At 44.2% G+C, this 68,555-nt stretch overlaps 8 protein-coding genes and 1 non-coding gene across 10 annotated transcripts; 7 read left to right on the top strand and 2 right to left on the bottom strand.

Moving 5' to 3' along the window:
• Nucleotides 1–1,169: 1,169 nt before the first annotated feature.
• LOC117864684 (uncharacterized) lies at nt 1,170–3,343 on the top strand (the record flags this gene model as incomplete). Its single annotated transcript, XM_034748800.2, has 2 exons — nt 1,170–1,776; nt 2,262–3,343. Coding segments are annotated over 2 exons (1,287 nt in total), but the record flags the coding sequence as incomplete, so codon positions are not given.
• Nucleotides 3,344–13,925: 10,582 nt separating this feature from the next.
• On the top strand, nt 13,926–19,503 carry LOC117864156 (glycine--tRNA ligase, mitochondrial 1). Its single transcript, XM_034748171.2, has 9 exons — nt 13,926–14,285; nt 15,928–16,310; nt 16,394–16,511; nt 16,832–17,026; nt 17,135–17,359; nt 17,789–17,848; nt 18,007–18,087; nt 18,163–18,568; nt 18,974–19,503. The coding sequence occupies exons 1-9, from the start codon at nt 13,947–13,949 to the stop codon at nt 19,219–19,221; spliced, it is 2,055 nt and encodes a 684-aa protein (XP_034604062.1). The 5' UTR covers nt 13,926–13,946; the 3' UTR covers nt 19,222–19,503.
• A 232-nt stretch (nt 19,504–19,735) lies between these two features.
• LOC117864158 (cytochrome b-c1 complex subunit Rieske, mitochondrial) lies at nt 19,736–23,405 on the top strand. Its single transcript, XM_034748173.2, has 2 exons — nt 19,736–20,018; nt 22,437–23,405. Exons 1-2 carry the CDS (start codon nt 19,844–19,846, stop codon nt 23,078–23,080), a joined length of 819 nt encoding a protein of 272 aa, XP_034604064.1. The 5' UTR covers nt 19,736–19,843; the 3' UTR covers nt 23,081–23,405.
• A 2,447-nt stretch (nt 23,406–25,852) lies between these two features.
• On the top strand, nt 25,853–28,498 carry LOC117864157 (probable glucuronosyltransferase Os04g0398600). Its single transcript, XM_034748172.2, has 4 exons — nt 25,853–26,181; nt 26,961–27,349; nt 27,453–27,694; nt 27,781–28,498. The coding sequence occupies exons 1-4, from the start codon at nt 26,040–26,042 to the stop codon at nt 28,292–28,294; spliced, it is 1,287 nt and encodes a 428-aa protein (XP_034604063.1). The 5' UTR covers nt 25,853–26,039; the 3' UTR covers nt 28,295–28,498.
• A 126-nt stretch (nt 28,499–28,624) lies between these two features.
• Nucleotides 28,625–30,031, bottom strand: LOC117864160 (pollen-specific protein C13). Its single transcript, XM_034748174.2, has 2 exons — nt 29,278–30,031; nt 28,625–29,128 (listed from the first exon to the last, which is right to left on the bottom strand). The coding sequence occupies exons 1-2, from the start codon at nt 29,435–29,437 to the stop codon at nt 28,797–28,799; spliced, it is 492 nt and encodes a 163-aa protein (XP_034604065.1). The 5' UTR covers nt 29,438–30,031; the 3' UTR covers nt 28,625–28,796.
• Nucleotides 30,032–30,181: 150 nt separating this feature from the next.
• LOC117864155 (uncharacterized) lies at nt 30,182–44,825 on the bottom strand. 2 transcript variants are annotated; one of them, XM_034748170.2, is made up of 29 exons: nt 44,554–44,823; nt 44,227–44,401; nt 43,383–44,051; nt 43,136–43,273; nt 42,894–42,992; nt 42,677–42,802; nt 42,422–42,484; nt 42,206–42,298; nt 41,699–41,809; nt 41,368–41,531; nt 40,251–40,329; nt 39,940–40,044; nt 39,426–39,482; nt 38,805–38,849; nt 38,185–38,269; nt 37,709–37,782; nt 36,779–36,853; nt 36,593–36,680; nt 35,673–35,745; nt 35,088–35,147; nt 34,628–34,721; nt 33,909–34,007; nt 32,108–32,218; nt 31,508–31,582; nt 31,265–31,420; nt 31,093–31,173; nt 30,944–31,006; nt 30,786–30,869; nt 30,182–30,491 (listed from the first exon to the last, which is right to left on the bottom strand). In XM_034748170.2, the coding sequence occupies exons 1-29, from the start codon at nt 44,730–44,732 to the stop codon at nt 30,381–30,383; spliced, it is 3,432 nt and encodes a 1,143-aa protein (XP_034604061.1). In that variant the 5' UTR covers nt 44,733–44,823; the 3' UTR covers nt 30,182–30,380. The 2 variants fall into 2 exon arrangements, with proteins under 2 accessions (XP_034604061.1, XP_072151095.1); XM_072294994.1 differs by lacking the exons at nt 30,182–30,491; nt 30,786–30,869; nt 30,944–31,006; nt 31,093–31,173; nt 31,508–31,582 and having other exon boundaries at nt 31,265–31,452; nt 44,554–44,825.
• Nucleotides 44,826–51,939: 7,114 nt separating this feature from the next.
• On the top strand, nt 51,940–52,020 carry TRNAL-AAG (transfer RNA leucine (anticodon AAG)). The gene has a single exon. It is a non-coding gene; the product is annotated as a tRNA-Leu (tRNA).
• Nucleotides 52,021–52,863: 843 nt separating this feature from the next.
• LOC117864161 (small ribosomal subunit protein eS27) lies at nt 52,864–55,392 on the top strand. Its single transcript, XM_034748175.2, has 4 exons — nt 52,864–53,021; nt 53,117–53,218; nt 53,830–53,858; nt 55,044–55,392. The coding sequence occupies exons 1-4, from the start codon at nt 53,019–53,021 to the stop codon at nt 55,168–55,170; spliced, it is 261 nt and encodes an 86-aa protein (XP_034604066.1). The 5' UTR covers nt 52,864–53,018; the 3' UTR covers nt 55,171–55,392.
• Nucleotides 55,393–62,141: 6,749 nt separating this feature from the next.
• On the top strand, nt 62,142–65,207 carry LOC117862490 (nudix hydrolase 13, mitochondrial). Its single transcript, XM_034745980.2, has 4 exons — nt 62,142–62,651; nt 62,770–62,954; nt 63,066–63,149; nt 64,503–65,207. Exons 2-4 carry the CDS (start codon nt 62,778–62,780, stop codon nt 64,836–64,838), a joined length of 597 nt encoding a protein of 198 aa, XP_034601871.1. The 5' UTR covers nt 62,142–62,651; nt 62,770–62,777; the 3' UTR covers nt 64,839–65,207.
• The last annotated feature ends 3,348 nt before the right edge of the window (nt 65,208–68,555 follow it).

The following is a 68,555-nucleotide window of genomic DNA, read 5'->3' on the forward strand; positions in this document are numbered from 1 at the left end:
ATGTACTGCAAAGCATTGTGTATTAGATATTTTATTCCGTCGGCCCACAAATTAAGAATAATATGTTGAGCTTACCTCAAGAAAGAAATAAGAAGATGTTGAGCTATATAGGTTGTTTGTTAAGTAATCTCAAGAATATGTATAGACTATGTGAATTAAGCGTAACTTAGTTGGTTGGATTTCTTGTGGTGAAATCTCTATCCACCCGGTTCATATCCCTATTGCAGCGTTATGCTCGGATTCAAAATAAATATGCTTTTTAGTGGTGGATAATGTACCTTTCGATAGCAAAATGTATGTGGTGAGTTTATCAACCTCAAGATTCACCGATCCAAACTAGTAGGCATTGATAAATATGGGAGGTACAATGTCCGTCCACGCGCGCATTCACAGTAGTGCGTATGCGTGTATATGTATGATTGTTTCCCTTGTATTCTATTTTTTTATTTAACTTGGATGGATAAAGCATTTCATTATATACTATATATTAGGAAGAAAAACTAATACTATGTATTCCCTCGATTCTAAATTGTATGTCGTTTTGGCATTTCTAGATTCATAGCTTATGAATTTAGAAATACCAAAACGATCTAAATTTGAAACGAATGAAGTATAAGTTATGTTGTGGCCTACAAATAAAGATGACACCATTGTCCATATCGCAAAAAAAATTTGGAAGCCCTAGTATTTTTTTTCTTCCCTTCTCTACAAAATGAAGAAAAAAAAAGCGAATTCGCATGCTCGATCCCACCACATAACTCTACAGGTCATCACCATCGATTCCACTTTTCAGTTAATTGTTGGCAAACCCACCGGCAAAGGCGAACTTGGTGTCCACAGTACTCCGATGGATGAAGGCGCCACTACGTTTGTCTTTTCCGACATGCCGGTAGTAAAGCGATGCTCTCCTAGAGAAAGCCCCAACAAGTTAGAAGGCAACTCTTTTTTTTAATACCTTTTCGCTAAGGAACTTAGTTCACATAGGCAAATACACACACACACATAGGCTAAGTGAAGAAACTTTTATTAATTTTTTCCTCTCTCTTCCTCTCACTAGCTAACATAAAGATAGAGAGAAGACATTCTGCACATCTCTCCCTCTCTCTCTCTTAGAGAGGACATTCTTCACAACACCCCCCCCCCCCCCCCCCCCCCCCCCCCCCCCCCCCCCGCGTTCTTATCAGGAGCTCGTTGGGCACGTCATTGTACTACCACCGAGCCGGGCGCCAGAGGCTCCGAAGTCCAAGAAAGCAAAGCTCAAGCTCAGCTCCCCCCCGACGCATGCCCGGATCGATCGATCCAGCTCCATCGGCGACGGGAGGAGGAGGAGGAGGCAGATCGACCGGCAGCTGACTAAGGTGGATCCCCGGAGGCATGGCAAGAGGCCCCTACCCGCCGACAAGGAGGAAGAGGATCAGCCGCCGCCCCCGCCGCCGGCGAAGCACGAGCAGCTGGAGATCGAGGAGCATCGGTACCACGTCTCGCAGCTGCAGCAAGGTGCTACCTTTAGCGCCGGCGGCGGCGGCGGAGGGTCGTCGTCGTCGTCTGCCGCCGGCGCCGCGGCTGGTCCGTCGCCGGAGGCGTACGCGCAGTACTACTACTCGGCGCGCGCCGACCACGACGCCTCCGCCGTCGCCTCCGCGCTTGCCCACGTCATCCGCGCCTCCCCCGACCAGCTCCCGCCGCACGCCTTCGGCGGCGGCGGCGCTCCGCCGGGCCAGGGAGACTACCAGCAAGCAGCGCCACCGGCCGCCGCCGCCGCCGAGGAGGAGCAAGGTACGTAGCCATCCGCCCGTCTCATCTCGATCGATGCGAGCACGCCTAGCATTCCTCCTTGTCCCGTGCGCGCGCTCGATTGCGAAAGCATGGCACGCGCGCTCGATTGCGCCGCTTGGAAGCTTCGCACCGGCCAAAACCAGTGACACGTCCGTCCACCGATCCACTAAACTACCGGCACCTCACTAAGCCTAGCTGGTAGTGAAATTAACCCCTCGGTTAATTTTAATTTGTTAATGATGAGCTCTCGAGAGTACACGAATTGGATTGAACTCTTTCCTCCCGCCAGCATCATGCACGGAGATACGCCAATAACTATGCTGAATTATATCGCCAGGGAATATTTTATGCGGGTACGGAGTACTCGCGTACCAAGACGTACGTGAGCTCTGACGCAACGCGACGTACACAGACTAGTATTAGCAGTTGATTTGTGCGTGTGATTTGGCTAGTAATAAACTAACCGTGTTTCGTGTCCGCGGCAGCAGCAGGTCGGAGGCGGCACTACCGAGGGGTGAGGCAGCGGCCGTGGGGGAAATGGGCGGCGGAGATCCGGGACCCCAAGAAGGCGGCGCGGGTGTGGCTCGGCACCTTCGACACGGCGGAGGACGCCGCCATCGCCTACGACGAGGCGGCGCTCCGGTTCAAGGGCACCAAGGCCAAGCTCAACTTCCCGGAGCGCGTCCAGGGCCGCACCGACATGGGATTCCTCGTCACCCGCGGCATCCCCGACCGGCACCACCACCAAGGAGGGGCGGCGGTGACGCTGGCGGCAATGCCGCCCCCGCACCGGCAACACCACCAGACCGTCGTGCCGTACCCGGACCTCATGCAGTACGCGCAGCTGCTGCAGGGCGGCGGCCGGGGCGGCGGCGGCGCCGGAGACCACCACGCCGAGGCGGCGGCCCAGCAGGCGCAGGCGCGGCTCATGATGATGGCCCGCGGCGGCGTCAGCCTGCCGTTCGGCGCCGCGTCGTTCTCGTCGTCCTCCTCGTCGGCGCCGCAGATACTGGACTTCTCCACGCAGCAGCTCATCCGGCCCGGCCCGCCGTCGCCGGCAGCCGCGGCGCCATCCACGCCGTCATCCACGACCACGGCGTCGTCGCCCGGCGGCAGTGCATGGCCGTACGGTGGGGAGCACCACAGGAATAAAAAAGACGCGTGATCGAGCTGGCCGGGGGTTGGGGGGATATGCATGCATGCAAGTTGCAAGCACTTGGCAATGCGAGAGGATCAGACCAAGTAGCTGTATGGAGGAATATGCATGCAATATGGGGTAAGTGGCAGTGGTCATTTTTCCTGGAAACAAAAGCATTTCTTGGACATTTTCTTCTCTCTTCTCTCTTTTTTGTCCCAAATGATCTTCTTTTGTTCATTTCTTGGAGGATCTTCACTTTATTAGAGAGCTAGCTTGCTGCTAGAGCTTGCTACTACCTTCCTTGTTTAATGGTCTGTTAATTGCTCATCTCCTTAATTTGTTCAAGTGTCAACTAATCAATTGTGCAAACTAATCCAAAAGCAAGAAGAGAGGAATCTTATTGATGCAATATATAGGACCTGTTTTTTCTCTCTCTCCCCAAATGATTGAGTTATTCCTGTGTCCATATATTGGTTGGAATATGTTATAAGCTCTCTCGTATATATGTTGTCTCTTTTGTTTGGTTTATATATTGGATTGTACAAAAGAAATCACATCAATAGATGAACAACACTACTAGAAGACTTTAGGGACATTGCCTTGGGACAAGGCATATCAATCAAAATTAACTACTTTAAGGGAAAAGGGAATATTCCCAATTAGTAGTTTCTAGTTATTAAAGATTTTGACTTTTTCTCATTGAAATCATCATTCTTTTATGCGTTGTTGCATTGCGCATTTGTTCTCTCTCAGTTTTCAGTTAGTTCCCCCTATACATATATTCCCTTGTTTCTCAAGGATGTTCCCTATATCTGTCCTTTTCAAAGCCTAATTTACATGTGTCGTAGTGTTGCTACGTAATGGAGTACGTAGCATCTTCCAAACTCCAACCAAATGTACCTTCTTTTCTAAAAAGATAACACTTGAAGTACTAACATGAGAATCTAGAGAAAAACAGATTATTAACTAATACTAGATATGTTTGGTGAAGCCACACCTTTTTATCATGAGATGCCTTGAGATCATCTGCAAGTAAATTAGCAACCAAAACACACTGTGCCTTGAAAGCCATCCATTCTAGTAGAAAAACGACCTTCCATCCTTAACAAAAATCTCGGTTGTTTTTGGACCCGGGACTAAAGAGGTTTAGTTCTGGTTGGTAACACCAACCTGAACTAAAGGTGATCCTCAATAAAAAGCTCATCCATGGAGACACCTTTAGACCCGGTTGGTAACACCAACCAGGACTAAAGGTGATCTTTTAGTCCCGGTTGGTGTTACAAGGCTACGCGCGAGATGGCAAGGAAGCTACGCGCGAGGCTTGAGGTCGTGGGTTTGAATCCCGCGCATATTTCACGTGAAAAATCGCGTGACTTGTGACTTGCGCGTGTGGAGGGCCTGTTGGGAATTTCTAATATTTTTTTAGCGCAAAACCCTAATACCAACCGGGACTAAAGATATGACTTTAGTCTCGGGTGAAAGACCCGGGACCAAAGGCCGGGACTTTTACTCCCGAATAATTAGTTCTGATTGGGAAAACTAAGATATATGAGGTTTCTCTTGGGACTGATGCTCGTTTCTCTACCAGTGATTTCTTTACCAAATTAATTCTAGGATATATTCCAGCCATATATCGTCTTGAAGCCCTGTGCATGCAGGCTTGTTCTTAGTGCCATATGAACGTGCCTTTGCCACGTAGACATTTAGCAAAAGTCAGAAATGCAGCTCTAGTTTAACTACTCGCTGATATTAAAATATGCGTATATTGTGATTTGGTGGCATGTGCCGAGATTTTTGCTAACCTGCCGACATGTGATACATGATACGAACATATGGGAGGAACCTAGCATGCATCATCCCCCATCCCATGCTTCTAGAAGCATATGGTCATGCATCGATATAAATGCCAAATAATTCATACAACTGTATTTTTATTAATTGGTATATCTATCAATACAACTTTCCATGCATCCAGCTAGCAATGAATAGATACAAGGATGTAGCTGGTCTTGAATTCCAACAAGATACTATTTTTTAAAATTCGTTCTAATTACAAATTTTGTCCCGTTTTGTTGTGAAATTAATTTGCTTGTTTCATTAACACTTTGTATAGTTCTTCCAACTAGTTATTTATTTGTGATTATCATGATGTTTTTTAATTTTATTTTGCAAAGGATCGGATGATGGTTATCATCATGTTGTGGTGATGGATAGATCATCTTTTTGCTTCTTTGCTTTCATGATGGGTGCAAGTATCAAAATTTGACACGCACATTTCTTGGCAGCCCCTTTTTTCCTTTGGGCCTGTGGCTTTTGTGCTCTCGCCGTGTGCTACCCATCAGGCGGCCGGAGCAGACGAGGCCAGCTTTCGGGTTAGGCATGACTCACGTCTTGATTTCAACTCATCATTTATCGAGCCGGAGAAAAAAAAAAGATATATACCAGAGCCTTTTAGGCGCACTATAGTGCTCCCTCCATGTTGAGATCAGATGGTCTCACACGTGTGCGCCGGTCGTACACAACTGCCCATGGCACCTAACTTGCTTGTCTGATCATGCCCTTGGGTTGAGAGGATATGCTCATGTGCGAGGCAAGATTGAACAACACGTATGGTCTCTCTCTGCTGCCTAACTAGTGTAAAGTCCTAATGATGCCTAACACTCATATGTACCTAGCTCCTTGACATGTTTCATTTTTAATTTTAGAAAAAAAGAGAGTTATATGTAAGTTTTGTCCAAATTAAGCTACGTACTCCAGCAGAACAAGATGTTAATTGCTATGTTCATCGTCATCATCCTTTCAAGGGCTTTAGTTAGTTGGTATTTATATTTTTAGCCTTGCATTGCATGATGCATATATGTGTGCATACAACAGGAATACTATCCATGGATAAGATCTCCTACTTGTTCATTACTTGGTACCATGCTGATGGCAACGTCGTTGGCATGCATGGACCATGGATGAAAACACCAATTTGTTGCCATGATATTTCTTTGGGAGTTGGGACCATATGCTATTTAGTTGCATGTATGTGCTATTGTTTCTCATTGTCAGGATTTATTTTAGGATATTGTCTACTATATGCCACGTAGAATTTTTGCACCCGTGTGTGTTGGAAGAAACATTGAAATGTCTTTGTGAAAAAATAGAGTATAGGAACAATAAACTTAGAGGCTTGTGATGTATGGCAGCCTCAAAACATTTTTTGGTGGAAAATTAATTCATGTGAAAAAACAACTTCTCACAAACAAAAAGAAAAAAAAACGAAGCATAAACATGACTAATAAACTACTGGTTCCTTTATTTCGTCATGTCCTTTTCTTTTGAGGAAATTAAACGACACATATATTTCATTCTCTCACTGTCTCCCTTGTACTACCGATTTTTCGCGAACCTTCTTTTTCTGCGGAATATGCATATGCACGGAATATCATGTTACGCAGGAATCTTGTTCCCCTCCACGATATGCATGGCCTTTTTTTTTCTCATTCACGTTCCTTTCTTCCTTTTTCCGGTTTCCTCCCCTTTTTCTGTATATATGCTTCAACTCCATGCCATTTTTACTGTCATGCGCGGTTAAAACGCATATCCATCAGTTTAATTGCATGTATTATATGTTTCCCAAAAAGAGGTTTTACCACTTGGTGACCTGCTTATTATTACTTGCTGGTGAGTTCCTGTCACGGATAATATAGCTTGATTACTAAGTAAAAATAGCTGGTCTAAAGGAATAATTATTGTACGTAGGTGTGACCACTAGCTGCTGACCACCTTGAAGGATTCAATTGTATATGTTGCAAGTCCCCCGCCGAATGACTTAACGTGCGCGCGGATATATCATATAGCTAGTGTTTGATACGTCTCTGCAACCTTTGCTGCATGTGCGATACTACGGAACCTACCTCTAGCTACACGTACGCAGTGCAACCCCTCTCTCTCTCTCTCTCTCTCTCTCTCTCTCTCTCTCTCTCTCTCTCTCTCTCTCTCTCGCTCTCAGGCTGGGGGTACACGCACGTACGACTACTGCGGCAACGAACGTGGACAAGTGTATGCGTATGCATCAGTGGAAGTGGGGGGGGAGTGGGGCTGAAGCGTGCTGCGCCTGCTCTGGTCGTTCGTGCATGGGCCGCGATTCCTCGACGCATGCATGCCGTGTGGGCCCGGATGGGCCAACCGGCTCGCTGGCTGCCTGGCTGGGCCCCCCCGGCGGGGGCGGGGGGCGGGAGCGCATGCAGATGCAGGCCCTGCGTCGAGAGCGCACTGGTCCCTCTCCCTTCCGTGGGGGCCCCGGGAGGCACGTGACCGCTTGTGCTCTTCACGCGCCCGCGGTCGGAGGAAACGGAAAAAATGGAAGGGGAATGTCATGTCAGCTGTAAATAGTTTCACCGGCAATTTTTTAATTTCTTTGTAAAAAGTGAGTGCGTCTGCACGACTCACTCTCGTCACCAAAAATATCTGACGCAAGTTCCACAAACATCTTCTCTCCTCTCTCCTTATTCTTTCTCTCCCACAGTCCTTCCTTATCCTTTCATCATGGGAAAAATCACCCACACCACTCACTCTCTCTCTGCCGCGCAGTTCATGCGGGCACGGCCACAGGCGTGAGGAAGAGGCGGCGACGGTGGGATGGAGCGGCAGAGGCGGAGGCGGGGCGGAGGGCGGCGGGCGAGGGCTGGGCGACAGCGGGGGAAGAGCCGGGCGGAGGTGGAGTGGGTGGCAGGGTGGAGGGAGGCCGGCGGCAGGGTGGAGGCGGAGTGCAGGGCGGCGGCGGCGCTGGTGGAGTGCGGGGCGGAGTGGGGGGGGGGGGCCCTCGGGCGGAGGGGCTGACGGAGGCGGGCGGCAGCGGGGGCTAGGGGCGAGCCGCGCCGTCCAGCGCCGTCCTCCTCCTCCTTCTCCACCGTTTCCTAACGTCGGATCCTGCTGTGCAGTGCTCCTCCTGCCAGGGGTTGCTGCATGTTGCAAGTGTATGTTTCAAGTGTTTCAAAAGAATGTTGCAAGTGTTTCATTTGGATATTGCGGTGGTGTTTTTTCCTCATCATCAACAGATGGCTAATAAATTTTTTTCAACATGTTTTTTGATGTTGCAAACAATAAGTTTTTATGTTGCAAATGTTTATTTTTTATGTTGCAGACGTTATTTTTTGATGTTGTTTCCTAACGTTAATTAGATGTAACCATTGACATTTTATTGGGAAGAGAATAAGACATACTTCCTGTGACCACAAATATAAGTCCATCTAGATTTGTTCCAAATCAAACACTTCTAACTTAGATCGTCGGAATAAAAAAATTAAAATAGATTTACAATAACATTGACATCAGCTTACCTTTTATGTAAATGATTTTTTATTATAACATTCTTATTTATATGCAACTCTTTTCATTTAAGATAATATATTTTATATGTATTGCTAATGAAAGTTTTAAAAAGTTTGAACCTAGAACTACACGAACTTTATGCATGGTTATGATTGGAGGAATATTAAGGATCAGTTTGGGAGGTCTTTTGATCCCAAAACATCTCTGGCTTCTCTGGCCTCCTAAGAGTTGAAGGAGTCACGAGGTTTAATAAGTTCCACCTAAAGCAGAGACAATGTCGATGAAACAACAAAATTTAATAACCATATATATATATATATTTGGAATATACACCCGGAATATATAGCACTACTATACGAAGAATAATAATGTGTCCGTTCCATGTTTTATTTTGGGAGTCTTCATTCATCCATGTATACCCCTACGGCCCTATCCTTAATCTTAGACACCTATCCTACTATACGTGCGTAGATTCGCTCGACGGCGATAGGGTACACTGAATGATAAGTGAGAGGCGTATCATGCGTAGAGAGATTCAAGGAGATATGGCCGGCCGGACGCGTCAATTCAAGTAGTGGCGCCCGATTCACGGCGACGTGGAGGCAGGGTCACCAGCAAGCAAGCGCATTTGACCGCCGGCTGCCCGGCATCGCGACCTTTTTTTGGCACTTGTACCAGGTTAGGTTACGCAAGGCAATCACTCTCACCTATTCATCCATGATCGATCACTCCTAGTATACACTCTTTCTTTTATACTCTAGTATACACTTTGATGCATGCATGGGCATGGCATGCAGTGGTGGTGGTGGTGGTGGTGGTCCATGGTCTCGCCCGCTTCTAGCTTCAAAGCTTTCGGCTCCGATCCATCAGGCAGGCCCCTCATGAGTGAGTCAGTCAGCAGCTAGCAGCTAGCCGGCGGACAGGACATGCGGCAGAGACGACAGCGCATTTCTTCTCGGCGTAGACCTCTCCATCATCATCTATCAGTCTCCATCGATCAGCCCTCTTTGCGTAGATCTGTTCAAACTTCTACGCTAGCTTCCGGCCGCCGCCCGGCTTTGATTCCGGCCGCCGCCCGCCTTTGATTCCGGCGCCGCCTCTTTGCGTAGCTCTGTTCACACCGGCGTGGCCTGGCCGGTCGGCCCGGTGCAGCATTGCGTGCGCCGCCTGTCAGCCGCCGCACGCAGCTAGCGCGCGACTGCTTCCTTCCTGGCCCGCGCCGGCGTGGCGTGTCGTCGTCGTCCGCGTGCGCGGATGCTCTGCCAGTCAACCTGTCTGCCACACAGACACAGTGGCCATTAGGAGCAGTAATGGAAGCACGTGCAAAATTAAAACGATGCCACAGCTAGCACCTACTACAGTGCAGAGATAGTCGGGTATGTAGGATGCAGCTGATCGAGCTCAAGAAGTCGTCAGGAAGAAAACAAGACACTGTGTACGTTCTACGCTAACTACTATAAAAACGTATGGTTTCCATCTCCCACATGCATACCAGCTAAATTTGAACCCAATACTAATCACAAACAGAGTAGTTCATCGAAATTTGTCCTAAGTTAACTTCTTTAATTTAACTCTAACTAGAAATATGTTACATCTTATTATTGGTTATTTTTTACCTTCCTTCTATGATTGCACTTCTAATCATATTTTATCATTGGATGGTTTTCAGTTTTGGGAAGAAAAATATACGTGCTTCTGTTAACGATCAAGTCGACGTCAAGATCATAAAACTCACTGCACAGAAAGAAAAGAGAAGAGAAAAAAGGGAGAAGGACAAAGAATTTGTTTTGAGGGAGCACAAAGTAGTGATCATGAGGATATATAATGGAACAGACATCTCCTTCAGGGTTTATGCCAAACATTTACTAAAATAATCCCTTTTGACATTCTCTCTGGCTAACCTTTTATATCCACTTACTCCCCATTACTAATTTGAGCTTCTTGCCAAAACTTAATCCGAATATTCTATATATGATCCTCTAATTAATTAATGATTACTTCTTCACATAATTCACCAGCCAATTAAGCATCGATATAGATGTTCGTTCTGTCTTTGTGCTTCCTTTATTCTGTCCTACAATCTGAGGACCCAACACTCCTTTTATTTTGTACTGCAACTAAGCATAACTTCCTTTTGCTGGAATACATTGATATAGATTAGAGTCCCTGATATAGATTAGAGTAAATATTTGTATTGCTAATTATTCTTCAAATGTTAGGTGCCTGCTCTTCGAAAATTGGGCACCTATAGTGAATTCGTCAATCCCAAGATCCACGAGATTTTATATGGTGTAGGGGATCCATGCATACATTTCATATGAGTGAGTCATTACCATGTTTTGCAAAAGAAAAAAAAGCTAGTAGAGTATATATACTCCTTCCATTCAGAAATGATAGGCGTATTTGAAATGGGGAAAAAGTCTTCCATAGTAGAATTTAACTCTTAATTTATCTTATAATATAATATTAATTGCTAAAGACTCAATATCATCTCAAAAGAACCTTGAGTATTAATATATTGATGCAAATTTTATATATACTAAATGTGCTTATAATTTAGCTAATTATCAGTCAAAAGTTTGTAACGTTTGACTTTTCTCTGATCAAGATACTTCTATCATTTTGAAACGGAGGGAGTATAAACTATCATTAGAACTAGAACACATATTCAAAAAAGCAAAATTATTAAACTCAAAATTAACTATTCACTACTGGGAAAGGGTCTTTCGCCAGCACCTTAGTACCGGTTGCAATTGGGCCCGGTACTAATGTGAGCATTATGTATGGTAGAATTTGAATGCATCCAGTGATAAAAAAAGGCAGCAATAGTCTCTCTCTCTCAGGAGGATATAATCTGATCAGCTTGCTGATTCAACACATTCTCGTTTCAAGCTAAGAGACTTGCACTTCATGAGCTAGATAGCGCCAAGTAGGTGAAGGAATAATATTGCCACTTACACTTTTCAAACAGCAATAATTCTACTGAAGTGCATGCATGCACCCAAAGTAGTGCAGAAAGAGATGGATGTGCAAGAATGTTTCCAGGTTCATTCCTCCCCCCGGAACTAGTTCCACATCAACAAACCTTTTCGAAAAGTTCGTTCCTTTAATTGGCATGAGAGCTCCCTTTTGGGATTATTCTTGCCCAATTGATCATGCTTTGTTCTAGCTTATGCAACGTGTTGTTCTTATTGCTAGCTATGCACATTTAGCTTTTCTTTTTGTTCTTTTTCTTGTTTTTAAAAAAAATGAATAGTGGACTCATTGCCATGCTGGATTAAGTTTTTTTTTTGTCAGTTCTTTTAGCAAAAGGAAGCGCCCTAAGCTAGCTTGAGTTCCTCTTAAACCTAGTGCATTGTAATTTGCAAGGATTAATACTTTCCGGCGGTCGGTCACTGTACTTTGTAATGCAGAAAGAGCCGCTAGAGGAATCCAATTGTTCGGGGCTCTAGTGGCATTTTTGAACAGAATAGCGAAAGAAGTGCTGCAAAATATCTTGAGGTTGTAGGCTAACAAAAAAATCAGTGCCTAATTTTGGAGAAATTATTCTGTACCTTGGTAATTTTTTCCCTCGTTAAATTTGCTTCGGGGTGAAATGCCGGCAAGAATAATCAATCAAGTTAGCCAGGTGCTGGTTCCGCGATGCCATATGTCTCACTACTAGCAGTGTGATTGAACTCCTTTTCCACACATATTTCCAGGCAACCATCCCATCACACATCTCCCTCAACTTTCTAGGGGCCTGGTCTGGACGCATAGAGGTGGGAGCAACAGGGCAAATTTAAAAGGATTCCGGGACTACTACTGCAAGCCCAAAGCGAGGAGCTGGGAAAAGGAGGAGAGCCAGAGCCTCAAGAATCTTTGGCTTCTGTTGCATGGAACTTAGCTTTATCAGTTCGGCGCCGGCCGATTGGATGCAAACCCTACTCAGCTGATAGGAGCGACAACACCATCACATGCAGCGCACGCAGCCTAATCATCATCATCAGCTCGTCGTTTGTCGTATTAGTTGACATGCACATGCACGTCTCTTAGTATAGTTAGAATCTATTCTGTACGATGGTTTTCTAGCCATGTGTCACTCTCCTCTCCCTCATCTTTTCCCCCTTTCCCTCGTCTTTTCCGTAAAAAAATAAACTCATGATATAGCTAGGTTCGGCCGCAATGATCGATATTCCTTCCCTGAATATATTGCATGCATGCACGTATCGAGATTGATTAGCAGACTTGCCTTCCATCACGGTCCAAACTAAAGGAAAATGTTTATCTTTGGTGATGGATGCAATGCAAGTGAAATGATCTGGTCAAGCCCTCGCCATCATAATTTTTTCTTTTTTTGCAAACTGGTTGGTAGGAGAGCTGCCGCTATATTAAAAATGAGTGTATTGTATTTTTAGAAAATAAAACACAATATACAGAAACCGACACTCAATACATACATGCACACCACCACATACACGCACATGCTCACATATGGTTTATACTGCAAAATCATCTTCCCACATGTATAAATGTTCTCTGTTTGCTAAAATGCTTTTAAGAAGCCTAAATCAACCTATTCCTATGCTAAAATTGCAAAACCACATATGCATTTAGGGATCAAATTAATAAAGATGCACTTTTAGTTCATTTCGTTTATACGGGAATGCTCATTCACACGTGCTAGACCTGAACAAAAAAGCCCGGCCCGACACTCGTTTAGGGCTAAGCGTGGCGCTGATTTTTTAAGCCTGAAAAAAATCGGTCCACTGCCCGAATAATAAAATAAATTATATTTACAATGAAAATTAATGGTGGCCTGGTCTGACCCCGAGCCTAGCTCGAAATGGGCCCAATTTCATTAGCCTAATAGGGTTAATGGGCGAGCTTAGTAGAGATTTTAGGCCTGAAATGCTTTTTGCCAGCCTGGCCTGTAGTTTGCTCAGGTCTACATACAACCAGGGGGGGACTTTTTATGTATATCCCCAAGCGAGTTAATGACATGTGGGGTGTTGTCCTACATTTCATTGACACAGGCTAGTGGTATAAATAAAAGGTGCACCTCAAATGGTAGTACAGATGATAATACACCTATAAAAAAGTACACTATCAATAGTGTGGTTTATTTTGTGCAATTGAATGGAAATACAAAGTATTTTTAAGTGGTGCAAATTCTTAAAAAAATGTCGTTTATTTTGTGGAATTGAGTGGAAATACAAGTATATTTACATAATTATAAGGTATCAGTTGGCACTGCAGTGTTTCTAGTTTCTTCAGAATGAAAATGAATTATTTGAACTAATGCTGGACGCATCAAAATTCCACCAAAATCCTTCGCATCACAGGCAGATGCAGCGAAAAGCCTAGCGGCAGTCATGTTTAGTATGGGCCTTAAATAGATAGCCCACTCACCGTACCTGTAGTTCTTAATGGGCTATTTTAAAAGTCGGCTTTCTTCTGGTTCTGGATCTTCCAAGTTCCAACTCTTGTAATGGGCCGTAACTTCGGCCTACTTATCAATGGGTCTGTTCGGCCTTGCTTATCCATCTGCCTCTCCAGCGGAAGCACTCGAAAATATCTTCCACACCGTGGGCCCAGCCATCGGACCCATGACCATTATTCTCCCTCCCCGAAATGTCTGCGGGCCAGCGCCCGTGGACAGGCAGCCACGGCCACCGACTAGTGGGCCCCACACGTCAGTCCCACCACTCTCTCACCCGCGGCGCCCCATCTGATGCTCCTGCTCCGCCGCGTCTCCTTCCTCCTGCCGTCGCCCTCCTTCCCTCGCGCGCCGCTCGCAAAACCTCTCCCGCTCCTCCTCCTCCTCCTCCACCCTCCCAGAACCCCAGCCCCGACAGCGCGCCCGCTCGCTTCCATGGCTGCGCCGGCCGCGCCGGCGGGTGGGACGGCGGCGATGAGTCGGGACGCGTTCCGCGCGGCGGTGACCAACACGCTGGAGCGGCGCCTCTTCTTCGTGCCCTCCTTCAAGATCTACGGCGGCGTCGCGGGGCTCTACGACTACGGCCCCCCCGGGTGCGCCGTCAAGGCCAACGTCCTCGCCTTCTGGCGACAGGTACTGTACTACTGCCCCGCAGATGGATACCTAGCTTAGCTAGCTCCCCCGCTACTTCAGTACGAATTGGAGGCAGAGGTGGCACATTTTCCCCGTTTTCATTCTGAATTTAGGCAAAAGCAGATGAGAGGGGAGCCACTGGGTGCTGAATTTTTATCCTAGTTACTCTGGTCTCACCAAGAAAGGTTGTCTGGCCCTTCGTTTGCAAATAGTAATGCTTATTATAGTGTAGCTCCGTTGATGTGCCGTGTTGGAGTTTCACGTCAACATGTCAGTGTGCTGTCGTGTGGTATGAGCTGATTGCTGAAATTGGTTGCCTACCTTTTGGTGAAAGGGAAATGTGTTTACTGGATGCTCTGGCTTAACCTATGCTTCTTCCCTAAAATTGTAAACCATAGAAATTACTCTAGTTTTGGTAGGTTTGCAGATTAGGATAATTAATTTGGTTTCCTGGACTGTAGAAGATCAGGGAGCAGTTCCCAGTTTCATTGTGGCAAGGATCACAAAGAGAGAGTTTTCAAGGCTTAACTTGAATGCACAGACTTTTGAAACTATGCTCTGCAAATAATAGGTCATAATGGCGATAAATAAAAGGAATCTAGCGTATGTGTTAATGTTTGTGGGACTGGTTGCCATCAGTTGGTACTGAGAAGTGTACTAGTCAGATGCATGTCATGTGTATTGTCGCAAACAGTTATAGAAAATCATCCAAGGCTACAAGTTAAAGACATTGCTTTCCTTTTCTTATCTTCAACAGACACTATACAGCAACTAGCATCAGGATGCTCTCAATTCATACTACTATGTTAGGCAGGTGAATTATTGGTGCAGCTAAGGAATGCGTTATTAAATATTTAGGAGTAATTTTTACATTTGATAAAACTATCACAAAACTGCAGATTTATGGCTATGTAGTTATGTATCATAAAACTAATTATTTAGCATAATTAGTATCACAAAACTACAGATTTATAGAATATGTGTGCCTGGGTGGCTATTACTATAAGTGCTTAAATCCTGTAAAGGAAATATGTAGTTTTGTGAGACTACTGATGCTAAATCTGTTGTTTTGAGCTGAATTAGATGAATAAATATGTAGTTTTATGTTATGTTTAATACTAGATCTGTAGTTCTGTGATGTGGTGGCATAAATCTGTAGTTTCTAAAATGCATCTTATATTGCGAAATTTACTCAATGTTTAAATACCAGCCATATTTAGGGGAAAGGGTCTTAGAGTCACAACTTTCCAATTTGATGTATGGATGGTCAGAATGCTATAGATGCACCTGAACTCGGAATTTTTATACCACAATTGTTATCAAAATGCTTCCATCATCACCTTTGTTGTAATAGGAAAAATGAATATGTATTACATAAATCTTGACATGTGTTGAAGTGTGCTTCATTTAAATATTTAGACTAATATATATTGGGGCATATCAGGTGAAGACTACACTAAGTTTTGAAAACATTAAAAACTGCTGCAAGGAGTGTTTGATTTTGTTCAAAGTTAGGTTTCTTTCACTTGATATGCCCCAGTGCCCACATGTATTGATTATATATCTTCAGTACTTATAACTTTTCCGAACGTAGTATTCTCATATTGATCATTACTTAGTCTTTATTGCATACCTTTTTCAGCATTTTGTATTAGAGGAAGGGATGCTTGAGGTAGACTGTCCATGTGTGACACCTGAAGTTGTCTTGAAAGCCTCTGGCCATGTGGATAAATTTACAGACCTAATGGTTAAAGATGAAAAGACAGGCAACTGCTACCGTGCAGATCATTTGCTCAAGGACTTCTGTAAGGATAAGCTTGAGAAGGACCACACATTGTCCCCAGAGCAGACAGAAGAATACAACAAAATTCTTGCTATCTTGGATGATCTCTCTGCAGAGCAATTGGGTTCTAAGATCAGGGAGTATGGGATTGTTGCTCCTGACACCAAGAACCCATTATCAGATCCCTACCCCTTCAATCTCATGTTTCAGACTTCCATTGGACCGTCAGGTTTGAGTTCAGGGTGAGACAATGACATCATAATATATTCCACATTTCCATTATATTCGGTCGGGTTTGAACTTACCTGCCTCATTGGTTTTGCAGTTATATGAGGCCAGAGACAGCACAGGGTATCTTTGTCAACTTCAAAGACTTGTACTACTACAATGGGAACAAGCTACCCTTTGCTGCAGCCCAAATTGGCCAGGCCTTCAGGAATGAGGCATGACTTTGCTAACCTTAAGTTCATTACCTGCACTAGTATTTAGGTCCTCTTCTTATTAGTATATACTATTTAGGTCCTGTTCTTATTAACATATTTGCTATCTAAAATGTGATGTTGCAAGTGAAAGGTTTTCATTGCTTCTATCATTCATGTTAGGTACACTTAAAGTCATCAACTATTTATGGTATCCAGATTTAGCATAAGAATATTATTCGTAAACTTACCTTTGAGGTAAACTGGACTTAAGAGTGTGCGTAGTTGTGACTTTAGGGCCCTACCAAAATACTGTGTGTAATGAAACAAACTTATTTCATTAGATATCTCCCCGTCAAGGCCTTCTGAGAGTCCGTGAGTTTACGTTAGCGGAAATCGAGCACTTTGTGGACCCAGAGGACAAATCCCACCCAAAGTTTGGTGATGTATCTGATCTAGAGTTCTTGATGTTTCCGAGAGAGGATCAAATGGCAGGAAGGTCAGCCAAAAGACTTAAGATTGGAAATGCTGTATCTGAGGTAATGTTCAGATACTTCCCTGTTACATGTTACGGCAATATGTTATTACTTGTTTTGTTCTCTTGATGAGTTATGTTGTCTAAAAGTAATTTATGCTACAACTTCTAGGGAACTGTAAACAATGAGACCCTTGGCTACTTTATCGGAAGGGTCTACCTTTTCTTGACACAACTTGGGATTGACAAAGACCGTCTACGCTTCCGACAGCATCTGCCAAATGAAATGGCTCACTATGCTGCTGATTGTTGGGATGCAGAGATTGAATGCTCTTATGGATGGATTGAGTGTGTTGGAATTGCTGATAGGTCTGCCTATGACTTGCGTGCTCACTCGGTATGTATCAGAATCATCACCAAATGCATGCACTATTGGAAATGATTATTTATTATGCACCGGTACTTTTTTACTTGATTTATATAACTATAAAAAAGCTTTACTATCATGAAGCTAAAGAGTGAGGAGCAGTGCATTTCTTTTTCTTTAAAAAAGAAATAGCCTTTTTTATAGTCCATCTGCCAGTTTTTATGGTCAAATAGCTACTGTTATGAAGTATCAGTTTTTTTTTTGTTTTACTATTTCTCTATCAAAGAGTTACAGATAATAATTGAGTTTGATTGAATACTGACTTTATTTACCCCATTGTTTTGTCCCACACCAAAATAAATAAATAAATTGCTGGCGTTGATGCATGCCATTTTGAAGTTTTCTTTTGCTCATAACATTACAATAGAGCTACACCTTTCTAATATCAGTATTGGACAGGATAAAAGCGGTGAGAAACTTGAAGCACATGAAAAGTTTGCAGAACCCAGAGAAGTGGAGGTACGGTTTCCCTTTTCTTTTATTGTACAGAAATGCTTCCAGTCATTATTTTTTCTCTAAAAATGTTTAAGTCATTATCCTAGCTGTTAAGCTGTAAGGTTTTGGCTTTTTTAAATTAATTGCATTGCTAATAATAAGTTTCATTTTGCTACACTCAGAAGTTAGTTATAACCCCATCAAAGAAGGAGCTTGGCCTTGCATTCAAAGGGAATCAAAGGATGGTTCTTGAAGCTTTAGAAGTAAGTTTTCCTTACACGTTGGCCTGTTATACCATGTTGCTGTTACGTGTCTTCATGCACTTTCTCTTCGTTCAGGCCATGGGCGAGACTGAAGCGTTAGATATGAAAGCTGCGTTGGAGTCCAATGGGGAGGTTGAGTTCAAGGTGTGCACCCTTGGAAAGGATGTTACCATAAAGAAAAGCATGGTTTCAATTAACATCGAGAAGAAAAAAGAACACCAAAGGAAATTTACTCCTTCCGTCATTGAACCATCCTTTGGGATTGGGCGCATTATATACTGCCTTTTTGAGCACTGCTTCTACCAAAGGCCTGGCAAGACAGAGGATGAGCAGTTAAACGTATTTGGTTTTCCCCCTCTTGTTGCCCCAATAAAATGCACTGTCTTTCCATTGGTCAAGCTTGAGAAATTTGAGGTTGTTGCCAAGAAAATTTCGAAGGCCTTGACAGCTGCAGGGATTTCACATATTATCGACATGACAGGTACATAACCAGATAAGTGGACTTGTGCTTATTTTCGATCAGCGGTTGTATCTGAGTTTTACTTTTGATATTTTTAAATTCACTTTGCAACTTGGTACTTTTAAAGATGAGATAGAAAAGATGTAGCCTTCCATGTGTTTGTCGATCTTTTGTTAAACTGTTAGCGTCTCTTAGAGATTTCGATTTCCATATGGTATGCTTTGGGAGTTGGGACTCATGTGCCTGCTTTTCCTCAATTTTTTTGATTGAATGAAATAAAGCACAGAATTTGTTCCATGAGACATGTTATTGTGGCAGGATCAAGTACTGCACCTTAGGATCTAAAGTTTCAGATGTTCATTTACTGTTCACTCTCTTGTGCCCCTTAACTAGTTTTCCGTCTCATCCGTAGATGCTTTGTTGCAGGTAACACAATAGGAAAACGCTACGCAAGGACGGACGAGATTGGTGTTCCCCTGGCGATCACGGTTGACAACACCACGAGCGTGACAGTGCGCGACCGGGACAGCAAGGACCAGATCCGCGTGGAGGTGGATGAGGTGGCCTCGGTGGTGAAGGAGGTGACGGACGGGCAGAGCACCTGGGCCGACATCATGTGGAGGTACCCGGCACACACCGCCTCGGTCGTCGATGATGAAGAAGCCGAACCCTGAACACAGCCGAAGCCATATCCAACGATCGTTGGCCTTGATAGCATTACCTGCTTAACAGAAACGGAATGCGTTGTCGTGTAAGCCTACGGTAGCATTGATTCCTGCAAATTTCCAGAGATCGTTTCCTTGTCAATTGTGGTGTTGGACCGTAGATTCTGCTGCTTCGTTCATCTATTTCACCCTTACGAACTGCAATGTTTGATGAAGAGAATCCTTTGCTTGTTAGATCGGAATGTACAGTATTCTTTTTTATATATATAAAAAAAGCACAGTACATGTTCATCACGAGAGCACATCAGAATTATGAATTTCAGTCACTACGTCTGGAGGTATGAGCCCACCTGTCATTGTTGCAGTCCCTTTATGAAAGCAGGCTAGCAGAAATACAATTTTAGAGGAAACTAGCAGAGATACCCAGGCCCACGTAAGAAGCTGGGCCGCAGAAATCGGGCCATCGTAGCCCACAACCCCCAATATTTTTCTCCGCCTCTCGTTTCTTCCATTTCTTTCTCTCTCCAGTCTCTCTCTCCCACCGTGCGTCCAGGCGACCGAGCGGGGCGAACCCTAGCCGAGATTAGATTGGCGGCGAGCGCCACCACCGGCGGAGGAGGACGACGACACGATGCTGAGGGTTGCGGGGAGGAGGCTCTCGTCTTCCCTCTCCTGGCGCCCCGCCGCGGCCGCGGCCAGGGGCCCACTCGCCGGCGCTGGCGCCCCCGGCGGGGACGACGACTCCGCCCGCGCCCGGAGCCAGCCGCGGTTCTCCGTCGAGTCCCCCTTCTTCGCCGCCGCCAGGGGTAAGCGCGCGCGTCCCTCCTCCGCATGCTTCCCGTCTTCCCGTGTAGATTCGGCTCGGATTCGGATCGGGATCGGGTTCCAGAGGATCCGTTGATCTGCGATGCGTGGCTTGGTACTTTGCCGCGTGATGGCTGATTAAGGTCCTTGATGATGGCGTGGTTCTGCTTAACGAAGCATTCCCGTTTGTATCGTTAGGGCTCCATGCTTGGTTTCTTGTTGTGCCATAGCTTACTACTTGTAGTTCTTACCTGGATCAGTCCTGTCAGTGGTCTACGTTCATAGCAAACAGCTGCTATCTGTGACATTTTGCCTTTCCGTTTGATAAATTTGTGCTCAACTTGTTTGGACGATTTGTTTTCCTGTCAGGGACCATTTCTGCTCTCTCTAGAAGCATGAAGTATGTTCCTGGTTTTTATATCTTTTTATGTTGTTTGGATCACCATTTCTCCAAGTTACTGAGCATTGTTTGAACATAGATAATTGAACATCTCTGCTGTAAACACATAATTTTACATGACATTGGGGATGAACTGTGTTTCTAGGATAGCAATGTTGTGAATCAGATTAATGGGAGCATAGAAGAGAGCTGAAGGGGCATTTTCTAGATATATGTCAATGCTTTTTTAATCCTTAATTGCTTATTGGCTAGGGCAGCTAGTATTTCCTTGCTGAAAGAAAAAGGCCTGGGTACTTTATTCATGCTATTTTAGTCTACTTCTGTTCATCAGATGTCTTCTATTAGTGCTGTATGGCACTTATCTATTACCAATTGTTTAGTGTCATGTTGCCTCTAGTTATTTACTAATTTAATTCTGGGTGACTATAAACTAGAACAAGTTTGTATGTTTCTATTGTTTACCTGTTGGCAAGGACCATGATAGTGACCACTGACATGTCGATTATGCTTGGTAGTACAAGCATATAAATATATTATGACCTTGTTAGCCTAATGTCTGCATATGTGCTGATTGTTACTCTGACAAGTGTTGCTATGGATAAAAGCTCCATTAATAAAACACAAGGATTCTTCTGCGTTATATTCTTGTAGACCCTCAAGATCTGGAGGATACTTTGATCTGCAAAATAAGGATACCCATCAGATGGCCGGTTTAGGTTCTTACAATTGCCCTAGTTTGATCTGAAAGCCTTTATATTTATATCTTTGTGGTTGCTACATGGTCTCTGAACACTCTAATGGACATATGTTTGTTTTCCTTCATCTTCTGTACATATGGCTCTCACATGCATTTTTTTGATCTTCCGTATATAAGTTTGTATTTTTTATCCACTTCTATAGATTTTCTATTTCCACAAGAAGTTAGAACTAAACATAGTTAAAACAATTATGCTAGTTAAATGGCCCATTGAGCAAACTAATGGTCTCTGAAGAACTAGTTTTCAGAACTTTGACAGTCAATTAGAAGATATCCGTGGATCAATGATCTCTGCAAATGTTGTAAAGAAATCCTTATCAGTTCAGTTGTAAAAAAAGTGGCATTAGGCGAGTTCTTTAGAAGCTTGCTGGTGCTAACCCTTGGTGTGTGCACCTTCAGATTTTATCTGTATGCCTCAATTTCTATTTGAATAATTTGTATCTTACCTAGCCTGAATGTTTAGTGTTGCTATCCAGAGACTGTCTTCACTGTTGCATAAAGTATATTCCCTTGATTTTGGCATGTTGATATGTTGTTTCGCAAATTGATGATGAGTTTTGTTACTATTATGATGATGCTGATAGTACTCATGGAAAATTGGTGAAACATGTTGATATCCTGTTACATTTGATTTGAACATACAATTATGGACCTATTCATGGAAAAAAGAACTCTTCTCAGAACTTCTGAAGTAACATGTCTATTTTACTATATTTCTTCATGTTTCTTTAACCAGTTTTACTGCTTGGATGGCTTCCATTGTTTTGTAATGTTCTAGAGACCTAATATAGACTAAGACTAATGTGTCATGTCACCTTTGGTGATTTACTTCTGTCAATGTGCTGCAAAACTACAATTTAGTTTATAGGTTTCTTCCGTACCTGTTGGCAATGGCCAAAACAGTGGCCACTGATTACTGGCTAAAGAAATAGCTAATTATGCTTTGCTTTTTTTAAAAAAATATTCTTCATGTTTTCTGTTTGTCTGAAACCTGCGTATCATATGCCAGTTATTACTAAGATCTAAAATTACACTGAGCAAAATGAACACTGAGGCAACAGTGGTTCCTTCATGTTACAACTCCATGGGTCGCTTATTTTATTTAACAAGGGTTAGTTCCATGAAATGCCTCCTAGGATGATCTTGTTCCTATTGTTGCCAACATTGGTTTATCCTTTGCTTGTGTTGGATGTTGAATGCCCCACTATAATTTGCGATTTGTTCTGAAGATGGCTATGTAACTTTTGTTAATATGTCCTGCAGGTTTCTCAACTGAAACACTTGTCCCAAGGAACCAAGATGCTGGCCTGGCTGACCTCCCAGCAACTGTGGCTGCTGTGAAGAACCCTAACCCAAAGGTGGTTTATGATGAGTACAACCATGAAAGATATCCTCCTGGAGATCCCAGCAAGCGTGCCTTTGCTTACTTCGTCTTGAGTGGTGGGAGGTTCATTTACGCGTCACTGCTGCGTCTCCTCATATTGAAGTTTGTCCTGAGCATGTCAGCAAGTAAGGATGTGCTTGCCCTCGCTTCACTTGAGGTGGACCTCTCCAGCATCGAACCAGGCACCACAGTGACTGTGAAGTGGCGTGGGAAGCCAGTCTTCATCAGGCGCCGGACTGAGGATGACATCAAGCTGGCCAACAGTGTGGACGTCGCGTCACTGCGTGACCCACAGCAGGACGCGGAGCGTGTGAAGAACCCTGAGTGGCTGGTGGTCATCGGCGTCTGCACCCACCTCGGCTGCATCCCGCTTCCGAACGCTGGAGACTTTGGCGGCTGGTTCTGCCCATGCCATGGCTCCCACTACGACATCTCTGGGAGGATCCGCAAGGGTCCTGCACCCTTCAACCTGGAGGTGCCCACCTACAGTTTCTTGGAGGAGAACAAGCTGCTCATAGGCTGAGAGCACAGAAAGTACCCGACTATTTTATCTACCTTCATCCACAGAGGTGAATCCCTGCTGTGCTGTTACTGTTATATTGTTTCTTCTTTCTTGGTTTGGCTAAAATTTTTGTTTCACGAGGGTCATTGCCATGCCATGATGGTAGACTTTTAATCTCCCAAAGTGAATTTTTCAAGTACAAAATAATTTGCCACCGTTCTACTGAAATGTAAGTTGGAAGTCAGTCTGGAACTTCAATTTTCCGTGGTACTGTAGGAAGGGTAGTGAAAGCGATTGCGTCTTTCTGGTACATTCTCATGTTATGAATAAGCATTCTCACTGTTAATTTTGCCATTTGTTTATCTGAAGCTACTCATTCAACTGGTGATGGTTTTCTTTCAAAAAAAAAGAAAAAAGAGAACTGGTGATGGTTTTGGTCTTTTGGATGTGGGGTCAAAATTGCCGAGGCCGTTGTGGATTGACTGGTGTTCTGCCGCTGGCAGTGATAAGGCTGCGTTCCTGGGGCCTACCTGACAGTGGCTGAGAGCACAGAAAGAGACATGGCAGTTGTGGCCAGTTGTCATCACGGACACGGCAGCAAGAGACCATGACAGGACGACTGCGCACAGCCAAATGCCCCAATGTTCGGATGGTGCCTGCAAGAGACGGGTCCAATCTCCAAACGCTTGCTCGGTCTCACACGGTGTGATCAAATGGCTTCCCTGCAACCGAGTAAATTTTTACAAGGAAAAAATATCATCACTCTCTTCTGTAGTACAAAACGTTCGAAAAAACATGAAAAATTACATTTAGTTTGCACGCTTTTCGATCACCTAGTTAAGCTTTGGCATGAACTCGAGGCGACTAGCTCGTTAGCTGAACTCAAATCAAGTCCAGATCGTGCTTAGAAGCCCGCAAACATTGCTGATCTCGAGTTCTTTTAGCAGCCATTCCTCCACCGTGGGTTGCTAACTCCACCGTGCTTAGAAGGCAAAAAAAAATTCTAGGGATCCGGAGGAGGGTACACAAGTATCGTGGCAAAGTAGGATTACCTATCGTGATAACCAAGAAACTGGGTACAAGGTACTCAAGCAAGCGGCACATGGAAAAGGTACGATGAACTCGTCAAGTGTCAGCCACAGCGTCCAGCTCAAGGGTCCAAGGGGAAGGCGTCAACGGTAGCGTCAAGGACATGCCGAACCCCGGGTCCTGGTAAACAAGCAGCATCTCGTTGTTGATTGCGAATGGCTCACGGATTAATGCAAAATCCTACTAGATGAGTAAAAATAAAAGTGCCATTTCCTCCTTTCAAAATATAATGCGATTTTATCTCCAATCATCCAAAAACTTTGGCTTCTTGGCAAAATATAGTCTAATTATAAGTATTTCTAGTGTATAAAACTACGATTAGCTATAAATGAATGTTTTGTATGAAATACAGGTCTTTTTTTAACGGAGGGAACATATATAAGCGTAGCATTTTGAATGATAGTATATAGGGCTGATTTTGACGCTCATGTACATACATTTACTACTAATAATCTTTATAGTTAAAGAAAGCTGGGCCACACACCGTCTCAGCCGTGGATATTTACTGATCCATTTGAATATTTGATATGATTTTTCTTTGTTTTATTTTGAAACCACCGATGACATGATAAGTGGACTTCCTCAACTATTCCTTTTTTTTATTTAAAGGTATCTGGTATCCATTCTTATGTTTTACATATAAACAGTAACGCTATTTGCCCTTCACCGACTTTTTCCCCCTCACATATGTTGCCTTCCTTTCCAATTCTAGCTAGCTCCACCACCCCTCCTCCATCTCTAGTGAGATTGAGCTTCTATGATGGCTTAGGGCTCATAAATTGGAATTCTTTCCAATTTTGACTAGATCCACCACGCTTCCTCCATCTCTAGTGAGATTGAGCTTCTACGACAGCTTAGGGCTCATAAATTGGAATTTGGGAGTGAAGGGGTATTTCGAGACTTGGAAGGAGGGTCGGAGATGAAGGTGACTAGCGGTGGAGGATGGTGACCGGGGTGGCAAAAAGGGTGGCTAGTGCGGAGGGTTGGGACGAGGTCAACTCAAATTTGATGAATCAGCATGCCAAGAGGGAGTTGCATAGGATTTTATGGCACGAATCATTGAGGATGATGGGAGGAGGACAAAGCGAGGGTGAAAATATGTGGCTCGCACGGTGATGGTGTGAGGAGGAAAAGGGCTGAAAGAGGGAAGGAGAGCCACCCAATTCAATTTTGATGAAGATGTTATAGTCTAAATTTTGAATGTGGGTGTGAGAGGCGGTAAAAATATGAAGTGTGGTACGACCGGAGCTAGCCGTTGCAAATTTTAAATTGCAGTGTTAGGGCAGTAAAATAAAATTTAGCCCGTATCTCCTGCTAAAGTAATGAATTTTAATCAGATCCTAAAGTTTATACAAATGGCATTAAAAATAAAATCATGCTTAAGCCTTTAAATGAAAATTGGCCTGATAAAGCTGGTAATCCGTTTTACCGGCCTTAGGGGGTCCCTGAAGTTCTTTTTAAGCTACTATAGTACAAGCTGGTAACAGGGCTTAAAAACATTCTTAAGTAACCATTAGTAGTTATTAAAACTGTGGAAAGAGGATTACAGGTTCATTAGACGCCAAAACAAATAGTGATCATTATACAGTGGTTAACGCTACCTCAACTTACTCCTAAACTAGGACTAGGACTAGGACCATGAAAGAAGTGTTTCCTAAACCAGGATTCGTAGAAAGGGCTTCCCTTTGATTACTGGGGACTAGTTGTTGTTGGAGTCTGGACCCATTCTCTCTCCTCTCCTCTCCATTTGTCCTAACAAAATCTCTCCTTTTGCTTTAGCTCCCCAATCTCTCTTCTTCCTCTTTATACCGAATTCCCAAATCCAATCCCCTCGTCAAGCTCTCCCCTTTTGCCTCGAGAGGTCGAGACCGGAGCGGGCGTTCCCTCCGGGATGGGATCAAGAACGGGGTGGCTCCCCGTGGCCCTCCTGCTGCTAGCCGCCTCCGCCCTCGCGCCGCGGGTCGCGGCAGCCGCCGCCGCCGGCGGCGGCGAGGCTGAGCACGCCGTTCAGCAGCACAGCGAGCGCATCTCAGGTCCCCCAACTTCTCCCCCCTTTTTTCCTCGCAACTTTGCCTATCCAAAGTTGATTTCTGGTATGATTTAGGAGCTAGTTTTTTTTTTCTCCCCCCTTTTGCGCGTTGCTGCTCCCTTGGAGTCCGAAGCCTTGCGTAGCTGTTTATTGTCGGCCGATGTTTCCTTCCGCGTGGAGTTGGAGATTGAATAGTTGATTTCAGAATATTGTTAGTTGCTCCTGTTGCTTAACGTATTTGGGGGGCTAATAAATCTGTAGAAGTTCAGCCGAATTTCCTTTCCCTTTTTGCGCCTTTTGTGTTGGACTTCTGTGTTCTGTGATAACCAAGTTTAAGTTTTCAGGTTCAAGTTCGATCCTTTTTCTTGTTAGGTTGTGAATGATTTTAGTTGTTAGCGGTAGGGTTGATTTTGGGTGCTCTCCTTCCCCATTTCCACAAATTTCTTGCGCTTCTTAGTTCCTTGTTAGGTTGATCCCTAGCCTCTCTCGAAGCAAGAGAAAAGGAGCTTCTTTTATGCAGCTTTATATACGTATTTGGGTTCAGTTTTCTAATTGCTGAAATGGTTAGGAATCAATGAGGAGCCCAACTCAAGACATGAATGGATTCAAATATAAAAAGGGCTATTTCATCCCAGTAGAGTATACTCAACATGATATTGTGCTTTGAGACCAATTTTGGATAGAAATATCTGCATTCTTGTTTTTCTGTTGCACTTGATTTGCATCATATGTTATGTGAGTTGCTTGCATGTTTGTACTGACATGGCAACTATGAAACTGTAGGGAGTGCTGGTGATGTGTTAGAAGATAATCCTGTGGGGAGGTTGAAGGTCTTCATTTATGACTTGCCGAGGAAGTACAACAAGAAGATGGTTACCAAGGATCCACGGTGTCTTAATCACATGTTTGCTGCAGAAATTTTTATGCATCGTTTCTTGCTCTCAAGTGCTGTGCGGACTCTAAATCCCAAAGAGGCCGATTGGTTCTATACGCCAGTTTATACTACTTGTGATTTAACTAATGCTGGACTGCCCTTGCCATTTAAGTCACCACGGGTGATGAGGAGTGCAATCCAATATATTTCAAACAAATGGCCCTTTTGGAACAGAACTGATGGAGCAGATCACTTCTTTGTTGTTCCGCATGATTTTGCAGCATGCTTCCACTATCAGGTGAGTTCCGATGTTCATCATGGTAATCATTGTGCGTAAATTTGCCTTATAATGCCATAACTACCATTTTTCTCATGAGTTGTAATTGTTTCAACATTTGCAGGAAGAAAAGGCTATTGAGCGTGGAATTCTTCCATTGCTGCGACGTGCTACTTTGGTCCAAACTTTTGGACAGGAGAATCATGTCTGTCTGAAAGAGGGCTCTATCATTATTCCTCCCTATGCTCCTCCGCAGAAAATGCAAGCTCACTTGATTTCCCCCGACACTCCGCGCTCAATCTTTGTTTACTTCCGGGGACTTTTCTATGACACCGGGAACGACCCTGAGGGTGGATACTATGCAAGGTAGCAATCACTTTGAAGTTTTAACATGTTTGAATCCTGTGTTAATGTTTGACCCGTTTATTCACTTCCGTAATATTGTTGTGCAGAGGTGCACGAGCTTCGCTGTGGGAGAACTTCAAGAGCAACCCTCTATTTGACATTTCAACAGATCACCCTGCCACTTACTATGAAGACATGCAGCGTGCTGTCTTCTGCCTGTGTCCATTGGGCTGGGCACCATGGAGCCCTAGGTTGGTTGAGGCCGTGGTCTTTGGCTGCATTCCAGTCATCATAGCTGATGATATTGTGCTACCATTTGCGGATGCAATCCCATGGGAGGAAATTGGTGTCTTTGTTGAGGAGAAGGATGTCCCTAAACTAGACACAATCCTCACATCAATGCCAATCGATGACATTTTAAGAAAGCAAAGGTTACTTGCAAATCCATCAATGAAGCAGGCCATGTTGTTTCCGCAGCCAGCCCAACCAAGGGATGCATTCCACCAGATCTTGAACGGTCTTGCTCGCAAGCTGCCACACCCTGAGGGAACATACTTACAACCTGGCGATCAGCGTCTCAACTGGACTGCTGGACCTGTGGGGGATCTGAAGCCATGGTAGCGAAGAGATATCTTCTTCTCGGATAAGCTTTGGATGGAAACCCCATAGGATTAGTCTATACTTCGTGAAATGTGATGTAATCATGTAATCGACATGCTGTGCTTTAGGTGCAAAATACACCTTGGCCTTGTCTAGTCCTTATGAATGTCATGTAACTTATTATCTTTTGATAGAAATGAAATGGTGCTTATCTTGCTATCAGAACCGCATGTCAGATTGGTTATTTATGTTGATTAAGTTTTTGCTACAGTGCATTTCTGTCTGTTGCAGCAGTTGTATGTTAAAGACTGAAGAATGGGTGGTAAGAACAAGAATGCAGCACTCAAAATCTGGGCAAGTCACAGAACTGTAAGTAACATTAGATAGACAGCACAGTTACATTTTTCCTTTTCCTTTTCTCCATATATTGTTAATCATTCACTTTGTACTTTGCTGACACATCCATGCTACAGGCAACCGATTTGCAGTTTGTGCAGCTTGTCCGGTGATGTTACCGTACTCTTTACTCATCCTGGTCATCCAAGAGGTATTCCTTGAGCACCGCGCCGCAGACGGGCAGCGGCACGTCCTTGAAGTAGCCGAGCGGGTTGGGGAAGCGCATGTCGTCGCTGATGCCGGCGTCCTTGGCGAGCAGGACGCTGGCGCGGTCGCTGTGCGCTGGGACCTCGGCGCAGTCCTTGCGGGGGCTCTCGACGAGGATGACCTCGCAGATGTCCTCCTCGTGGCCGCCCTTGAGCTTGATCGTGTAGAAGCCGGACTCGTCGGTCACGCCGTCGATGGCGCGCTCGACGGCACCGGTGCCGAAGTGCTTGCACTCCAGCCTGACCTTGGCGCCTGCGATCAAGAAGAACAAGAGCCCAGGTCAGCCAATGCTGATATGACTTCTGAAAAATGCAGAATCAGGTAATCGTTGCAAGGATTATTCAGGGAAATGTGTTTTGTGTCTCCCTCCACTGCTGAAGTGAGGAATGGCATGTTGTTACCCTTGATGTACTCGGTGACGTTGGTCTGGAACCCGGCGCGGCAGGTGTCGCAGTAGACGCGGCCCTGGATGACGAAGTCGGGAGCATCGGTGGCGACGGCGACCACGACGTAGAAGAGGACGGCGACGGTGACCGCCGGAAGGATGCGGAGCGAGGCCATGGCCGCCGGTCGCCGGATGAATGTGTTCCCCTCCCCTGTGAATGCTGGGAAAAGGATGGAACCTTATTTGGTGGGAAGGGTAAGAGGAGGGTAGTGAAACTAGCCTGGTTTTTGCAATGGAGGTTGTGGTGTCCTTATATAACCTGGGAGCATGGAAGGTTTGTCTGGCTGCCCGTGGAAGCAGGAACTGCCTGCAGCAGATGTTCTTGTTATGACCGGGTTTTGTGTAGCTGGAAGGCAAAATATGGTGAAAGTTCTGGCGAGTTTGGTTGCGTTTCTGTGGTCCACAGAAGTCGAACAGCTTCTAACGAGGCGTCAAACATCTCCCATCGAGCAATACCACTCGCGCTCATGTTCCCACAAAATATGAATGAACTTGTCTTTTCAAAAAATAAAAAAGTGAATAATATGATCTTTTTGAGAAAGAAATGTGAATGGACTTTTGTTGAAATGTTGTCTGAGAGGGCCCCAAGGGGCTAACTAGCTGCGGAGCAAAGGATTCGTGTGCACGATCTTCTTTCTAGCAGCACGGTCCCCAAGCATTTCTGGATCCATCATCAACCGTATCATTGCGTCCTCCATCAACTGTCGAATTAGATACTGATTACAAACAAAAACACGAGCATTGAGCAAATGCGTTGTGCAGCATCAGGAGCAGTGCCGGTTCTATACAGCACTTTGATGCAGATTCTTAGGCATCAACGAGAAAAAAAACTAGGAAAACAACACTTCCTGGATCGAGTATTAGGCACGACTCTCCTTTCCAGCTTATTGATCTTTATTCCCATAATGGAGAACATTGTTTGCCGTCAATGTTACAGGACTCGTATACATGAAAAGAAAAGGAGGAAAAATATATATCGAAGAAAATTGAACTTTGAGAGCTAATATCCTGAGCTCTGTGCTTTGCTTAACTATGTTCAAGTGTACAGCAACAGAAGATTCATGACTGGAGGATAGCAAGAGCAGAAGCGGGCAAGCACGACTCGACTACATCCCCTGAGACGTCCATGTACTTGCATAAGGACATCAACCAAAACACTGCCTTTGGCGCCTGTAAAAAAAATTCAACGTAAGATCAATAACAGATTTATTAAATATTGGAAAAGAAAAGGTAACATAAGTGACTAGATGGATTTCTTGACTCAATAAAACACTATCAGTTAAATGTACCACCCATTGTGGGGATATTATCATCTAGAATCAATAAATGATAGTATCCCATATCTAGTACACTACTTGACAAATGATGTACAAGTTTTGTTCTTAAAGATAAAACATGGGGGTTGGCACAAGAAAACCACGATAAATGCTTTGACAAGGATAGAGATGTTAGAACAGCTACAACCTCAGAAGAATGAGTAGCTCCCTTGGGTGTTTCAGTAGTGGCATTGAATGCAGCTTCTGCCGTCCGTATGTACTGAACCATGAACTGAAACCCAAATAGGTCAAATTTCTGTCCTGGGTTTGTGTCTGAGAAAGGATTGTGAGACAAGAATAGGATACCTGAATATACTGGGTCATGTAGAAAGAATCAAACTGCCGCAAGATTGTACCAAGCCCTATGATCTAGCAGAAGGAAAATTCTGATTACTTCGTGAGAGAACACAATGCAGTAATGCACTATTCAGATACGGTGAACCTGAGTTGCATACCACGGCAGAGAAATCAGCCGTGGACCTCTTTAATGGGCTTGTCAAATTGCCTAGATGAACATCAAGCACATATCTTGACAACTGCATTCAGCCAAATAAACATATTATTTTCATGGGTTTATTCAAGATATGGTCTCAATTCGCAGCATTTCAAAATTGTTCATGAACAAACCTGTGATATTGAAAAGAGGGACAGCAATCTGGTCAAGAACATTGGAGGGTCCTCTGAGATATAGATAACTTGGAAAGGTGAAAACAAACCACAAAAGTTCTGCTTCTCTTTTATATTGTGCAGAAAGAATCTCACAGTTTCATCCTCATCTCCTCTCTGCATGGATGATCATGCCACCAAATCACAACCTATGAATACCAGATATACAATGAAGTTGATTTGTTGGGCACTGCCAAAACTGACCTCAAACACTCTTTTATGCATATAAAGTGAAGACACCAAGACCTCAACAGCCGAGGTTATAGTGTTTGCTTTGATCTGCCGGAGACATCACCAAACAAGATTTAGAAGGAAAGAATAAGAGCTATGTACAGAACAAAGGGAAACATACATAATTTTATAAATCTACAAATCAAGCTGTGGATGTGAATGCTTCTGACACAATGCATAATCAAAGAGCACATATGAGAGCAAATCCTGATTCACAATCATGGTTCAATTTAGTGGCTTCAGAAAAAGTCCTGGCCCTAGGATCGTTACAGCCACTGTACTGCTAACAGATAGGATTATTACGCACTTTAAGTTTGCACGTAAATTTGATCAAACTCTAACCACTCTGATTCTGTCTGCAAGGAAAGGTTCGAGTTTGAAACTAAAAACCTAGGCTCGTTAATGTTCTCCTGGTCCACACCTAGGGAGTTATTGATGGTAACCATCCAGTTACTGCCATGATGCTAAGACCTCATTGCATCGAGAACTAGAATCTCCCATGAGTGCCATCAGATGGCCTTGGGAGATGTTTAGGCTGTGGTAAGATAGAAGGTTGGCCTTAAATTTCCTTACCTTGCATGCTGATCTCAGTTTGAAGGATATAAGAGTCCGAACCAACTGCAGTTGTCCAATTGTAGCCAATTTCTCAACTAGTGACCCCCATGATGAGTGCAACATCTTCACCTATGAAAAACATAGAACTGACTGTAAGTTACTATAAATCACATAAATAGGTATTTCTTTAATGACTAAACCAGTGTAGTTTACACAGTTGCACTTCACACCGGATTCAACATGGACTAATGCTATACCAGCAAAAAAAGTTCACATATATTATTCAGTTAAGTTCAAATAGGCAGTAAATAGTACAGATACACATTATTGTTGACTTTTTAATATTTTCCTCAACAAATCATACCATATGAATGTAGAGAAAATTGCAAAAGTAATGCAATCCTTTCAAGAACTAAAATAGTACATTTATTTTCCCAGCTTAGGATTGTAAAGGCAAAATAGGTATTTTGGTCCCTCAACTTTTCCCTAAGAGTCAAGTTCGTCCCTCAACTTTCAAATCGGCCAATCTAGTCCCTCAATTTTTATTTTTGGGTCAAACTCGTCCTTGTGCTATGTGGCGCTCCATAGTGGCATGAGACTAATGAGAAAAGACATTTTTGCCCTTAGTTCCTTCCTCTTTGCTCTTAACTGACTTTTAGGGTAGGTAAGGTAGTATAGCCGGTATTGTTCTACAAGTGCTGATTGAAGTACACGAATATTACTATTACCGTGACCAATAACATAAAAGGGCTCCCTACTAAGGGAAAAAACCTAACCTGATAGGCATCCTTCTGATTTTGTTTCAATGAAGGTCATCTTGGGTTTTCAACAAAACCAAAATAATTACAGGTTTTCATCGACCTACAGAGTTCTACCATGTACCATTGCACCGCGCAATGTTTTAATAAATCATTCCATAAACAAAACTTTGAAACACCGCACTTCGTTTTCAGATTTTGAAACACAAAGCACCAGCTTGGCAGCTTCCCTCCATTGCAATTACAGTTCATAAAATAGGGCTAGGTGTGTGTTGGGTCTTCACGTTCTTACTTTTGAAACAGACCATTCTACAAGCCAACAAAAAAGGGAATTGCGATAGTAAATTAATTATAAACACCATTACTATTTACACCCTAAGACTTTGTTTTCTAGTGTACTGGCTTAGCTTAGTCATAGTAGAAGAGGGGGAAAACTACGCCTTATTTTGTTGCGAGTGTGACTTGTGTATCTCAAAGCAGTATACAAGCACTCCATTTCACCTTTGTCCACAAGTGTAATATGTACAACGTGGATGTGACGTGAGCACCTAAAGTCTGGAGTGAGAGCTGAGAGAGTTCAACTAGACGATTACCATGACGCCGGCGATCTCAGCCGCTCCAGCCACGATGTCGTACCGGAGTGCCGGTAGAAATTGAGGAGGGGAAGGAGCCAAGGGTAAAATATGTATTTTCGCATCAGTCTCATGCTATCATGGAGAGCTACATTAGTACAAGGATGTGTTTGACCCAAAAATGAAAGTTGAGGGACTAAATTGGCCGATTTGAAAGTTGAAGGACGAACTCGATCCTCGAGCAAAGTTTAGGGATCAAAACACCTAGGATACCAACTAAACAGTTTACAGATTCATTTTCAATAAAATTATTTTAATGTAGACATTTGTGCCTGGTACCACCCAACAAACCAGAAGAGACTGAAGGCAAATAGACTAAAGCAAAGAAACTGCATAGTTGTGCATGAAAACTAATGGGCCACATGTAGGTTTCAATTATGACAGAATTACAGAAAGCATAGAGTTTCCAAGCATAATTTGCAAGTATACCATTTGCTTATATGATAACCAACCCATCAGGGGAATAGACATAGGAGGGCCCAGAAGATCATCCATCTTGGTTAGATCCCCCTGGCGTTTAGCATCAACCTGAAGGCAAATGTTGCAATCAACAGAAATTCAGAATAAAATCAGAAGTTTCATTATCTTTTTTCTCAACATTAAGAAGAGTTGTGCATCATTGTATTAAGAAGAAAAGTATATAAACACACCCCACTCCCCATCTGTCGGGGATAGATCCCCAGTACCCGCAAGGAAGGAAGAAGACGGACTCCTACTAGAATTCCTCTGTAATCCTACGAGAACTCATACCATGTAATCCTATTAGGACTTCTACCTTGTAACTAACTAGTAATCCCACCCCCTAGAGTATATAAAGGAGGATAGGGGTCCCTAGATCGGTAGACCAAGATCTCATAGAACCACAACAGAGGATCAAATCCTCCACACCAAACAACACCCAAGCACAGGGCGCAATATACAACACCCCAAACAGGACGTAGAGTATTACGCTACTCTAGCGGCCCGAACCTGTATAAATCTGTGTCTTGTGTCCTCACTTTTACCTTCGAGTTCCAGGTCCGACGATCCCCCACCAACCAATCTACTACCTCGGGATACCCCTCGGTAGGTTGCCGGGTATAAAACACCGACACCACCCCATAGAAGTTTCAATATCTGTAAGTTGTGTCTTGTATTATAAAGCATACCAAAGTATGTAAACCTTTCACTGTATTCTCCATGCTATGCTTTATGAGTATGTGTACCAATGAGTCCAAGCATGCTAACCCAACCTGTCCCACACTGCAAAATAAGCACACTTGCATGTCAGGTCCCCCGAGCCAAACATAGAATCAAGTATGTCTTTCTAGCAGAGAGCAGCATAACATAAATATGACAAATATTAGGCAAGGAGAAGAAAATTTCGAATTTATCAAGGATCTGATATGTCCAGATTAAACCACCACATAATCCAATAGCAAGCAAACAGTCATCTTAGGATATGTTTGGGTAGACAGAGACTCAAATCCCCTCATACAGGTAGGAAAATTAGTTCATTTTCCTTACCATGGGCACAAGCACACCATTGTGTCATTGCATAAAATGATAAAAATACAAAAACGAGATGTTATCATAAATACTAGATAAAAACCAAAGATTAGATGTTACCATAATTCCAGAAGATTAAAAAAGCGCATACCAAGCAATTCATGTCCTCCTGCATCAAACCTGGAGAAGAATATCACTGTCAACAAGTAAAAAACACATAAAGGAGAAAAAGATAAATCAAAGATCGTTGAAACAAATTGTAGCAAGATTTGGAAAATGATATTGGAAATGCCTTGCAGCCTTCAGAAAGAAATAACTATCAATCATACCTAGTTCCATTGCAACAGAAAAACCACATTTCAGTATACTGGTTCTATGGCAATTTCAGATATATCTGGATTACGAATTGAAGTTTGTGTATATTTAAATGTCTACTAAGCCAACAATTTATGTATTGTGCAAAGAAAAGTCAGCTCCATATAAATCCATAAGCATCCAGGCACTTGATGTCATTATACCTATGCATTAGGACTTATGAATGTGTTCCAAAATTGTGGATGTACTGGGAACTGCTTCTGTTATGTAGCTATTGTACGGGGTTTTTTTTCTACCTTAATGAAATGGCATGCAGCTCTCCTGCGTCGTTCGAGGAAAAAAGTAGGTATTGTGTAGAAATAGTACACAGCGTAATAAAACAACACTTACCAACCAATCATGGCCTCTATAAACATGGAATGCGATGGATTCGTCAACCGAACTATATGTTGCAGCAAGTTGCCTGCAATTTAATGGCATTCAACACCATGAACACAAAGAAAATGTTCTGGCACAATTCGTGCTTATTCTAAACTGTGTAAAAGTGTGTGTTTTATTCAAATTTCAAAGTTCGGCAGCATCTTTAATGTTCATTTTGTATTTCAACAATATTATTACATGAGGGCTCATTGCCTCCTTTAACAGCAATTTTCCAGTAACTTTAAAATCTTTGAATTCTAAAAGAAGGGCTTTACAAGAAAAGATTGATGAATTCAATCTAACCTAACCCAAAAGATTCTGGAGTGAAGACAGTGAGAAAGTCAAAAAGAATTATATGCCTTATATTTTTTTAAATGGAGGCAGTATGATGAAATCACTCATTACAATGCAGGTAGCACTAACTGGTGTAACAATAGTACCATAAAGCTGAACTTCTGCTATCCAAAGAGTGCAAAAACTTGCATGGGACTGGCAAATTTTCCAATAATAAATGTGTCATCTTGGTGTAGAGTTCTAGCAAACTAACATCGACATTGAGTAACCACTAAGGTGCAGAAAACAGCCATCTTGTATGCACCATAGCCATGGTCTACTTGATGACAAGAGGCAGAGATTAGGGGTTGACTAAAATGCATGATGAAGGCTGCCATCCTTGGTACCATCGATGAGGAATGATACCATGGCTACGCACTTGGTAATTGCTAAAATGCGCTCTTTGAATCTGATCAAATGTTCCTAACTTGCAGCAAGAAATAACTTCTGCTATTGGTGGCTAAAGGGACAACAACCGTACTTTACTATCCACAAATGTCACTAGTGAAACCTACAAGAAACAAGCTTCTTTGACAGATATGGATCTAAAACATTACCAAAAAATGTGCTTGGGCTGTACACATTATTCAACTGTTTCACCACATTAGCTGATTTTTGCATGCATGCCATAAGCTCCAGAAACTCCTATCAGAGACTCAAGGAAAAAAATGAAAATAAGAATAATATAATGACTAATCTGTCAAATTAAACAACAACGCTAATTAGGGATGATCCTGGCATACTTTTTTAGCACATTGTTCCAGCACAGTTGTGAATGTTTCTTGCCAGATTGAGCTCCCATCAATGTGCAGTATATCCTGCAATGCATTAAACAAAAGAAGCATCATATTCGGCAACTCATGAATAGAAAAACTAAGGCATGAACTTAACTAATTATGTCATCATTCCCTGGTATGCTGCTAAATGTCTTGCAACTCTGTCCTGGAGTCAAGTGACTCTCACTCACTTGTCATGTACAAAGGGCAATTTCAACCTTGTGTACCTATCCTTCTACGGGGCTGATTGTAACACTTAACACTTGTGCCAATGCTCTAAAAAAGGGCATACCCAGTACGAAAGCTCCCACACAAGGTGGGGTCTGGGGAAGGGAATTCCTAGACAGCCTTACCCTTGCAAAATTCTTTTAAAATTCTGCAAAGAGGCTGGTTCGAACCCAGGACCTCCAGGCCACACTTAACACTTGTGCCAATGCTCTACCTTATGAAAAAAGTTCACCATTTCTACAGCAAAGTTAGCACTTCTTTAATAAGAACTCGATGTTGGATGCAACCAAACCAAACACTAATTTCAAAGCAAACACTTAATTCATATTGATTTGAAAATGAGCTAACACAATGTTGGGATAAAATCTAATACTGTTGTTGATCTAATCTGTAATTGATCATGGCCAATAAACAAACCTCGCTGATCACTAGAAGGCAGCCACTTTGGATGATAAATACAAAATAACGTAACTCTTGAGGCTGTGTAAAAGACTATACAGCGTGGATGGATCTATTCGCATAAAGGTCAACATGATCCTGTGCATCTTAAATAGGAAAAAAAGATAATGTGAAACGGAACCACATAATTTCCAGGTGTCTGACAGTAACTGAAATAATTGTAATCGATAAATTTCTAAATGAAAGTAAAATAAGAACTGAAATAATCACCTCAAGGAACTCCATCCTCTGCATCTGGGAAAACATAAAATTTGACAAAGAGTTGAGGTTGCTCTCCATATCACCTGCCAGCAGTGTAGCTTAGACAACACAGCTAATCCAGTTAATCCAAAGTAAAGCTACAAGCAACAAATTATACATGTAGTTCCTAAAAGGATGGCATATATATGTGTATATTATCTGCTGATAAATAGCTGCCGTCTCATTGAAATAACAGTGAATATCCAGCACTAATTGCTGCCTTATTCACACCTTCAGGAGGAGGCTCGCAGCACAATATAAGATTACAGAGTCATACTTCCGGTTAATTTGAAGCTGGTTCATTTTTCAGTACATGTGTAGTAGTAAGGATTAAGTGGTAAACTTCTAAAAAAAGGATTAAGTGGTAACATGTAGACTTAACAAAAACAGTAATAATATGTGCTCACAATAGTCAAATAGCAAGTTAACGTAAGTCAACTTCGTACCATAAGATGATAAGTATTTCAGTTTTCTTTCTAGCTGAATCGCTAGTTCCTTTTTTATCGCCTGCTTGAGCCATCCACCTAAATTCTTCATATGAGATAGGATGCACAAAATCATCAGCAGTGAAAAGAGGGGAAAAGACAAAATGAAAATGAGAAGCATGCCACAAAGTTGAATTATCTGTAATCTTGCAGAATAACTACCATATCCAAATCGACATTCTCAATCTTAAAACACATAAATTTGCAGGCTGGTTACTATTCAGCCCAATTGTTCTGCTTGACATAGCCAACTAAGTGTAAATTGAATATATTTGTTAACATACCTTAATGTTCACAGAAAAAAAATGCATACTTGTTGTGCCAGCAAAATGAAAGCCCCCCATACCGTACAGAACTACAGATCGTATGCAAGCATCATGAAACACTCTAATGCACTAAGCCACTAACAAGTTAAAATGATATCACTCATGGCCTTCAACTTCCTAACATTGGTTTGAGCAGTTTAATATCAAAATGAATTATTATCAAACTAATATGAGCAAAGACAAGTGCGCATTCAGCTTGAAAAATAAAATAAGGTAGGGCCATTGAAGTTAAAATGATCAGAGAGAACAGCGCACCAGGTTCATAAGGTCATCAAAGTTATTTGACATGTTCCCAAGGCCCTGCATTGTACATAGAAGATTCCAGTAGCGTGTAAGTGAAACAAAAAATCACAGAACATGGTAAATATCTCAAAGTCAATTGACAAGAGCTCAAGAAGGCATTACTGGATACAATTTTTTCATCAAAAGAGTTGGAAGATGGTTTCCATACTAAACTATTTTTTTTCTCGAACATGCAGGAGAATTGAGTGTCATTTCATTAAAAAGAAGTGAGAAAACAGTACAAACAAGAACCACCACAGCTACTCAAAACTTAGCTTACAGGCGCACCGCTTAAAATAAAAAGGCGACCAATTACCTTACATGGTCTAAGAACCAGAGGCAAGCGACCTTGACAACAACCCTCTAAGCTCATCTGCTCCAGCCATACTAAACTATCATGCTTCTCAAATTGTGGTTCTTTATGAAAGCTGGTTAAAAATGATATGGTGGGAAAACGGAGATGACACACGTACGATTTCTCCTTGCATTAGTGACTGTGAATGAGGGCAGTCGTACACAGGTTGTACACTTGTACTCAATCTGTCGTACGTGTAGCATTATACGGTGGAAAATAATGCAGAGAGAATTAAGTACCTCAGAAATAATGCATAATTTGGCAGCCTGCCGTGCTTGACATAGTTGCTGATCCATCTGTGAACAAAAAGAGCGACACTATCAAATTATTGCCAAACAACCTAATAAATGCCGGTGAACCTACTCTACCAAGACACATTATTGCACCATACTGTGACCTCCAGTCTGAAACAAATTGATAAGGTAGGACTAGGGATAGCAGGAAGGACCGACTAGTCGTCCTCCCTCTGGAGGCTCTGACTGCTTTTTTGGGTTCTTCTTGCTTGGTTACAACGATCCACCAGGCTCCTCTTATATAGTCAATCCTAATAAATCCATCTAAAGAACCTGCTAACTTAATGTCTAAGCTAATTCCAAGCCAACCAACTAACACAGGATACTACTTGCTTTTTCAAGGTTTTAGAACAATAAGTAGGTGATACGCCTTTTATGCCTTAACTATCTTAGAAACTTCTATGTACCAAAAGAATCAGCTAAGTAGAACAACGTAGAAGGAAAACTACAGGTCCAATACCTGCATGAGCTCTTGCAGTGCTTCCTGATTGATGCGATTTACTGGATGAGTAGGCTGCTCTGCATTTACATAATCCACAGCAGTGGAAATTTTAAGCAATATTTCCTGCCAATTTTGGATGAAAACAGCATAAGTAAATAATGTATCTAATGCTTCCTTATTCATGTGATTCATTAGGGTAATGGACCACAAACTGCTAAAGTGATCCAACCTTTCTTACACATTAGAAAGTGAAGAGCTTGCTAAATAACATTATAAAGTTAAACAAAATGTTGTGTTTCATTGCCTAGCACCAAAAAGAATGAACTTACCGGGACAATATCCAAAACTGCAAATATCTTAGCTGCATATTTTGAAGAATAGTAAGTTGAGATACATTGGAGATCGGGGCTGTCAAGTTTTCAAATTCAAGAAGTAAGATTTACATGTTCCAACAAAATGAGTCCAATAGAACAGCAAAGATGAAGATATACAATACATAGAGGAGAATACATGTACATTTAAGGGGGAATATTTTTATAGAGCAACAATAATATCAAAGTTCATTATGTATGAAATAATAACTCATGAATCATCCTCCTACTCCTCCAAGTCCGCAGGATGTGGAAATGGACACCTGAAGGTGGTCGGTGGAGGCCTTTTTATTTTATTTTACTCTTTGAGGGAGTGATGCATGGATGTACAGAAAGGTAGAGTTCGTGCTTCAAAATATCAGCCTCATATCTTACAAATTTTCCTGTGTCTCTATTTAAGATTGAAAAAAAATGCAGATTTTTCAAGAAGTGGAGGGGTTGAATCGATATCCTAACTTTTGTGTGTGATATTTTGCATGGATGTACAGAAAGGTGGAGTGGAACAAAACCATTCTGGACAAATCTAGATAATCTTTTCTAAATTACAACAAATATTCAACAAACCTGAAGACTAACAGGGTAAACAGAAGTAAAATATAGCACTAGGATACAACACTTATTAAATTCAATAGCTATGCAGTGTTCAACACGCAGATACAGCTAAACAGGGAATCATTTTAGCAGAAGTGACAAAAATCAAGGTTCCTCCGATTCCCTTCCCATATTTTATCTTTATAAAGTAACCAGCTTCATTTACAAAAGGGGGAAATTAGCTAAACTGCCCGCTGAGAATTTTGGTACTACATAATAACACAGTAAAATGTAGATATTTGTTAAATACAAAAAAGAAAAAAAACTACGCATCAAAGTGCTAGCATAATTTCATCATAACAATCACCCAAAAATGTAACGGTAACAATGGACTTTGTAACTCTGCTGAATGCATTCAAAGCAAAAACAAATACATCCAATGGTAGCATAGAGAAGAATATTATCTTAGCATTGACAACACTAGTACTGTAGCATATGTTCTGAACTTCTATGACCATGAAAGCGTAAAATGGAGAAGAAAAACCTTTCACACTGCTTGGTTCTTTGGAGAGGTGCACTCAGCCATGATTGAAATTTAAGAAACACCGTATGCAAAAATATTGTTTCCGATGGATCCTGACTGATATTCTTCTTAAGAAGTGTCTCAAACAATGTAAGGTAAACCCATGCATATTTAGCATCAGTAATCTGAGAAAAATATGAGAAATAGCACATAGTTAGAAATGCATTAATTCTAAGAGGATTATTAGCTACACTTTCAGCTTACATGTAGTCAATGACGAACGTATAAATATGATGGTAATGTTTTTGCTCGGGTGAATCCAAATATCAAACAGACAAAAATAAGCTCTTACCACTGACAAAATATTTATTGCTTCTTGGTTTAGGTTAAGGATTTTTATCATATCATGGAGATTCTTCTGTATTTTGGAGAAGCCTTGCTTTATCTGCACGCTCTCTTTGATCTGCATCATTTAGTAAAGAAACTTATTATACAGCTATCTATAACAATCGTCAGTGTTAAAAAAAAAAGTTGACAACCCCATTTTAAAAAAGGCTATGTCAAAAGAAACTTGAATCCAATTGCATTCCAACACCGCTGAAAAGGTCTGATGTCTTATAACTAGATTTTAATAATTTCCATCTCCCTTAGTGTTCAACAAAGTTTGGTATTTTCTTGTCTAGTTTTTTCATTTATCCCCCCACCCCCACCCCCACCCCCCTGCACACGAATATCAAATCCAAACCTTAGTTGAAGCCCGAAGTGAACCCTATGTTGTTTTCTTGTGGGAACAGCCCAATATGGTATGCCATCATTATAGTTTTCGAACTAAGAATTAAAGAAGTTGGGAAGCTTCTACCTGGTGGAGCATCTCAATATCTTTAAGTGTAGACAGCACTCGATGGATTGTCCTGCCACAGCTTCCAATTGAAGTATAGTTCAGGGAAATAAGCTGCCAGAAAATAATAAGCACAAGTTAGCAAAATTCAATATGTATAACTCCCAATACTTATATAATAATTGCCAATGCTGGAACCTTCAGTAATTACATGTAAATGGAATGAGCAGTATTAACCTCTGATGACAGGTGCTCCAGCCAGTCTTTCAGGGTCTTGTTCTTGAATTTGCACGATGCAGCCTATTCAAAAGAAGAAAACATCATCATGATTATTGTACTCATTTACATTTTAAGATAAACTCATAACATGATATACGTGTACAGACTCAAACTCAATTCAAGCAATAAGCCCAATAAGTGAAGTAAAAGACTGAGAACAAAGCATCTGCAGATGGATGTCTAGCAAGGTTATATTGGAAGTTTATAACGTACCCAAGTTCCAAGATAGTTCTGAGACAAGTCCTTGATACATTCCAAAGCATCATGCCTCTTTTCATACCACATACTTTCTCTAGTTTTCAATAGTTCAACATTCAATTGCTTCACCTCATACTCAAGCTGTAATATGGAAAACAAATCTGAGGAACGATGGAATCAAATAAGATCATACAAAGCTAAAATATTCAATTTCTCTGAGAAGAACATTCACTCTGGCAGTCTTCAATAAGAGTTGTAACAGATTTCCTTCATCCACTTGCTGCGATGACCCTACAGAGATCACCAGGTCCCTTGCCTTCTTATCACTGGTCTATGAAACAATATGTTAGAAAGTAAAATAACAGAAAGACAAGCATAACTCTGGTTTGCTGCTTTGCAATTTATAACTTCAATATGATAATGATTAATGAAAAAAAGTAAAATAGTGTTTACAGGAACTAAATAGGGCTTTACCATGCGGTGAAGCAAAAGCCAGCGAAGAGCGAAATTGCATTCTCTAATGACAGAAAGAAGACTCAGAGAATTATCAAGCACATATTCCTTGTTTATGGCATGTATGTGAATATCCAAATCAGCTAGAAAATGAGTAACCTGAAACCGAAAAAAAAAAGGAGTGTGACGACACAACTTCAATTCACAACTAAAGTCTGAAACAAGAACTCCTTTGAGAACGATAGATAAAATGTTTTGCTATACTGACCTTCGTATAATGGTGTAGACTAATATCACGAATGGAGGTGGGAGAAAGGCAGGACACTAATGATAACTTTGCTTCTTTGTATGCATCCCAAGAGACAAGTAAATCCACTGAGAAGTGCAAGAATATGGGAACCACCCAGTTGTCTTTGAAGAACCGGTCAACAATCTCCCGCATAACCAAACCTCTATGCAGAAGGTCATCAGAATAAAACAACATGACATACAGATGTCCACCTTGCAAGGACAGAGCTGCAGTTCGATGCTGCGGATCAGGATAGAACCGGATGTTGTTGTAGACATCCCCGTTCCTCAAGCAAGTTATGACAGCATCCACAACAGGCTCGGGAAAAGGAAACCTCCTGAGTAGGTCCTCAGGCTTCTGAATAGAAATAATATCCGAGCTAAATGGTGATGAACCAAAAGTAGCAGACGTAGCAGGGGTAGGCACGTGCCGGCGACATAGCTCACATATCCGCTCCAGATTTGGGTAGTTAAAACAGCGGTCATACCGCAGGTGCGCCACAAGGAGCTTCTCACGCAGCAACCCGCCAATTTTGTGTTCCATTAGCAGAATCATGCATCCGAACAGCGCCATCGACTCCACAAGTAACTGGCATGCGCAGTTATTCTCCAACACATGATCCAATGTGCAATGCACATATAGCCCTTCCTACGCAAGAAAGAGCCCTCATTTAGTGAATTAGTGTCATTAAAACTGGGACAGGGTGGCATCATGTTCAATGTTCTGTTCATAAAAATATTTACCAACAATAGCATCATTCGTTTACGACGAATTACGAGTTATGAGTACAGTTAGCAACGGAGAGAGGAAAGTGTAGCCTAACCTGCAGGTCATTCAGGTAATTGCAGAGCTCCTCGTGGTAAGTGACGGCACCATCCAGCAAGGAGAAGAACCTCTGCATGTACGGGGCGCAGGACTCACGGAGCTGATCTTCCAGCGCCTCCAGCTCGATGTTGCCCTCGACCCTCGACTCGAAATCGCCTGGGGAATCGAGGTACCTGTTCCGCGGGCGAAGTGAAATGTCAGTTGAAACTATGGTCGCTACTGGACATTTGAGGAGTTTCTATCTAGTAAAAGGAGGAGAATTGACGCAAGTGCACTTTCGGATTGCGTTGGTACTGCATTTTATCGAAGAGAGAGAGGGGGTCACCGGAAGTCGAAGAGGACGGAGTCGAAGCGGCGGTCGGCGAACTGGGGAGGGGCGCGGTCGGCGAGCAGGAGCAACTCGGCGATGAGGGCCTCCGCGCGGGCGCAGAAACCGAGGAGCTCCGGGAAGTCGCCGCCGACGGCGGTGGAGGCGGCCGGTCGGCTTGGGCCCGGCTCCTCCATAACTGGTTTAGCTCGAGGGCTCGGGTCAGATCGGTCGGGAACTTGGTAAGATGATCGCCCAGAGCGAGAGGTGAAGTGGCAACGGGTGCTAAAGGAACACCGTCGCTCGTGCTTTTGATTCACCCTGAACTCCTGAAGACCTTCTTTATGGCTCTTTAATTTAATTTTAAATATGAAGCGATTCTGCCGATATTTATTAAGAAAAACTACTTTTTAAGTTTCCAACGTGTTAATTTATTCTAGGGCCACGGAATCAGCCTAACATCACTTTTAAAAAAATTTGTTTGGCTAACTCCTCCTGGATTCAGCAGAAAACTATACTACACATATCCTAAAAATCAGAATAAAAACATAATTTTGTTTTCCCCATTTTATTTTCTTTATGTGGAGACAATATGCAGCAGAAAGACATACACAGCTACTATAGCAAAATGTTGTGTGTAGGGATGGACCAAACGAAGCTGCACGTTAAAAGATCCATGCTCCCTTCCCCCTCTCACGACACATTCTCATCGATCCTGTACAATAGTTCTAAGCTAAAATGCAAATTTTATTATAATTTCTAAAACATTACATTTTATTACAGTTTCTAAAAACATTTGCGCGGTTAGATTTTCATTTTCTTAAAATCTTAACTGCTTCTTTGTTTGTCCTCTTTTCCATTAGCAGCAAGATGAATAGTGATATAAATAACACAAGTTGCATGATTGTGTTGGATGCGGTGGAAAAGAACACTTTGTCAAAATTTGTTGTAACTTTTTTTCCTATAGTTACTGCTTCGTATTTTCCTTAATATAAATCATGTATAAGATGTTCTTGGGTGTCTTTTGTAAAAAGAATCAATCTTTTTTTACTATAACCGGTGGTCCTTGCATTCGCACTAGTTAGCTGTCATTTTAGCTCTTTGGATTGTAGTCAGAAATCATGGCACGTCCGTTCCCTTCATTTCTTGTCGGTTGTAAACGTTTACATAGCATCCACTACCAATCCAGTAAAAAAAAACAATATACACAAAACTATTGCCTTCCCTACCCTTTTGTATAATCAAAATCTCTATCATAGATAGATTCTTTTGTGTTTTAATTGAAACATAGCAAATAACCCAGGCTAAAAACTTAGATACCATATACAATTCAACGCATCCACTTTTACTTTCTCACCTGAGCAGTTTGCAAGGGGGCAGCTGGACAATAGTGCATACCAAAGGGGTTCATGTGCCCCTGTCTACTATGGAGTAGTAATGCTTAACCACACTAAAATATTGGTACTTAGGCTATAATTTTTGGGTACTTTTGCAAGCTGAAACTCTGTAACTGACTTTAGCATAATTTTAAAAGTATTTACTAATTTTATGTTATATCTCTAGGGATTTTGAAAGAGCAACTAGGCCCCTTGTGGGTTTTATGATTGAATGACAAAAGCAATTAAAAGACTGATGAGCTTGTTGAGCTTTGGCAAGATTTTTATTAGAAATGACAAAGTCAATCATATGAAGCATGCAAAAGTAAAGACATGACAAGCAAAGATTGAATTGAGTGAAAGAGACAAAGATGGAAGTAAAATTATATGATCTCATTACTTGTTTGCTTGTATAATCAAAGAAAGTTGAAAATTGCATGAGGATTGATCAAGATTATAACAATGATATAAGTACTTAGTAATGGTGAATTGAATGGAATTTCAATGATAGGTTGCTTGATCATATGGATGATATTCCTTATTATCAAGAAAGAATATATTTGACCAGTACTTAGTATTTCAAGAAGAGTTAAGATAGAAGATTACTTGGTCATAATGTTGGTATAAGAACTACGAATCAAGTTCAAGTATTCAAAGATATGGATTTCGAATAGGTATTCATTGCTGATATTAAAGCAAAGGTAAACTCAAAGTGGCATGATTGGAGAAAGAAGTCAAGCAAGTGATTAGCAATGAGGAACTAAGCAAGGTTTGGTCAAGCAACGGCTTGAGCCATGGGATAGTTGCTAGGGTGAAGAAGCTAGTGCTTGGGAGAACTTCGAGGAACCAATCAAGCCATGAAAAGTGAAGCATTGCAAAGCATGAAACTATTGTTAGATCATCTGAATTAAGGTGACTTGAGTATGTCAAGTTGATTATTGATCATATATGTTGGCGAACATCAAGTCACTAGCTCAAGGAGGATAATGCTCAAGAAAGAGACAAAGAAACACTTGGAAACCCCTCAAAGTGTAATTTTGAAGAAAAGCGGCATGATGAAGATATTCAAGCTCTAGTGGTTGATATTGTATTTATTCTTTGATCTTAAGTATATGTAACGTCGTACTATCAAGAGGCATGCAACATGGATAGCTTCGCTTATGTATCAGTGCTCAATCCTAACCTTCTAGGTGCTAACATGAGAGAAACACTTGTCACAACACTTGCACCGGGTGGTCTTGGAGCTTATATTAAGTTGGAATGGATACTCCTCTAAATAAGCTTTCCGTAGAGTCCCGAAAATTGTGGCCTAAAAATTGCAATTGTTTGAGGGGCAACTCAAGTTTATGGGCAACCTGTGGAAAGGTTTCGTGCGGTGATTTCCGACCGCACGCCTTCCCACGTGGTGCGGTCCTGTCCGTGTAAAACAGAAAAAATGAGATAATTTTTTCAAAAATAAAGTTGGAAAACAAAAGTTCGAGGATAATTTTTTTAAAAAACTTGGAAACAAAAATCTGGAAAGAAAAAGGTTCGCAAGAAAAAATTGTAAACATCAAATTCAGAAAACAAAAATGAAGAAACTTTTTTGCGGAACTTTTGAAAACAAAAGGTTCGTCAACAAAGTTTTGAAGCAAAAAATTGGAGAAAAGTATGTACCCGTCCAGTGGCATTCTTTTCGTAGAGTCCAAGATCATCGAATTCGGAGTTCGAAGTAAAACGTTATGCCGTTTCTCTTGGGGTGACTTATGTTGTCCAGTGGACCTGCGGAAATTTCGAAGACTTCTCCCACTTGTTGAACCTAACAGCTTTTTGCGGAATTTCTAGAACTTTTTGAACCTAACGGCTAGTTTGGGGTTCCATAGTTTCCGGAACTTAACAGCCCAATGGCTAGTTTTTGGGGATGGATATTTATACCCCTCACCTCCTCCCACTTGTTGCTACTAGTTCCCCACACGAAAAACACATCTCCGTAGCCCTTTTGAGCCCTCCCATCTCTAGGATTGTAAGAGATTTGAGAAGAGAACAAATTTGGGTTGAGGGATTGAAAGATTGAGTCAAAGAGAGCAAATCCTTCCTTGAGCACTCGAGTTCATAGCAATAAACCTTTGTGGCGTTTGTTACTCTTGGAGGTCAAGCCTCCTAGACAGCTAAGCGTCGCCCGGTGAGCATCCAAGCTTGTGGTGTGCTGTGGGAAGTTTGTGAAGGCTTCAATTTTGCCTCCACAAGGGAAGAAAATCAAGAAGTGAAGTGGGGAAAAGGTTGAGAGCGACTTGGCTTCATTGGAAGCACCCAATGGAGATGTAGGAATTCTCGGTGAAGGAATCTGAACTTTGGTAAACAAATCCTTATGTCTCTTATACTTGATTTGTTGATTTCACTAGTTGTTTCTTGTGTTAGCTCATTTCTAGGATTCATCTTGATCTATCCTTTAAGAAGGTTTGAGCTATAAGTAGATAGTGAAATAGCTTGGAAACAACTCAATGGTATATGGAAATTCATCGATCTACTTTTGGTTGAGTTTTGTATAGGCGTATTGTGAGTTTTTCATTAGCTCCGGATACTTCGTAGATTTCTACGGAATATCCGCAAGTTGCGGAGAATCCAGAAAAGTCTTTGGAGATTCCGTAAGTTACTAATTCCGCTGCAAGTTTTTGTAAAATTTTGGTTCACTTATTCATCCCCTCTAGGCAACATCAAAGGTCCTTTCAGATTTCTTCCCTAAAACATTTAATAGCATAACACCGAATGGTTGGAGATATATAGCATGGCACTTGCACATATTGCTCAAAGCAGCACGATGTCAATTCTACGAGCGTCCGGAAGTTCTCGTCCTCACGGGCTATAGGCGTCCGGACGTTCTCATCCTCACAGGCGGTGTCCACATCCACCCATCACGCGCCCCCCACCGTTTTCACTTTCTTTTTCCCTCCCTTTCTCTCTTCCCTCCCGTTCCCCTTCTCTTTTGTCTTTTCCACTTCTCTCTCCATGAGATCCACCACCGAGCGAGCTCTGCGCAAGGGGCAGTTCCGCCTAGCAATGAGCATGGCAGTAGTGGGGCAAGGGAGCAGCGAGGCTCTGGCCGCGGGGGCATGGTGGTCGGCTCGTCCGCATGTGTGGGGGAGGAGCACGGGGACCACGAGGTGCACCGCCATGGTCCCGATGGTGAGCGGGGCAATAGATCCCGGAGAGCTCTTCCCGGCCGGTGCGACGAGCTCCGCGGGGTCCGCAGCGAGCTCCTCCCGGCCAGTGCGACGAGCTTCGCCAGATCCGCGGTGAACTCCTCCCAGCAGGCGCGACAAGCTCGGCTAGGATCGCGGCGAGCTCCTCCCGGCAAGCGTGACGAGCTTCACCGGGACTGCGATGAGTTGCTCCTGGCTGGCGTGACGAGCTTCGCCAGGGACATGGGACGACGTGTTCTTCTTTTTTTATCTTTTTTTATTTCCCCTTCTTTATTTTTTTTGTTGTCTGTTTTTATCTCGTTTTTTCTATTTTACACGGATGGGACCGCACCACTTGGGAAGGCGTGCTGTCGGAAATCACCGCACGAAATCTTCCCACCAGTCGCCAACCCTCATTAATTCCTTTATTCTCACTGTTGTTTACTCTTGCTGCTAACTTCTTCAATAGAATTTCACTCATTGGAAAAATCATTTTACTTTGTTATGATTGGATCACAGTTTTTAGATATGGTAGGGTTTGTTACCATTATCATTAGAGTTTTTTTTTGTTGGAAATTGTGTTAACAAAGTTTTTAGAAATCGGTGTATTAACTGTTCAGATTTGAATTGATGGCAAGCTACACTGGAACAATCATGCTATTATGATGGCATTGCATAATTGGGAATGATTAATATGTTAAAAAAGAAGTTTGCGGAATCAATAAATTACACTTACTTTGTGTATTCATATATTCAGTCATATATACTATACAAATAATGTGATGCCACGTGAAGATAAGTTCAGTGACGCAAAGTTTTTTCCCTTTAATATGCATTTTAATATGGAACTGGCTGCATGTACATCTTTTATAAATATTAAATTATTATTTACTAGACTTTTATATAAATATAAATTCTTATTTACTGGATTTGTTAAAACAGCAGGGAACGGCGTGATTGTATTAGCGAGGTATAAATGGCCTAGCTTAAGTATTCATGTGCATGCCCTGGCGTAGCTACTTGTTCCACGAGCAATTGGATTTGTCATAGCATTGTCTGAGCACTGCCGTGTGGCTATTCGGACAAATAATCTGTTCATGCTAATTGATAGTACTATGCCACATCTGGTTTTATAGGGTCATTTTGTATTAAGTTGCATTTATATATATATATATATATATATATATATGATATTGTAATGATATTCACTGATGAAGTCGCGGCACGTACGAATGAAGTGTACATTCGGTTTCGGTTTTGGCATCGGTTGTGACATACTTATATTCTAAGAGCACTTTCGTTCCAAGCAAAGATAAAAATTACAGTTGAATGGGTTGGGCGCATGAAAACATCAGCTTAGGTGTTGCGCGTGGCATCGTACGTGACAGCCGCAACAAGGCACGATGCAGGCCGAGCAGCCGAAGAGCGCAGGCAGTGTGGTGGTTGGGTCACGTTCACTCTGCTGGTGGCGTGGGCGCGGGCTGCGGCTGCTGCAGGCCGCAGCCGCCGAGGCAGCCGATGTCGGCCTGGACGCAGGCCGCGGCGCAGACGGGCGCCTCGTCGGCGCGCGCGCTCGCGCACCGCGTGGCGCAGCCCATCGCCTCCGTCACGCACCGCATCGTGCAGTCCAGCATCCTCCGGTCCGGCGGGTCGGGATCGCCGCCTGTCGTCGTGACCGCGGTGTCGGCGCCGGTGCCGGTGACGAAGAAGGCCGTGGCGACGAGGAGGAGGAGGAGGGAGGCGAGCGCGGCGGCGGGGGCATACCGCGTGGTGGTGCGGGCGGCGGAGGCCATGGCTTGTGGCTAGTTGCGTTGTGTTTGTGTGACCGAGCCTGTACTGTTTGTATATATGGGTTAAGGCATGAGAAAAGCGTGAAAAGAAGGCGTCGCAACCGATCCTATCGCTCCAGGCACCGGACAGCTGACCTGCAGTGCCGGCGCCATGCCGCCGGCCTGCCACATCGATCGCTTCCGGCCGTCAGCTGGGTCGCTTACTACGATCTTCTGCCGATCGACGACCATCTGCCGCGCCCAACAGCTACTTCTTGGCGTGCTCGGCAGCGGCGGTGTCGAGCTCGAGATAGGCCGGATACACACGACGATGTTTTTGGCACCTTTTCACATTCCTTTTCTTTTAAAACGCTATTCACAAGTGGCACGACATGTTACATAACAATTCACAACAGTAATCACGCTCACGCGTACATGGATCGAGCTCCACTTCTACTCTTCGGGCTTGCTGCGCCATTTCTGCGGTTCACCATGAGCGCCGTGACCCGCCGCCTCACGCAAGAGCCTCTCGAACGCCACCACGCAGCGTGCCTCGGCGGCGCGGACGGGCGCCTCCACGTACGCGACGGCGGCGCTCCCCTGCCCGCCGCACCCCGCGGTGCACTCCACCGCCTCCGTGGCGCACTCCACCGCCCGCTTGGCGCACTCCACCACGCAGTCCATGGGGCTCCCGGCGCGCGCGGCGTCCGGCCCACCATGCGCTCCCCCCTCGCCCTTGGCGGCCACGGCGGCGGCGAGGAAGAGGAGGGAGGCCAGTAGCGCGGTGGCAGTGCACCTTGTGGCGGCATGGGAAGCGGCCATGGCTGCTAGCTAGTAGTATATAATTAAGCTGATTTTATAGACTATGCGGATCAGGCGAGCTGGGTGAAGGATTGTGTAGTTGTCTACAAGGGATTGGATCACGTCAGAGAGGGGACCTTGGTATGGCTTGTTGGTCTGGGTCGTTTTCGGAGGCGTGCTCATACGACAAGGATGCTTTGGCGGCAGGGTGGCACGACGAACGTGTGAAGAAGATTGTTGCTGTTAAGCATTACACAAAATACAGCCAAATAATATTTTTTACAAGCCACTAACAAAACTGTTGAGATGGCCGAGTTGGTCTAAGGCGCCAGATTAAGGTTCTGGTCCGAAAGGGCGTGGGTTCAAATCCCACTCTCAACAACAATTTTTCATTTTTTATTTAACCCGTAATCTACATCCCCTTTTATTCAGCAGAACGTTTGCGACATATAAAAACATCGACAGCTTGTTCAATTGCTTTGTATTGCAAAAAAAGGAAAATGTTGTGTAACAATACTGTCGTGTTTTCCTTCACGTGTTAATTGCTGAAAAGTTTTTAGTAGACATTTTAATACTTAAGTCCATGGCACGGCCGTATCAACATATTTTATGCAACGGTCAAAAGCAATCCGTAGCAATGAAATCTGGAGGTGCAAGGGCCTATGAATTATACATTTCTTTTCTGTTCTTTTCTTCTCTTTTGTTTTTGTCTAAGAGACCATGATGAATTGATGATACTATCTTTGGTTGGGGGCAAAGGCCCGTGTAGGATAGGCGTTCGGCAGAACAAGCGAATTTCACAACGAAAAGTTCAATTTCTACGAGAGAAAATCAAGAAAAGTTCCTCAATTCCAAACAGAGAAAAATTGGGAGCTGCAAGTAGCATTTTTGTTTCAGGAAAAGCTTGAGTTTCAAACTCAAAAGCTTTAGCACGGGTGTAAATAGAGAAGTGCTACAGACTATAAATACTAAATTCATGAAATCCCTTGAGATTGTAAATTGTAGCCAATGAACAAAGTGCTTCTCTTTTTTCCCCGGGTTTTCAATAAAAAAAGTTTCCTCGCTGCAAAAAGGATGAATTCCCTTCAACGTTCAGCCTCTGTCTGTGCCTGGGCCGCTCATTACACTACACAGTACCGATTGACCCATGGGCCTCCAGTAGCAGGCCCGTTGCCCAACACTCACGCGGCCGCCTGCGCGCCTCGTTGCCGATCGACGGCGGAGATCTCCTTACCCCTCTGCTATAAGCACCACCGCAACCCTAGACGCGCCCTCTCAGCCTCAGCCTCCCGCCGCCGCCGCCGCTCTCTTCTCCGGAGACCCTCCCCTCCAGAGACCAGCGAGCGCGGAGACGCCGGAGCGAACCCTAGCCTGCCACCATGGTACGGACGGCGACCCGATCCGGTGGAATCCTTCCGGTTCCATGCCTTTTCTTGTTTGGTCTGATCCGTTGTGGTTTTTGGTGGTGGCGTTGCAGGTGCTCCAGAACGACATCGACCTGCTGAACCCGCCGGCGGAGCTGGAGAAGCTCAAGCACAAGAAGAAGCGCCTCGTCCAGTCCCCCAACTCCTTCTTCATGGTTAGGTCCATCACCTAGCGGAAATGTTTTGGCTCCTGTGTTCATTCTGTAGCGCGCCTTTTTCTTCTTGTCGAGAACACCACTATGCATTGTTGAGCACGCACACGTAGATACCGAGAAATACAATACGTGTGTTGAGCGTCTAGATGCTTCAAACTGTTACGGCATTCGGAGATGTGTTTATTGGCAAACGAAAATATAGGAAAGCAGGTGCTGACTGTGGATGCTGGAAATCGTTATTTATGTGATGGGTGAGGGCTCTGCTACTGGCTTCATGATAGATTAGAAATCTTTATTCAAAAGTTCTTCATTAGACGAGAAATCTGTGGGAACGGAAAGCTAAATATGTTAACTTGCAATTGGCATTGGATGCTATTTGTTAGGTTTTTGTGTACCCAAGCAATATTGTCAGAGAATTCAACATTAGCTTGGATTTCAGAGAAATTCTTGAGCCTTGTGCTCACATTATTTTAATTTTTGTCTAGTCGACTGACTTGTGGCCTGCACTAATTTCCCTGTAGCTCTTGTCATGTTAGCACCTGTCATGGTTTCTGTGTGATTTTCTGTATCCTGTTGATCGTAGTGATGATGTGTTTGTTATCTTTATGCAGGATGTCAAGTGCCAGGGCTGCTTCAGCATGTAAGATCTCTTGTAGTTTCAAATAATATGCTTATTCTTTACTTCTGGATACAAACATTCTATCTATCGTATTCCCCTTGCTTTTTTTTTCTGTTTACACTTGATATGCTATGTGATCTTACAGTTGCACTAGTTTTTTTAAGTGATTGTAAATCTATATACTGCTCAATGTTTCTAAACTGGATTATGATCGTGCTGCACATTGACCAAACTACACATTTGACAATTTTGTACTACCTCCAGTCACTAATATATGATGTTTTGGACAAACAAAATGAACTAGTTTTAGTTTTGGCTGTTTAAAATGTCTTGCACTCATGTCTGGAGGGAGTAGCTGGATGCATTTCTGTTGCAATTATTAGTGGTGCATGCTATCCTTGACATAGATTACTGGGACGGTGCTGTTGTGGTAGCTTGGCTGAATACACTGGACCCCTCATTGTATTCAAGTTGTGGATTTGGTTGATATTCTTGAATAAATTGGTCCTCATTGGGCTTTTATACTAGCTTATTAATAACCACTGTCTTGGACAGTTTTTTTCACACTAGTGTATTTGATTTTGATTTCAATGTATTTGGTCTACATGATTGCTTGATCAAGCAGATGCACCTTAAATATGTAGCCTATTGGGGATGTTCTCTCTCCATTTCTGTTCAAATATTAGTTAAGGACATTGTCCTTGTCACTGATCTGCTGTCGTGGGTAGAGTACAATGTACGCTACCCTTATTATTGCATCTTACCAGATTTGGTTGATGGTCTGCAATCTCCATTTGCCTTTTATAGTAATCTTAATAAACCACCTTGGATGTTTACACACTTAAACTACATGTTGGGGGCAGTTAAAAATAATCTTTTACGGATGTTCCTTTCTTGCTTATTCTGTTTAGTGGTTCCCCATTGGCATCCAACTTGATTTGGTTGATGGCTTGCAGTGTTCATTCGTCTCTTATAGTAGTAGCTAAATGGCCTGTCTTGGATACTTGGACACTTGTTTTCACACTTAAACCATGTGTTGTGTCTGATTGTCATTTTGATCCTAATGGATTAGCTGTACTTTACTTACCCCACTGGCCCACTGTAAAATGCTTTTTCCTAATGTTTAGTGTTTCTAACATAGAATTGGAATCTGTTAACATTACTGTAGCAGACACACTGAACCGAACACTTTTCCTGTGATTGCAGCACTACCGTGTTCAGCCACTCCCAGACGGTGGTGGTCTGCCCGGGCTGCCAGACGGTGCTCTGCCAGCCGACCGGCGGGAAGGCCAGGCTAACCGAGGGGTGCTCCTTCCGCCGCAAGGGTGACTAAACCAATCATGGAAATGCCCAAAGCTCTTGTTGGAGCTGCTAGTTTCCAGGATGTAGTCTGAAAGTTTTGCCAATGGCGGCTGCTATGTGAACTCCAATGCTCTTTGAATCTTTTGCTAGAGTGAACACCGGTACCTTTATATTCGATTGGGTAAGGAAGGTCAGACTAGCTGTGTGTCCTGGTGTTACTGGGCGTCAATGAATCGTTCGCTATTCCTGGTGATGTTTGGATGGTCTGTCTTCTATTTCTGTGCCTTGCCTACTGCCTTTCCTATGGCGGGCTTGGGCCACGATCGCTGCTGTTGCTGTGATGCCTTCTGATGATGGTGGGTCAATAGGAGTTTTCACGCCATGGCAAGCGCCTAAGCCTACCATCTAGCTTGGTACTGGCTCACCAGATATATCTCGCTGCCGCCTCGCGCAGCGCTGCTGCCCAAGAATTCCTTTCTAACACTAACAGTCCAAGATTGCCCCTGCAACCCCCCTCTCCCCTAACTCCGGAGGCACTTGGCGAAGAACATTAGTGCATGGGCTCAGTTGCAGAATGCAGTGAGTGCAACGGCCATTCTGTGACGCCGTGACTCCAGGTCGCACAGCCTGGCCGACGTCGGCGCATCGCTTCCTTCGGCATAAAGGAAGGAGCATCCACCCATGCTGCCGTGCATATCTCATATCTGTGCTGTATTGTGTGCTGTGTGACTGTGAGGCCATGAGCATCCCGTCCTGAACTTGAAAGGGCATAAAGGCTTTGCGTCTGATCCACGGCCGGGCATTGTGTCAGGCTCGCAGCATTGGTCCCTCGGGTTGCGGGGATAAAAATGACCGTGTCCCTGCGCATGTGAACGCGCCCCTGCCGGCTGCCGGCGACGTCGTCTGAACTCGGCAGACCTGCGGTGGCGTCGCCGCACGGCGACAAGCCGATGTGGAGGCTAGCTCCGCTCACCAAAACGATGTGCAGGAAGCCCACGGATTGGCTCTAAAATATGTGCCATGCCAGGCAGTTGGCGCCTCTCGCCGTCTGAAGAATGCTTCCACTCCAGGCGCACGCCGAGGAGGGAAAAAGCTTTTTCGCCTCGCCGCCGGTTGCACTGCGTCTCGTCGTCTTCGGCCGCCGCCTTTAACTTTGCGGCTGTCGCTTGTCGCTTCTCGGCGAGATTGTATATGTAGACCATGATTAGTTGTTGATGACTACGCTCGTATACCGTCTGCAATTTCCTGCTCTAAGACATGACGGGTGCGTCCCCGATCATTTGTTAATCCTAAGTTGCATATGACACGGCGTCATGATTTGGCATGATGCTGGAAATCATGCATGAATTCTCTCGGCAATATACGCTGGTTGTTGATCCAAATCATTCGCGTTCGTTCCTACTATAGTTGATTCTTTTCTTTTTAAACGAAGTTCCTACCAGTTGATTCAAGCGACCGATCGTCGTTGAATTCAAGTGCTGTCGATTTTTGCAATTTGCAAATGTTTCGAAGACTTGAAAGGGATCATGAGTAGTGTGTGCGCTACATATATCCTTTAATTTCAGAGTGAAGGTACCTTGCGAGATGCCATTTTTTTGTTTCTTTATTTCTCGATGTCACCTCTTTTTCTCAACATTTTTCAGGGTCAACATTTTCTTTTTCCGTGTATCGATGGAGCAAGCCTTTCTAGCTACTTTCTCTCTTGGTTTAGGCTATCCGTTTCCCTCTTTTGTTTTTTCACCTTTACGGATGAACTGCAGCTTCTTAGCAGGAGATCGAACAGATGCAAATCTTTGTGAGGGCTACCTTTGTCTCTACTTTCTCAAGTGGGGGAGCAACCTCATCATCACATATAGATTTCCATCACAGGAAGGTTCCCGGAAATTTCCCAGGGTGGATAGCTAGTAGTAGGATCATTCATTCCTGAAAGAAGCCGGCCAAATAGAAGCAAAATGCGGCTCTTCTGACAAAAGAAGAGACGACATGTTCGCGCATTTCTTTCCCAAATTTACAGAGGGGTGACAGATGCAGACCTAACAAATTAAATGACCAATGCAAAAGCTGAGGCGTGTAGAAAGCTTCGACACAATAATATTGATTAGGGAACCGTATTCTAAATCGCTGTCCATATTTTATTTAGTTTATTAGTAAAAATTCAGGTTACTTCAAGAATAGAGGAACTCTGTGGGAATGATGCCTCATAAGATCCGGTGAAAATTTCCAGGTCGATGCTCACAATTCTTCTTTCCAACTTTTAAGTTTTCTTGCGCTTGTAAGTCATGAACATGTGGTAGCTTCAGTGATATGCAGAAGATCAGGGATTATCTCTTATACTGGCGTAAAGATGCGCCTGGATTATCTCTTGTAGGCAATATGTGCTTATGATCCTGAATGGGGTCCGGGTTTGGATTTACAAGACACATTCGTTTGGATGTTGCTGTTACCGTTTGTTTTACGTACGCCACGGCCAACATCAGCACCTTGAAACAAATGCAACTTGATCGAGTACAAATTGTCGTCTATCTCATGCACTAACATAAATCAAAACATCGCTTTCCAATCCATCAAAAGATTTCACAATCTTAAGGGTAGTAATCAAAACAATAATGCATAATTTCAACTTGACGTTGCATATGTTTACGTGGATGTAGACTTATTTTTTTAAAATGAATCAGGCAGGAGAGCTGCCAATTGTATTAAAAAAGGTGAAGCTCAGGGGAAAACAACAAAAGAAAAAAACAACACAAGCACCGATAGGTTGGATTGGGTCATCAACACATGTCACACCATATCATCGCACTTAACTCAACTTAACAACACACGGACGGTTGGATTTGGACATTAACACGCGCCGAACTCAACACATCTCAAGCGGATTTAACTCCGCCCGACAACGACAGCAGAGCCGAAGCCTTTCCGCGGCACCCACCAACATTCATGCTCATGTATTCGCCGAAACCTCCAGGCGTGACCCTACGTCAACAGGGGAACCGATAGAAGCAGACTGCACCGCACCGAGAAGGCTACCGCCATGCGGGACCCTCTGCTGTAGTACCGCTGCAACACCACACTCCACCTGATAAAGTGATACCACCGAATCCGAACCACTCGCAGGCTGCCTCGCAGTCACCACCACGATAACACAACGCGTGGGGGCCTCGCCACATCCGCCGTTGGACTTCATGTCACGGATCCGTTTCTTTTGTTGCCATCAGAGTGGTGAGCAATGTTGCCTGCTCCACAAGATCTCCATCGATCAGCTAAGCCGCTGCTGCAGGTCGACTTCACCTTGTTGCTTGACCCGCGCAAAAACCTCCGCCGCCATGTCGGCGAGCCAGAGAAGTCGCTTGCGCCGTTTTCCGACGATGTACCGCACCAGGTAGTCCAGCCAAGTTGAGCAACCCACCGTGGTCCGCTGCAAGCCTAGTTGTCCCACGATGTTGATGCCGCAAGTACCGTCCTCCAACGCAGTCCCACGCCACACTGATCGTTGCCAAGCAACGCCAACCGCCACGGTCCACTGCAAGCAACCGATATCGACAACCATGCGACAACCCCTGGCCGCCACCATAACTGCGATTATCTCCACGTGGCCTCGGCAACACCCGTCCAGCTTGCCACGCGACGGAATTGCCACCACCAGCTGCGGACACCCATGATCAATGGACTAGCAATGCCACAAATCGAGATAGATCTCTAGAGATGACACCTCCAAGGAGGGCACGACGCCAATGGCGCTGCCGTCGCTCGTCCAGGATCTGGACAGGGTTTTCACCTAGAGGATCCCGTGCAGCAAGGTTGTAGCTCAGACATGATGCCCCCAACAGGGAGAATGACGCCCCTAGGGTGCCGCCGTCATGTCCACCAACAAGAATGCCGGTGAGAACTTTGGCCCGGAGCATCCCAACCCCTCGCTGCACGCTCACGGCTCGGCACTCCCGGACCACAGTCATGGCAGCCCATCCGGGGCGGCGTCGCTGCCGCGCCTCCATGCACCACGCCGTCGTACCTCCACTCCTCGCACGCGGCCACCACCGCACCACCTCACCATCATGCGTCATCGGGCATCTCCTCGGGGCGTCTCCACCTTGCACACGTGCCTCACCACGCGAAGCCTCCTCCACGTCGTGCAAGCCCCCAGCAGCGCCCAGCCTCCTCCCTCTCCTGTCACCGCCTCCGCAACTCCTCAATCGAGGAGAGGTGGCCCGACAACGCCCGTAGCACCACCTCGGTGCCACCAGCGCGCCCCTGTGCCAGGCATCCCTGCCGCGCCTCCATGGCGTCACTAGCACGCCTTACACAGGCCACCCTAACCGTGACACCACGCCACCGCCATTGGAGACACAGGAGCTGCCGTGTAGAAGTGCCTCGATGACCACCGTGGAGCAGCGGCCTAGGTCTGGCTAGCCGCCGCTGTCCAGCCACACGCACTCGGCACATCTCGCCTCCGGCCGCCGCAGCCCAACAGCTCGCACCCGCAGCTTGACCATCTCCCCAAATGCCTCCTCCGCCACTCTTGACAAGCTCTAACCACCACGCGGGTGGGAATTGAGGGTCCCGCGGCCGCCGTTGCTGCTGGCCATGAGCTCATGGAGCATCACCATCCAGGCCACCCCCGCCGCCAAGAACCACTCAAACGGAATCTCGGCAAGCTCTGGGTGCCCGTGCACCCGCATCCTCCATCTCCCCGCTGCCGTTGCCACCAGACAACGCCGTGCCGCGCGCGGGCGTACCATTCCCAGCTTTGCCGTGCTGTCTTGGCTCGCCACTCGCCGGCCGCACCCTTGGCCTCTCCTCTCCCTACAGTACCACCCCTCCCCTAGGTCCCTCCTCTCCCTACGGCTCCCCTCCTCTCTTTCCAGCAGCGGCCCTCGCCACACCAGGCGGTGGCACCGCCAGCGTGGGGGAGGCCACCGCCACCGTGCCAGACGGCAGATCCGGCGCCGTTAGCACCAAATCCGACCGTGGAGACCCGGGATCCGGCCTTGCTGGCCCCGCCACGTGCTGCCTCACGGCGGTTCCCTCCGGCAGCCCTGGCGGCCGCGCCTGCCAAGGGATGAATGAGGAGACGAAGGGTGCCCCGCCGCCGCCATCCTCACAAGCCGCGCGGGCTTCTAACGGCTGGCTCAGGCGGCTGTGAGGCCGTGGGGAGGTGGAGGAAGGGGCGGCGGCGTGGCGGCTGCGTCCGCCCGTGTTGCTCATGTAGATTTATTTGGAATTGCAAATAAATTGAGATGTGGATCTGCAATTTATTGCATTGCACCGAAAGGATACTCGTGCATGTTTGAATACTGATACTAAGAGAGAGAAGTCTTCTTCATAAGCAAAGTTCAGAGGTTATATTGCATGCATTTTTTCTAAAAAAAAAAGGAAAACCCAAAGAAAACAATATAACAATGTACTTGGTGCCTCGCGATAAACTGATAGCAAAACTCATAAACATATCTGCGGAAGAATGATCACGGAATCGGATCACAGGTTTTGTAGAGCAGATGGGCCAATTTATAATGTGTGGTTGTGTACTCTAATGTGTAATCTATGATAGTGATCTTGACTCGCAAGTCCATTGGATGGGAACTGCATGTGACGGGCCAATGAAAATTCGATGACATCCATGGGAGGCCAATGAAAATAATTTACATGCTTAACCTATCTCCTTGGCCAGACATGGGTACTTTCTTGACTTGACCAATGGAGCCCAAGTTTCGTACTCACAAAATTTTATTTGCAAAAGAAACTTTGCTGGTATGTAGATAGTCAAGTAAATATTTATTCATTTAGTCATTTACAGAGGAAAAATGTTGATCTGTGTATGTAAACATATTCCTGAGGAAATTTGGTGCTCTGATTTGGACTAGTATAGGACTGGTATTATGTTATCTGGCAGCTTGAAGCAATCATGTACACTGGATTGTGAGAATCATGAACATTTGTTGAACCCAGTGGTTATGTTGGTTCCAACTGAATATGTTGAATGTGATTGAAGATTTTAGTTCCTAAAATGATCTATGCTCCTTAGTAATCATTGTTTGTTATAATTCTTGTCCATATTGGCTGTGTGCATCGGTTCGGTGCAAAGGACGGAACCTTATTTCAGTTTTAGAAATAAAAATTCCTTTATATAAAGGTAATCATTGGTTTGGAGGTTTAAGATTCATGGTTTGATAAGGAAGATTCATGTTGTAGTTATGGGAAAAACCCCTCCAGATCCCCATAGCTTAACATAAAAAGATGGACGTATTCCCCTGCAGCAGCAAAGAGAAAAAAATTGATGCAAAAAATCATTAGCTCAGGTTTTAAATCTAGTTAAGAAGTTATTTTGATAGAAGAGATTCTAGGCAATCAAAAAGAATGAGGTGAGGTTTTGGAAATGCTTTCTGTGGGGAACATTGGCCACATGGGACCACATCTATATTACTATAATTCAACCAATTGTCACCCTTCACATGACATAGATCTTATATAATTTTTTTTCAGTTAGTTAGGAGGCAGGCCACTATGTTGAACTTTATGTGGCAATGAAGATGTGGCTATAGAGCAAAATGTAGGCGAAGCATTTTCAAATGTAAAACAAAGCGCACCATATTCTTCAATAAAAATAGTGCATATGCTATAGTCTTAGCGTTATTTCGTTTCAACCTTTCAAATTCTTATACCCGTATCCAAACCCGTAGCAAGATAACAAACATATTACTATGAAAGCCAAACCATCGTCATACATGAATTACTTGAAAAGCAAACATAAGCCATCCTAGTCGAGTGAGTCTAGCACAATTGTGAATACATGGCCTATAGTTTATAGACTACATGCTGTAGCACTAACTTATACACTCCCATCAAGATATCAATGCCGAAATGATACAGCTTTCTTGGCTATGGCTAGCATGCATGAACTTGTCTAATATAGCGGCTCAGACTTGTCTCCCTAACCTATGATGAGCAGTGTATATTCATGAGCAGAAAATTGAACCGACCCCGTCTTGTTAAATTGGGAGCCTTTTAAGTTTGTGCTAGACGGTAGACCCATGGCCGACCCAACCCGCACGGGCTCGTTTTATAAATCCCCCCTCCGTCCATCATCTCTGCTCCCGGAACGAACCCCAACCAGCAACCAGTCCAAGAAGAGGAGCAGAGCACCCCCTCCCCCCCTCCTCGATTCCAATCATAGGCCGGCTCGAGGTGCCGCCCAATTCAACGGGGCTCGCATTGTTTACTTACTTGGAGCAGCGCCACTGTTCTTCCTCCTCCTCCCGAATCATTGTTTACTGGTCGCAGCAGCAGTTTGGCTCGCCCGCAATTCTTTAGTAGCCTTGCCTTTTTGTCTCTGCTTCGGATCGTAGGAGGGAGAAGAAAGAATAGTGGCTCTGTCTCACCGGCTGGCCGGTGCAGGTGTCCAAACTCCATCGGGCAGATCATTGTTTAAATCGGGGGGAAGCAGCGTCCAAACTCCATCGTAAAGATAGCAATCCGTTTCCTCAAGCAGCACAGGCAGCTTCGCGCGTCTTTTCTAAGGTGATTCTCTCTTGCATGTACTGCAGCATGATGGAATGGAACATGAGGTTGTTTCTGTCTTCCTCTTTCACAAGGCCCACGGCTTGATCGATTGCTTGCTTGCTCTGGTTGGTTGCAGGGATAACAATGGCGCCAGGAGGAGAGAAGAAGATCCTGGTGGCGAGGAAGGGCCGGCTGCGGCAGCGCTACGACGGCGAGTACCGCCTCGTCGCCGGCTGCGTCCCGTACCGCGTGGGCGCCGACGGCCAGCCCGAGCTGCTCATGGTCTCCACGCCCAACCGGGACGACCTCGTCTTCCCCAAGGTAATCGACCACGAACAGCTAGCTACCTCTCAACTCCATGACCAGCTCGAGCTCCAACCAGTTCAGCTTCGACCATCGTTAACACATGTCATCTGATGCTCTTCTTGCCAGGGCGGGTGGGAGGACGACGAGGACGTGCACGAGGCGGCCTGCCGCGAGGCGCTGGAGGAGGCCGGGGTCAAGGGCGCCATCAACGTACGTAACTCCTCCATCTCTAATCCTCCCTATAAACCCTCAATGGATTCTCACTAATCAAGACAGTAGATAAGGCTATGGCCTATGGGGGCAACGGGTGACTGGTAACACTAACACTAACACGCACGCCGAAGCGTGTCATGGATCGCGTTCGCCTCAGCCGTCCAGTGGCTGATGGCTTCTAGTGTTCGTCGCCGTATGCGACAGCTCCTGTCTCTGGCGTCCATCCGGCCGTAGCAATCTAGCGAGCTCTCGACACTCTGAAAACAAAAGCGCACCCCCTGATCGCGACGGGCTCCTGCTGTCCGCGTCGCTACGTGGCTAGATGCCATCCTATCATATCATCCTAGCAACCCAGCAAGCAACCTGCTCGCTGACTCGTTGCGAGATTAAAATTTTTCACTTGATGAAAGCTACCTGCCTATGGGAATTTGAGCGGCTCAGCTACAGCTTTGCCTGATCGTCATCTCTAGCTAGCTGAATCGGCTTCCTACTGTTTTTAAAAAACTGCGAATTGACCTTCAGACATGCACACTTGAATAAGCCGACACACACAGTAAGGCCCCGTTTTGGAGACATTTAGTCCCTGTCACATTTTATTTTGATATTAATTAGGAGTATTGAATATATGTTAATTATAAAATCAATTGCGTAAATGAAGCGTAATTCGCGAGACGAATTTATTAACCTAATTAGTCCATGATTTGACCATACGATGCTACAGTAAATATGTGCTAATCATGGATTAATTAGGCTAGATTTATCTCGCAAATTGGTCACGGCTTATGCAATTAGTTTTATAATTAGTTTAATCCTTCTTCTTTGTATCGAACTAAAAATTATTCTTGGATCCGAGCACCTCGGTACTCGAACCCGACAGCGGCGATGCTCGACGGGGAAAGCGACAGGGAAATTTCCCTGTTGACAAGGTTGCCATGGTGGAGGATCGTCGTAGGCCATGGCCTACAGGAGAGACGACTTGGCCATTGACTTGTTGATTGATGGATAAACAAAGGTTTCTGAATGAGTTAAAGATAAGCACGGCGGTTGCACAGTGTCATGTTCTTCAGTTTACACAAAATGGTATTGTCATCAAGTTGGGGAGCCCAGATTGCGAATGATTGCCTTGTTTTATTCGTCGTCAGAAGACTGTCTCTTAGGGACAGTTTCTTCCTGGGCCGGCCAACAGCCTTATTTACTTCACCATGTTTATCCTATCCCCCCCTGTGCATTCTGCATCCATTGCCAGCCAGTACTGCATGTGCTGTGTCTCCTGCTTGGCAAACTAGGCTGAAAAGTTTAACCGAACGAGTCACTGACGAACACTGCCGTCTGCATTTGTATTATTCTCAGAGAACCGCGCTGGGGATGTGGGTGTTCAGGAGCAAGAGCAGCCCGGTGAGCGGCGACAGCCCCCGGGGCGCCTGCAAGGGCTACATCTTCGCGCTGGAGGTCGCCGAGGAGCTCGAGCAGTGGCCGGAGCAGGACACCCACGGCAGGCGGTGGGTGTCCCCGGCGGACGCGTACCGCCTGTGCCGGTACGACTGGATGCGCGAGGCGCTGTCGGCGCTGCTGGGCCGCCTTGCGGCGAAGCCCGCCGCGCAGGAGATGAGCGACGGCCACGGCGGCGTGTACATGATGGTCAAGGCGGCCGCCGCCGCGGCGGACCGGGCGGTGGCGCTCTGCTAGTGCTAGCTCATCTCTCGATGCCACGTTGGTGACTGTCCTGAGTCCTGACTGGCTGACGGGTGCTGATCAACTAGCAGTCAGAAATCGTCTGATCCTCTCTGTTGTGTTCCTTGCAACAAAGCGAGCTGTCCTATGTGTATGAATGAATTGTCTGGGGACTGAAGCACGGCCGTTTCGTTGGACTTTTTTGGTACAAGGAAGCCAGTGTTTGCGACCTTGTTTGATCAACCCAGGGCCTGCATGTAAATCTGCCAGCAGAGTTTCCTTAACTTTTTTGTGAATTTGAGCTTCTGATTGTGTTCTTATGGCCTGTTGTTTTAAACTTCGCAGCTTCTTACGAAATACAGGCCCTCCAATAGTTTCTAGTCACCTTTTCTCTTTTCTTTTTTCTCTGCGTTCCTGTCCTTTTTGCTCCTGCCGTGCTGTGATTTCGGCGTGAAATGGGCTTCTCTCCTGCATCCATCATCGGTGCGGCCCAGTGATTTCGGCCTGTGTCAGGCCCGTTGTTGGCCATCAGCACGGGTTGATTTAACTGAAATGCCTTTAAATTCCCTAAAATACTCCTATAAACTCGGGCTCGATCGATAAATCGCTGAATGGATTAAAAATCGGCTCTTTTTTCCGACGCGGAGACGATGGGTAAAGATCGGCTTGCACCAATACCAACCGGATCCCGAATCGGAGTGGCTAAGGAAGAAGAGCCTGCACTGTAAGTCGAAGCGGTGGATCCCGATCTGATTTTTTCAATTCCATCGCTTGTCTGCTCCAATTTACGCCATGGGCGTGGGCGAAGCGGTGGCGGCGGGCGGCAAGAGGAAGCTCGAGCGCTGCGGCTGCGGCAAGCGCCCAAAGGATGATCGCCGCGGTGCTCGGCGACCCCTCGTCTTCGGCATGATCGCCGCGGTGCTCGGCGACCCCTCGTCTTCGGCATGATGGCCGCGGTGCTCGGCGACCCCTCGTCGGGCTCGGGAGACTGCCGCGTGGTGCTCCACTGCGAGGACCACATCTTCCGGACCTGCGTCTCCGGCGCGGCGACATGGGACACCAGTCTGTCGTAGCACCCGGAGGACCCTCCGCTTCAGTTGGGCGTCGCCGGAGGCCGGGTTTACGCCCTCTTATCCCGGGGAGACCTCCTGATGTTCGACTTCCTGCTCAGCTTTCACTACTGCAGGATCAGCCTGAGAGACACACCGCCTGAGGCATTCAGGCTGGAGTCACGGTTGAGCCCTTCCATGCTGGAACATGGTGGGCAGCTCTTTGTGGTGCATTGCCTGTTTCTGCCCTCCGAGTCCATGCCTCGTGGGATCAGGTTCAGTGTTCACCGGCTGGTGAGACGACGATGGGTGGAACAGAGCAGCCTTGATGGCCTTGCCCTCTTCGTGGACATGGCCGGCTCGCCTTGCTACGAGCGCGGCCGGGCCAGTGGGGTGGGAAGGACAACCATGTCTATATCTCGGGACAGCTTTGGGATGGATGGAAAGTTTTCCCATTCGGGGATCTCATTGAGGCCGAGCAGATCCCAGTGGAGAATACAATGGAGGCTTACTGGCCAACACCACTCTGGACTCTGCCATTCCCATGCTACTAGTGTAATCTCTAATCTGAGCATTTGTGAAGTTTTTTTTTCAAATGGAAAAGACTCCGGCCTCAGCGCCCGCACACAACCCAATTTTTGGCTCAAAAAATGATCACAAATAAAAAGAAAAAGGACATAATTAGAAGTAAAGTCTATTATTGCCTTTTCATCCATTATTTATGGGCGGCAATGTCAAAATTCAATTTGTTGATGATTGTAATTTTACCAAATATCTACCACATTAGTAGAACAGGATTAGGTTAGGGGATAAATGTGAATAGTGTACTGGTTTAGAAAACAAGATGGGTTAAGCAAAAATAAAAAAAATGATTCATAGTTGTATTTCTTAAATAAATACATTTTTTATACATGCATAATAGTATAGTAGATGCATAGGTTTTTTGTGAACTTTTCTCATCACAACAGATTCACGTAAGGTAAGGTTAAAGCTAAAAATAAAAATGAAAAAATGTATATATATTATCTTTCACTGAAGTGGTTAATTATAGCTTGTGTGGACACTCATGTTGATGGGCTAGTGGTTTTCAAATTGGTACCATCTATCTGTTGCTCATTTGACATGGTCCAGGGCCTCATGTAACATGCTAGCTCGGTTGGCCTGTCCATCTAGCAACCGGAAACCTTTCACCATCTCAACCTGAAAAGCCCGAATCTGGTGCAAATTCCCATACTAGATGAAAAACACTAGGTGGCCGAGAAAGTTAGTCACATCAACCCTCTTTGTCATTGTTGCTGCAATATGCTCCTTTCGTTTGGAGTATTTGGTCCTATGGGTTTCTTGAAGATTCCAGGCCATTCAAGAAAGTTGAGGCTTGCAGCTGCTGAGGCTAGAGTTGTCTGTAGCTGTCCTTCATGATGCAGGATGAGGAAGGAAACTTTCCCTCCCCTAAGTATAAGTATGTATAAGAAAAGGAACAACCATAGATATACTTCAACTTTTTTAAAAGTCTATTGCTAATGCTGGTACAAGCTTCTTGGGGGTGGTTTTATGCTTTTCTTTTAAGAAAAAGCTAGTCACCTTGTAGTAACCGGGAACACCTCTACTTGCTTCACTTGTGCTTTAGATGTTTCGTTTCAGAGATTAGCCCTGCTTGCTCGCAGACGCAACAGAGAAGTCGAACATGCCCGGCCAGTACTAAACTCATTGTTTTTGGATGGCACCATAAACCATTGCGGCATATGGTCCAGAGCTTTAGATTAAAATAAGAAGTAGAATGATAATCGTCGCACAGGCCAGCTGAAAACGGCGTTCAGTTTTCCCTTTGGTACCATTTTCTCATGCTCTGAATTCAGCCTACAGATTGCCATAGCCTTCAGACTTTCAGGAGCCTAAGTTCTGGAAAAGGTACACACTAAACATAAAGTTTGTCTGTTGTTGTTGTTTTTTAAGATGAAGAGAAATTTGGTTCTTCATTTTCTTGAAAATTTGGACAGTAATAACCATCCAGCCAGGGGAAACAATATTGACTTGGCCTCAAGTTAGTTTAAGCTATCTTGAAAAAAGGAGTTCACGCTTATATATCTTTCGAAGTGGGGTACCTGCACATGGCTGACTGGCCAATAGTATTGAACTTATACTTTGGTCATGAACCCCAAGTAGCTAGGTTTGCTTTGTTCCTAGCTTAACGTAGTAGGTCACAAGTGGTGGATGTGTACTTTGTTCAAGCTAATAGAGCTAGTGGATATGCCTATTCTCTATGGAATCCAAGAATTTTGCGATTCAGGGATGCAGTGACTCCTAGATCCTAATCAACTCCAAATCTGCAAGATATATAATCTTACACAATTGAAGATGAATTTAACATCACACACATATAACTCAAAGTAGGTACGAGTACAACATGGTACCAAGCAGGATAGTTTTGTTTCAAGCCAAAAGAACAAGAAGGATCATTTTTTTTTCAAAAAAAAAAAACTTGACACGATCAGAAGGTGAAAGTTGCTAGGAGGAAAGGCGGTTTGTATGCTTTGAGAGAGTGGGTTCTTGTCATGCTAAGCTCTATCTTGGAACTATACAACACCCCACAAAATACAACGGTGGATAAGCAAGAGATAACATGGTTACATGGAATGGAAGAATCCTAGCACAGTGTAAGCAAGGCGTATGGGCATATATAGGC

The sequence above is a fragment of the Setaria viridis genome, chromosome 7 (genome assembly GCF_005286985.2).
Source record: "Setaria viridis chromosome 7, Setaria_viridis_v4.0, whole genome shotgun sequence".
Taxonomy (NCBI): domain Eukaryota; kingdom Viridiplantae; phylum Streptophyta; class Magnoliopsida; order Poales; family Poaceae; genus Setaria; species Setaria viridis.

What these genes read in the sequence shown, in the direction of transcription:
- LOC117864156 (XM_034748171.2), top strand. Translation starts at nt 13,947, where the DNA reads ATGCTCCTGCTCCGCCGCGTCTCCTTCCTCCTGCCGTCGCCCTCCTTC. An exon ending in CCGTCAGGTTTGAGTTCAGG is followed by an intron (nt 16,311 to 16,393) that starts GTGAGACAATGA and finishes TTGGTTTTGCAG; the next exon opens with TTATATGAGGCCAGAGACAG. An exon ending in GCCAGGCCTTCAGGAATGAG is followed by an intron (nt 16,512 to 16,831) that starts GCATGACTTTGC and finishes TTATTTCATTAG; the next exon opens with ATATCTCCCCGTCAAGGCCT.
- LOC117864158 (XM_034748173.2), top strand. Translation starts at nt 19,844, where the DNA reads ATGCTGAGGGTTGCGGGGAGGAGGCTCTCGTCTTCCCTCTCCTGGCGC. An exon ending in CTTCTTCGCCGCCGCCAGGG is followed by an intron (nt 20,019 to 22,436) that starts GTAAGCGCGCGC and finishes TATGTCCTGCAG; the next exon opens with GTTTCTCAACTGAAACACTT.
- LOC117864157 (XM_034748172.2), top strand. Translation starts at nt 26,040, where the DNA reads ATGGGATCAAGAACGGGGTGGCTCCCCGTGGCCCTCCTGCTGCTAGCC. An exon ending in CAGCATGCTTCCACTATCAG is followed by an intron (nt 27,350 to 27,452) that starts GTGAGTTCCGAT and finishes CAACATTTGCAG; the next exon opens with GAAGAAAAGGCTATTGAGCG. An exon ending in GAGGGTGGATACTATGCAAG is followed by an intron (nt 27,695 to 27,780) that starts GTAGCAATCACT and finishes ATTGTTGTGCAG; the next exon opens with AGGTGCACGAGCTTCGCTGT.
- LOC117864160 (XM_034748174.2), bottom strand. Translation starts at nt 29,437, where the DNA reads ATGGCCTCGCTCCGCATCCTTCCGGCGGTCACCGTCGCCGTCCTCTTC. An exon ending in CGTCACCGAGTACATCAAGG is followed by an intron (nt 29,129 to 29,277) that starts GTAACAACATGC and finishes TCTTGATCGCAG; the next exon opens with GCGCCAAGGTCAGGCTGGAG.
- LOC117864155 (XM_034748170.2), bottom strand. Translation starts at nt 44,732, where the DNA reads ATGGAGGAGCCGGGCCCAAGCCGACCGGCCGCCTCCACCGCCGTCGGC. An exon ending in ATTACCTGAATGACCTGCAG is followed by an intron (nt 44,052 to 44,226) that starts GTTAGGCTACAC and finishes TTTCTTGCGTAG; the next exon opens with GAAGGGCTATATGTGCATTG. An exon ending in TGAAAGGTTTACATACTTTG is followed by an intron (nt 34,008 to 34,627) that starts GTATGCTTTATA and finishes ATTTGCCTTCAG; the next exon opens with GTTGATGCTAAACGCCAGGG.
- LOC117864161 (XM_034748175.2), top strand. An exon ending in CCCCCAACTCCTTCTTCATG is followed by an intron (nt 53,219 to 53,829) that starts GTTAGGTCCATC and finishes ATCTTTATGCAG; the next exon opens with GATGTCAAGTGCCAGGGCTG. An exon ending in TGCCAGGGCTGCTTCAGCAT is followed by an intron (nt 53,859 to 55,043) that starts GTAAGATCTCTT and finishes CTGTGATTGCAG; the next exon opens with CACTACCGTGTTCAGCCACT.
- LOC117862490 (XM_034745980.2), top strand. Translation starts at nt 62,778, where the DNA reads ATGGCGCCAGGAGGAGAGAAGAAGATCCTGGTGGCGAGGAAGGGCCGG. An exon ending in ACGACCTCGTCTTCCCCAAG is followed by an intron (nt 62,955 to 63,065) that starts GTAATCGACCAC and finishes TCTTCTTGCCAG; the next exon opens with GGCGGGTGGGAGGACGACGA. An exon ending in GGGTCAAGGGCGCCATCAAC is followed by an intron (nt 63,150 to 64,502) that starts GTACGTAACTCC and finishes TATTATTCTCAG; the next exon opens with AGAACCGCGCTGGGGATGTG.